Genomic DNA, 53,284 nt, shown 5'->3' with positions numbered 1-53,284 from the left:
AATTATCTACAAGGATGAGAACTAAGGCAGGAGTTCTTAACTTTTCTGGCCCTATCTATTCAAGCAAGGTCTCTACTTGTGCCTTCTTAACAAGATCGTAAATACATCAAACATTTAATTAAGTTTTGTGATTGTTCATGGTTCCTTCTTGCTCATCACTCTCCCAAGTACCAGTCTCTGACAGGCTTAATCCTTGACGAACACCAGTCTTTGGTATGTAAAGTAACAGAGGGAAAATCATTAAGCAATTAGCAGTTTGTTCTCTATATCAGAGCAGCTCTCCTGTGAGAAAAGGCTGAGAGAGTTGGGGTTGTTCAGCCTGGAGAAGAGAAGGCTCCGGGGAGATCTTATAGCGACCTTCTAGTGCTTGAAGGGGGCTTATAAGAAAGACGGGGACAAACTTTTTTTAGTAGGGCCTGTTACAATAGGACAAGGGCTAATGGTTTTAAACTAAAAGAGGGTAGATTCAGACTAGACATAAGGAAGATATTTTATATGATGAAACTGGTGAGACACTGGCACAGGTTGCCCAGAGAGGTGGCAGATGACCCATCCCTGGGAATATTCAAAGTCAGGTTGGATAGGGCTCTGAGCAACCTGATCTCGTTGAAGATGTCCCTGCTTATTCCCAGGGCATTGGCCTACATGACCTTTAAAAGTACCTTCCAACCAAACCATCCTTTGATTCTATGATTAGTCAGAGCTTGTCAGATGGTGGGAGAGGAGAGTCACAGAAGGTGCACGTATGTACCCAGTTTTTGTACTGCTTTCCATCAGAGCCTAAAGGACACAGTTTGGAGATGGAACATGAGGAGAGGTAGGTCTTGCTCTCATTAAGTGTGGCACCTTTTATTTTCCTACCAAGAAGCTTCCTTCCTTCCTCTTTCTTCATTAACTCTTGAAGTTCTTGTCCTTTGACACTACTTTTCTTATCTCCAGGTCTCTTTTGTTAGGTTAAATATGGTTCCCTTTGGACTATTCATTTGAACTTCAGACTCAGAGAAGATCTCTGGAGAAATATGTGATACATTCCCTTACTAGTATATCATCTTACTATCAAAGGATCATAACACAGATGAATAATCACTCACACGCACACACAAATTGAAACACAGGTCTAACTAAAAGGAAGTCTAAGTAGCCATCTTTGACAAAAACTACCTTGTAACTTCTAGACTGAAATAATCACATCCATCAGAGCAGGGGGAGGCCAATGCTCAAAGCAATATTTGTGATTTCACCTGTCGCAGCTAGTTAGGAAAACTTAAACACATTCTGTATGCCCAAAGGCAGATTGAGAGCAAGGAGAGCTAGACAGCTACAGTAGCTGCTTATATACCTTGGCTTGTCCCGTCTGTCCTAAACCTTTCTTAAAAAATATTAATAAGATTGCTGGATGCACAGTTAACTTTAGCAAGAAGATAATTTACATGTAAAGGAATTAGAGGGACAAGATTCCTCCACTGCAGTAGCAGAGCCTGAAGGAGGAAGGACATGACGGGAGGTCTTTGTACACGCAGACAAACTGCTTTAGAGGACTGGAAAAAAATCATTGCAGCCATGCCCTTTGTTAGTACTAAAAAAACCAGCATATTAAGGATGAGGTTCACTTAAACTACTTTTGTCTGTGTAAAGTCAGGGATCCAGTTTGTTAGTAGTGTAGCTCCCATTACTCTCAAGGTTGTGTAAGAGGCATCTGGGGAACATAATTCTCTCAAACTGGCTGAAATAACTCCTTTAGGATGGGCTGAACCAACTCTTAGACAGTTTCCTCTGTTTCTCCATTGACCATAAAAAGAAGTTTATAACAGTGAGATAAATGCTTCCACACGAGGCATTCCACATTTTGGTGCAGCTGTACAAATAATTCTGTATTCTTCCTTTTAGTGAAAACGATAGTGCCAGAACCAGCTGGCTGTCATGTTAACTACTGAATCATTAGCACAGAAAATGGCAAACATGGACAAGAATGTGTTCTGCTCACAAGTAATTTATAGGAGACTCGATCTGGTCAATTAAAGATAACAGTGTTTGCTATTGGTACAAGAAGGATGATGAAAAGAAAAGGTAAAAACATCGGGTTTGTTGTTAAACAAAGAATAATACGGAAAGTACAACAGGATTATCATCATCCTATAGCATCTTGTCCCCATGGCAATAAAAGAAACATATTTAGTTAATTTCTCTGGAGAGTTTTCTAGAAAAAAATCTCCAGTGCAATCGCTGCTACTGTACTCCAGTTGTGGAATTAAGCAGAATGTGCTAATATATCTCAATTCTTCCGAGCGGGCATTTAACTTAAGTTGTATTGGTGGAAAATTATTTTGACTCAGTAATCTGTATCAGTTTTCTTGAAGCTAATTCTTTCTTAAGAGCGTTAAAATGATGCATGACTCAGGTGCTTACAATTTATTTAGCAGAGTGATTCAATTATTATTATCTGCTTGAGGCTCTGTTCTTGAGCAAAGACTACTGGAAAGTATTTGCATTTTGCTCCAACAGTCACGTACCCACTTCCATGGCTGGCAGAACTGTTCTGATGGGGACTGAACAAATGCCCAGAAGACACAGGTCTATGGGAATGAGGAAACACAACTAGGACAGGGGAATATTCTGAAAATCATGTGTACTTTAATGAAGGCCTAGGCACTGATCCTTCTCGAGCAGTAGCTAAGGCCAATAGTTGTTCTGAGAATTTCCTTGAGAGAATGCATTCAATGACAGAGTTGAATTCATTGCCTCAAGTCTGAGGCACGTCTACATCTTTAAATAATTGCATTGGTACCAATGCAGGTGAGGCAGCACAGGCCTTACTACAGAAATCTACACTGTGTGTCATGTAGGTAAACCCTACGCACCCACAGGGAGGGGGGGATGACAGCATCCTGGTGACACCTACCCAGATTAATAAAGAGGATCACGTACTGGTCCTGGAAAGCATGGTGTGCCTCATGCCCTCCTGTGGCCAAGCTTTCTTGCCCTCCTTGTTCCAAAATAGGCACCTTTCACTCATGCTGTCAACTGGGGTGCACAGACATTGCCTGCAGGGTGCTAACTGGCACAGGGAATGGGTCGAAAATGGAGTAGCACAGTCAGTCACCCACCACTGCTGAAACCCTGTCACTATCAGCTTAGCAGCATAGGTGTAGTCTTTACTGACTGTCACAGGTAATATTTCACCCGCAAGCCATAGTAGCTGCCAGAGCTGGGGACAGAACAAAGTCAGAAAAAGGCTCCTTCCCTCCTTTTCCCAGTGCCATGCCAGAGGCTGTGCAACTTGGTCCCCATCCCAGGAGGAAAGCCTGCCCGCTGAGTGGCTGCCACTCCATATGTGGTCTCATTGCACTTGGCGGAGATGCCACCGCTCTCCTCTTTTCCCCAGGCCCTGCCAGAACATAGGAGATAGACCTAGAAGTGGAGCTGGATTTTGCTGATGTCTCACTTTAGAATATTTAACTGGTGGATTTGGGCACCTCTTTAATTACCAGAAATACCAATCTAAAGCCAACCGATGTAACAAACACAAGTCAAAGCTGCCATTTACCTGTCTGTAAATCTGAATTTATTACTTGTACAATATTGATTAGTCTGGCTGAGAAAAAACAGAAAACTAGAAGAGGTGGAATCCAGTAATCCCTCTCTGGAGATCTGCCTTTCCTCCTTCCCTTCCCTTCCCTTCCCTTCCCTTCCCTTCCCTTCCCTTCCCTTCCCTTCCCTTCCCTTCCCTTCCCTTCCCTTCCCTTCCCTTCCCTTCCCTTCCCTTCCCTTCCCTTCCCTTCCCTTCCCTTCCCTTCCCTTCCCTTCCCTTCCCTTCCCTTCCCTTCCCTTCCCTTCCCTTCCCTTCCCTTCCCTTCCCTTCCCTTCCCTTCCCTTCCCTTCCCTTCCCTTCCCTTCCCTTCCCTTCCCTTCCCTTCCCTTCCCTTCCCTTCCCTTCCCTTCCCTATTATCAACAACAGCAAGGATTTGGCTTCTTTCTGTCTTTTCCCACACTTCTACATTATTTGTCCAAGAGCGTTATTGACCACAGAGGCTTCCAGAATCTTTCTGCGTCATCATTTTTTTATGTTCTCAAGCATAGTTTGAAAACATATGTACAGTGGAGATTCATTTATTGAAAACAATTGCTTACAAGCAAATATATCTCTTTTCTTCCTTTTTGTTATTTTACATTATTTATTTTATACTTTCTCACCACTCCTTATTAATGTTTTTTTATCTTGCAGAATATCCCTGAATTTTAACTCTGATTTTTTTTAACTCACCTTTAATTTTTTGACTGTAAACAGAGACACCAAACATTTAAATGCTGAAGGCTTCCAAATATATTAGGTAGATAGTATCTCAGAACAAGAATCCAAGGACCAAGTTAGCAATAACACAACAGAGCAACAAGTGTGAGTGGAACATAATTACTATGTGTGCATGTTGTGGGCAGAGGTAAGGAGGAAGAAAGGAAAGATCAAATAGCCTTAAGCATTATGATGTGATGGAATAAAAACAAGCAGGTCACTTGCAAGGAAAAGCAATTTATCTGGATCAAAATTATGTGCAGTTAAGTATCTGATTGAGATCCCTGGGTAGATTCTGAACATATCATTTGGAATGCTTTTAGAGAAATAAAAGCTATGAAAGTCATCTTCAGGAGTGAAATTAGCTTTCCTTAATGTTGGATCTCTCCCTCTGAAAGATATGCATACCAAGAATGTGATTCATCTCACCCTATAGCACACACTTAAAATACATGAATAGAGCTTTTTAAGAAGTATCTATTTCTTTGCTTTAACTGTAACGTGAGACTAGAAGTGATTAGCATGGGCTTAAACATTTGTGTTTCATCAGAAGGGTTTCACCCTAGCTTCCTAACAAATAATATTAACAGCTGCAGGGTCCAGATGAACCTTGGTATTATAGTCAATACAGTGTTTACCAGTAATCATTGCCCCCATTATGAAGTATTTCTATTTTGGCTTGGGCTTTGGTAAGTACCGAGGATATTAAGGAAGACTTGACTACAAAATATGTAATTGCATTGACTGACTAGTAATAGCATCTTGACTGTCATTGGGCAAAATCAAGGAATCAATCAGAAGTCAACTGGAGTAAAAAGTTCACATACTTGAATGAGAGGAGATCTGAATTTTCTGTCGGTCAAAGGCAAAAAGAAACTGGGTCTCCAAAAAATACAATCTTAGAAAACTACTTCAGCATATCAGAAAACTAATAATTTGTTTTTTAAAAAAAGCAGAGATGATACATGTAAGGGACAGAAAACTGGATAAATCTAAGATAAATCTCCTATAAAGGTAGATGTTTCATAGATTTGTCTAGATTAGGAACAGAGTCATCCAGTTTCCTTATTACAGTCAATGAAGAAAAACAGATGTCTTCAGGCAGAAGCTGAGATATTAGTGGGTTGAATCACTTTCTGTCTATCCTCATTGACTATATGGGAAGCAGAGAATAAATTTACATCTGGCTTAGCATTGCATTTAGATGCCTAAAGTTAAGTGGAAGAATTCAGGCATTCAAAGAAGGCTCTAATTTAGAGGTTAGGAAATATAGGGATAAAGTGAAAGCTGTCAAACCAAATTAGGGCTTGAAACAAAAAATAAGTAGCAAGAAAAATGTCAATCGTGTAGAGAGATTAAAAAGAGGGCAAGACGAAACGAAGATGGTATGTGTAAAGTGGGGTAAAATTTAAGATGCTCTCGGTATGGTTTGAAAGCAAAATTTGTCATTCCACTTTTCAGTAGGAATACTGGCATAGAACATAAGACCAAACACCAGATGAGTAAGAGGATGTGGGCATGGAGTAGAAAGCAATATTTTTAAGCTGCAACATAATTCAGAGCAAAATATATGAACCAAAAACTCTGAAAAAAGTCAGTAACAAATGTTGGAAGAAGGTTGTTGAAAAGGAGTGACACAGAATTACTAGAATTTAGTAAATATAATATCCATATTGGATATAGTGGTACAGCAATCCGGATGAAAGAAAGCCTGTTAATCCAACCATAGTAGTATGCAAAGTATTAAATTAATTTGAAGGTAAGGATAACTAAACATGGACGCTAACAGAATATGAGACAAGCATGACATGAACTTAAAAAAATAATTTGATAAATGAACATCATATCTTCCTTTGACTAATGCAAATGTTTCAATAGACGATGTAAATGTCTTAGATCACATTTTCTTGCACTTCACTAAAGCATTTGAAGCAATACCAAATGAAAATTAGTTAAAACAGGGAACATGATGATTAGAAGTAGAACTGCAGGGAGAACAAGGAGCTAACTATAAAGAAGATCACTACAGGGTATGCTAAGAGAAGAACTAAAGAGCTTCAGGGACTGGCTGGGTCATGAGATCTTTCTTCTTTAGTAATTTAACTAAAGACTTGGGCACAAAAAACTAACTCAAAGGCACTGTCGATATACAAAAGGGTGACGCAGGATGACCCTGAGAACTTGTATAAAAGAAATAGAGTGAAACTACAAAATTCAGAATTGAAGACTGTCAGGAAACTGATGAGATTCCTTAGTCATAATCCTTCTAATACCCCTTAGACACCTTGCCAAAAAGGTGCTTTCATTACCTGTCAGTATTGAGATTTCCCAATGCATCAGATGTAGCACAGCACAAAATATGTACTGGAGCTCTAGAAATCTTCCATATGTTACACTAGGCGCAAGACACCTGTACAGTATATCTGTCTATCTTTTTGTTCTTGTGAGAACAGAGCTTGTGCGGTACAAGTCAGCTCCACTTAGACAACACACTTGGTGTCCAGAGAGCTGAATGCTTCATATTAAAGATAAGAAAAAAGCAACTAACAAACTTATGAAAGACACCGTAGCAAACCATACCACTCCTTTCCAGCTGATATTTTGAGTCTATAGCTCACAGTCTTTGCTGCATCCTTGGTTCATTACCAGTTCCCTTAAGCAAACCAAACAGACAATTCAGACTCCTGATGGGCATTCTGTCAGACAGTGCTTGCTAGAAGTGATCCTTAAAATATTTTATAGCCCCTGATGTGGGTCTCATTCCCACAACATCCCTTATCTCCTAGGCAAGCATGTTGAAAAAAGAAAAGTGAGTTTTTTTGCATATTGATTAGAAAACATCAGGGATAAGCATGAGAAAATTAATATCTTCATCATCTTTGAATTTGCTTATTATGTTCAGCTAATTTTATTGCCTTTTTAGCTATGTTAGGATGGGCTGAATCACTTCTGGATGCATAAATTTCTCTCCCTTGACTATAGAGAAGGTCTAGACAATTTAACCTTCAGATGACTAAAGTCAAGTAAAAGTTAGTCCTAGCCTAAAGGTCCCCAAACTAATAATCTAAAATGTATGTTATTTCGGGGGTATTTCAAACAGCTGTCTTTGGTTGAACTTCAGTTTCCTCTCTCCAATCAGTCAAGATTCTCACTCATTTATGCATATGCTTCAAAAAATTTAAACCAATTGAACTTAGCCTTTCCCTCCCTTTTTATTCCTTTTCCTCATTATTTCAGCTTTTTACAAAACAAAAAAAAAAGAAAGAAAAAAAAAGCAAGAATTGTGCGATCAAAGCCACAAGTAAAACACAAATATATTTTTTATTATACCTTCTTATCAAAAAAGCTGATATGACTATTAAGATGGTAGATAATATGTTGGTTTTAATAGAAATGCCTTATTAAATAGTGACTTTCATTGGAAACATTGACATACCTATCATTTGCTTTCTGGTGGGAGCAAGCCATAGAGTACCAGTAAGAGTCATTATAACTGCCTATCCATATTCATTAAAGCTTCTGCTGCTATTAATACCCATCCACAGAGCAAATTAGCCTCTCATAAAAGTTAGTCACATGACAATATTTGGCAGCACTGCAACAAAAAGGCTTTAAATGTGAATTTGCTTGTAGGCAGTCTGGACTGCCTACCTGGGTACCAAATCTTAACAGAGTGCAACATACATATGTGATCTAGCTATATTTAAAGAGCTGTGTGAGAAACAAATGGTTGATATTGCCAGACTGATCTGCCTTTAACAGATGAGGTTATGTTTGTGAGAGAAGATACTAAGGCATAATATTAGGCAATCAATAGATCTAAATCAGCCTAGACTGCACTATGAAGCTGTGCAAAGGACTTGGTTTATAACTCATAATGAAACTTTCTTTGGGAAGTTTATTATGAGAAGTTTGCAGTGATACAAACGTCTGCTGGTGTTCTGGTAGGAGGACAAATTTGCCTAGGGCTTACGGCAGACCACAGATGGGAGAGGACAGGGAGTGGGGCAGAGCTGGGGGGGAGTTCCAGCAGGATGGGTTCCACAATGCAGATGCAGAGTGGGAGCAGAGCTGGAGGGTGACACCGGGATGGGCTGCTGAGAAGGGCCCTGAGCCATGACTAACAGCAGTCTGGGCTGAAATCCTAATCGAGGGCTCTGCAAACCCTTTATCACACACAAAGATGAAGACATGAGGAGCCACCTTGTTGCAGTTGGAGTAGGAGCTTACAGTTAGTGATCTCAGTAAGGAAATGAAAAACAAACACCTATGTCTTTAACCTATGCTTTCCTCTAATAATAATTTTCCAGCTGAGTCACTTCTACAATTTCAGAATAGGCAGGAAAAAAGCACTATTTTTTTAATGTTATGAAATCATCCTCACTAAAGAATCTGAGTTATCAGACTCAACATAACTCATAAACAGACATCTTCTTATGGTGTTCTACACAGGCAAGAGAGCAAGAGGAAGGCCTGGCTAAATCCAGCTATAGAAAACAGCTCCACAAGCATCACTAAAATGAAAATATTTTCCTATTATTTTGTACAGTATGTCTTGCACTTTGGTGCAACAGTATTTTGTGACTCCCACATAGCTATTCTGAACATGTTTCCTGAAGAAATACTTTAACAGAGTTATGATTATACAAAGTGAATATATACCATTATAATCAATACTTTCAAAGCAATAGATTTTGAATTATTTTACTCTGTCAAAATTCTTATCACTCTGTAGCCCAGTAAATCAAGTTTTTGCCATTAGAAGCAGTCCATAGTCTTTGTACTGACCTGCTAGGATTTCTCTGGATTTGTTTCAGCTTGAACAGATTCTAGCTTGTTTCAACTGTGATAGCAATTGTCTAGGCAACTGTTATTTCCTAAATTTCAACAATGCGAAGTGCCGGGTACTGCACTTGGGTCACAACAACCCCATGCAGCGCTACAGGCTTGGGAAAGAGTGGCTGGAAAGCTGCCCAGCAGAGAAATACCTGGGGGTGTTGGTCGACAGCCGGCTGAATATGAGCCAGCAGTGTGCCCAGGTGGGCAAGAAGGCCAACAGCATCCTGGCTTGTGTCAGAAACAGTGTGGCCAGCAGGAGCAGGGAGGTGGTTGTTGCCCTGTACTGGGCACTGGTGAGGTCGCACCTCGAGTCCTGTGTTCAGTTTTGGGCCCCTCACTACAGGAAAGACATTGAGGTGCTGGAGCATGTCCAGAGAAGGGCAACCAAGTTGGTGAGGGGCCTGGACTGAACTGTGGTGTGGAAAAGTGCAGACACAGGTCCCAGACTGTAATACAGAAGAAAAGGGGTAGATGCTCAGAAAGTTGTTTTTCAGTGTACCAGTTTCAATGGCACAATTGAAGTTTTTTGTATTAAATTGGACTATGAGTGAACATCACTGCAAGTAGTCTAGTAATTTTGTCTGTCACACTGCCAAAAAGTCAAGTATGTTAGGTTATGTGGTAAGAAGCTGGTCTCAACGCACAGAGGACCACCAAGATCAGTGGAGGGGACCCCAATAACATCTCAACCCAGCTGCGCCCATGGCATTGCAAGAGTGCAACCAGCCTCCCAAAGGTTGGCGTGTGCTTACTGGGAATACGTGCCCAGCCTAGCTACTGGTTGGACCTGGGGGCATGATGCTGCGGCACGCTCACCTCTATCAGGCTTCTGGATCTGGTCCCCCTCCTAACAAAGGACACATACAAAAGATTATTAGATCTGTGTAGGTCACATGTTCCAGTTTTGCCCATAATAAGATTTTGAGTGCAAGCATCAACATTTATCTAGATTAAGATTTACTAGTGTAGAGTCCGTTACCATGGCTAATACAAAATACAGGAAAGGCATTCGCCATTACTGCTTGCCCCAGCTACTGCTGCTCACCACCCACCGCTGTTTGCACTATGCTAACTACTCAGTTGTGTGCCAGCTCTGCACTCAGCTTCTTCCTGCAATTTATTTTGATTACAAATAACATAATGCATTTAGTGGCAAAGGAACTTGTTTTATTGGTCTGCTATTCATGAGGAAGGTGGTATTGACACTCAGTTTCAAGGTTAAAAATTGCACTGAAGTCAGCAGGATTACACTGAACAATACTTTCTCAAATACAGACGGGAAAATTGTTTGATTCTGAACGTGGTGGTTGTAAGCCACTAATACTGCACTAAGATATTAAAAAGATGTGAGGAAGATCCCTCTTCTTACTACCACAACCAATAGGTCATCATGGCTTCAGCATTTTACCTCTGCTATGGCTTGATCCTCAGTCTGCTCTAAAGGAGATAGATGGAAAAGCAAGACAAGATGAAGACATCTGTTGACCAGTGGAGATTATTAGGCAAGTTGTACAACTGCAGGGATGCCTGGGATGAGGCAGAAAGAGAACAAGACTGAAAAATAACAAGAGTTCCTTAGGTAATGTAAGTCAGGTTTAGCTTATGAAATGGAGCAGTTCTGCATTTTGCATAATGCACAAGTACCTCAGTGTGTTGTCCTTATTTAGAGCATTAACCTACCTTCAGTAACAACCAAAGCTGTCTACTTTCTTTATGCATTTGGCCATAAAACAAATCTTCTTCCTTTTTTTGTTTCTGTGCTAAAGGTGAAAATTGTTTCATTTACATAACTCATGATGACAGTATGACCAGTGATAGGACATGAGGAAATGGAATGAAGCTGCATCAGGGGAAGTTCAGATTGGACATTAGGAAAAGGTTCTTCAGTGAGAGGGTGGTTGGTCACTGGAACAGACTCCCCAGTGAAGCAGTCACGGCACCAAGCCTGTCAGAGTTCAAGTTGTGTCTGGATGACACTCTTAGTCATATGGTTTAGTTTTAGGTAGTCCTGCGAGGAGCAAGATGCTGGACTCGATGAACCTTATAGGTCTCTTCCAACTCAAGATATTCTATGATTCTATGATTGTAGAATGATAGAAGCTGTCTTCACCAGTTCCCACTAATTCAAAAGTTCTGGTGGGTTAACAGGGTATGGGCAGAGTTCATACTGCTTGGGTATTGTCTATTCTCTTGGCAACTGTATAAACCAGCTAATATCCACAATAGATTCTTTATCACTGGCTCTATCTTATTCACAAGAAATGTAATTGTGTATCCATTTCTAATCTGGACATCACTGTAGCTTTTGTCAACCTGGCATTTCACAGATTTAGTATAAACCACCACAGAACCATGATCTGTGAATCAAATATATTTTATTGTTATTTTTCCACATTATCCATTGAACAGAAATATCAGTTAATTCAGCAGTTCTAGTTGAACTGTTCTCATAAGGAAACTAAATAGAACTCAAAATGATATGTATGGGGTGGGTAGAAGGTGAACTTCCCTTCCTAACAATCCAGCTAGCCTCTATGTCTGGAAACTAATTGCAAAGCCACTGGATTTTCCCCCCAGAACAATAAATAATTACTGTAAACCAACTTATTCTTTAATCAAAATAATTTCTATCTTTCCAAAAGAGGAATTCGTTTTTCTCTTATTGTCAATCAATTCTACTTGCAAAATACATCACCTCTTCCTTAAGCTCAAACTAAAATTAGGTGCATGATGTCTTAGTTATTTGACTTTAAGTGAAGCCTGGTTCAATGAATGCAAAGAAAAGAAATTACATTAACCTAGAACTGATGACATAGACAGAAGTATTCACTATTAATAAAGAAGTAATTACTCCAGTGTGCTGCCTCTGCCATTTCTGTCTCACAGCTAAGTATGAAAAAAGGAGTTTTACAATTTATCCTGTAGTTCTGTGGCACAAAATGATTTGCTTATTTCTATTACATACCTAGCTTATTTTCTTCATTTTTCTGTAATAGCATGGAAGCATTTCATCTGGTCTGCTGAAACAAACCTTTATGCAAGTGCATGCTGTTTTCTGGGTTTATACTTTCTCTTATAGCCCTGAAGGTTCTCCTGTACCTTCCTTCCCTGAATAACTCTGTTTTGCAATCGCTTGTTCTAAGAGATTAGTCCCTTATGTTCCATCATCTGCCATCATGTGTTATAACCTGTTCACTGCCAAGTGGTTTGGGGACAAGACTGTAACTGGGAAGTGTTTGATAAAGTCTGAAGGCATTTGTATTACATCTCCTTACCTGCAGGGTGTTTTCCACTGGATGATACTAGAATTCTCTACCCTTTGAAACTGAACAACATGAAAGATTTTAAGGTATCGGGGGCGTAAGGAATGAGATGCCTAACTTATGTCATTTGTGTGACAGCAGTGCCCAGGGGATCCAGTCAGGATGGGGGTCCTGCTTGCTTCGATGACATCCAAATGCAGACACTGCTACAGAAATTGCATATAAGCACGTTAACAGGCTAGGGACTAAAGTTGCTCTTTCAACACTAATCCAAACTATACTAATCTTCATGCAAGTCCTAGCAAGCATTATTTCCTGTTGCATGATATACCATAGCCTCGTGCATTTGTTCTTTTGCTGGGTGCAGAAAGGCCCTCCAGGTCTTCGCTATTTAATCCACGCCATCCGAAGCAAGAATGCCTCATGCAGCAAATGAGAAAAGATTTGTGGCACCTGAGAGCTGAAAGAAAATTAAATCTGTGCAAGCTACTTGATGGCATTATCTAATGATTCAAAGTGAGGAAGCAGACTAGTCAACTGGATCATTCTAGACAAGTACTACACCCACACATGAAATCTGGGATGTTCCCAAGAAAAAAACCCGACCGTTGTTTATGATCTCCAGTATCAGAAATAACTGAAAATACTGTTGAGCAGTATGGAGCAGAGTCACTTTCTCAAACCTCCACAGAAAAATCGTTTGAATTTGAATCAGTTTAGTGCAACTAAGAATGGGGCCACAGTCCCCTACTGCCAGGTGGTCTCCCTAAACCTGGGCTGCAGTATCACTGTCTTCTTGCTGGCTTAATATGATTGTTTATACAAGAACAGCTCCAATGGAAGGGCCCAAGAAAATGCCTTTGAGAAGCTCAGTAATCTGGTGATTACAGCTCTCTCTAGGAAGTAGGTGGGAGGTATTTGGAGCTCTTAGGAAAAGAAGGATTTTGAACCTGGATGTCTTGTATTCTGTATTAGTGATCTAACAAATACCAAGTGAGACAAATGCCTCTGCCTCCTCCTCAGCCTTCAAGGGTTTTCTGTGGGGACTGACTTGCTTAGACCAGAACTACCACGTAAAGTGACTGAGACAATGTCCTGGTTTCAGCTGGGATACAGTTAACTGTCTTCCTAGTAGCTGGTACGGTGCTATGTTTTGAGTTCCGTATCTGAAGAATGCTGGTAACACTGATGTTTTCAGTTGTTGCTAAGTAGTGTTTAGACTAAAGTCAAGGATTTTTCAGCTTCTCATCCCCAGCCAGTGAGAAGGCTGGAGGGGCACAAGAAGTTGGCCCAGGACGGAGCCAGGACAGCTGACCCAAACTGGCCAACGGTGTATTCCATACCATGTGACGTCCCATCTAGTTTAGGAACTGGGAAGAGGGGGCAGGGAGTCGCCTCTCAGGGACTAGCGGGGTGTCAGTTGGCAGGTGGTGAGCAATTGCACTGCACATCACTTGTATAGGAGAGGGGAGTGAGTGAGTGGCTGCGTGGTGCTTAGTTTCTGGCTGGGGTTAAACCACAACAGACAATTAGGTTGAAGAATGTATAGGTCAGCTGCTGTGCTTCATAACATGCTGCAAGCTGGTTGTATGTCTAACCTCTTATGCAGTTCTGGCCATGCCCGACATCAGAAATATAAGGTGCCTTATGGACTGATAGAGTTAGCCGGGAGTTTTGCAAATGTGCAACTAGACCACTGAAAGACACTTAGCTATATAAGTGACACATAAACGTAGTCCCAGATGCTGAAGAAATGTAATAAATTTTGACTTTTTTTGTGTTAGAAGCTGTGGGAGTGATCACAGTGACTGTGCCTGTGACAGCGCATCTCTGGCATTATCACTGTACCACCAACTTGTGTGTTTGCTCTTTGCTCTCTTATCATCATAACAGGAAGAAATGAAGACAACATGACAACCCAAAGCTGCTTCTTAGTTAATCTCACACATGGGGTTACAAGGCTTTCCTTGGCATTATTTGTGTTGAGTAGGGTTAGAAATTTTTTGCAGAAGGATACGTCATTTCAAACTTAACACCAAGTCTCAGTAAATCTCTCCTTTTGTTGAGACAAGGAACACAGGATTTGGTAAACCAGTTCATGGAAAATGTTTGTTTACATAAAAATAACTCATTCTTCTTCCTTTGAAACTTCAAACAGGAACAGTTCAGTCTGACTCCGAAAACAGTCCTGACAGAATAAACAGGCGGGCTTGGAAACCCTTTCTCTATCTGGCTCTGCATATGAGCCTGCTATTTTCTTAGCAAAAGATCCAGTATAGACCATGCTCTAAAAAAACAAAGCTCCATTACCAAGCACCATTAATATGAAAGTTTGAAGACACAAAGTGAAATCATGCCATTTAATGTGACCTATAAGAAAGCCAGGCCACTTATGCATCTTCCCTACATCTAAGCAAAGGGATTTGGGAGCAATTCCCAGCTCTCAAGTCCCTGGCTATGTTTCAGTTCCCTCTGGGAATCAAATCAAGCACAAACTATCTATCTCCCCCACAAAAAGGAAACTGAGCAGCAAAGGACCCGCTCCAGTGTTTCCCCATTGCAGCTGACCGTATGAGCGGGCTGTGTTCCAGCATTGACCTGCCTGGTAGTCCAGAAGCAGCCTGAGATAATCACCCATCCTCCTCACCTCCCCTGCCCATTGCACTTAGAATCATAGAATCATGTAGGTTGGAAAAGACCTTCAAGATCATCAAGTCCAACCATTAACCATGCCCACTAAACCATGTCCTGAAGCGAATTCCACTCGCTTTTTTAATACCTCCAGGGATGGTGACTCAACCACTTCCCCCGGCAGCCCATTCCGATGTTTGACAACCCTCTCAGTAAAAAAATTTTTCCTAATATCTAACCTAAATCTCCCTTGCCTCAACTTGAGGCCATTTCCTCTCATCCTATCTCCAGCCACCTGACAGAAGAGACCAGCACCCACCTCACTACAACCTCCTTTCAGGTAGTTGTAGAGAGTGATAAGGTCTCCCCTCAGCCTCCTCTTCTCCAGACTAAACAGCCCCAGTTCCCTCAGTCGCTCCTCATAAGATGTGTGCTCCAGGCTGGAGCTCTGCTCACAGGCTACTGCGGTTATACCTGCCAGCTCACTGTGTGTTACATCTACCTGGAGCATAAACTTTTTGGAGGAGGAATTGACTCATCCCATATTGGAGGTATGAGACTGTTTTTACCTGATCCACAAGAAACAGCATGTATGTGCCTAAACAGAAAGCATTTTACCTTGAGTGCATGGTCCCTAAAGCCTGCCTCTGTTTCTGTCCCAATATTTCAGAAGAAGCGAGAGCCCCTTTGGTCATTCTCAATGTGAGTCATTAATGATACAGTAATTGTCATATCTTATAAGCTTGCGGCTTCTGTCTTGGCTACTTAGACATACAGTATGTTGTTGTTTAATCACCAAACACAGAGGAAATGAGGCTAATTATGACATTGTGATATTTTTAAAAATAGATGTTTTACATGTGCAATATTTTCAGTAACAAATTGCATTGCTGGAAATAATACTGAGAATTGTTTTGATTATATCATCTCACCAAAATTTAGCCTACCCATTCCAAGTCTAAACACATCTGTGCCACCTGCATAGCTGCAGTTGTTGTAAGGTGTGTGGTATGGGGTGGTGGAATTACAGCTCTGTAACCTTGTAGCCCGATCTGCAATGATGTGTGATTTAATCTGCCCATGTATTTCTGCATAGGATCAAATCTGTGGGTCTCCCATATTTGTCAAAGTTGACTCAACATTTCTTGCTCATGGGAGTTTTGCTTTTATTTCCTCCCTTTTAAGGATAACAGCACTGGTGGAGTTTACTGGCAATAACAACCTTCCCCCTTTTCCTGTTGCCACAGTTTGTTCCTATCCTGTCCCCCAAAGTTTGCATTCCATACATTCATTAAACTTCTACCCTGTCATAAAGCAGCTTGTTTTCCCAAATCCTTTACTTCTGAGAAGTGTATTTTCAGGCTGGGTTTCTTTCCTTCTGGCTGTTTTTTAAACTCATTCTCTCAAACCTGGCATCATAAAATTTGCACAGTAATCTAAGCAGTAAGTGCCCTGTAGTGAGATACATCAGAGGAGGTAAAACAAGTCATAGTTTCACAAAGCCCTCTGTCTTTTTCTAATGCTAATATCTATTACTTTAGTCTTGAGTGGGTCCGTTATAACAAGATGGTTGGGCTTTTTTGTGTTTCAGTATTGGCAGTTAGTGGCGATGCATCTTGAGCTTGTAAATCTTTGACCTTCAATATACACAGAGAAAATGGTAAATTGCAGATAACTAATCACTGAAGTAATACTGATGATGTCCTTGGCTTCTGCTTATTTGTCTGTAATTTTGGAGGAATTCTTAAATTTGTGTTGGCTTGTCTTGTCTTCCCTTATTAGATGGTATGTCTGGTAGCAGAGGTTAAAGTAAACCTCTTACAACACAGCTGTCTATAAAGAATAAGGTTATAAAGTATAGAAAAAGAGACTGATGATAATTCTAGAAACATAATGACCTGATTCAGTCTGACCTGGATATTGTGTCTAGTTCTGGTCACACAGTCTTACAAAGCAGATAGCAAGAACAAAAGACTGCCAAAACTGTCAGGAGAATTAAAAATATTGCTCACATCAAAAGGCAAAAAATTGCAGCATCAGTTTTAAAGTTAAAACAAATAAGAGATCTGCTAAAGATACATAAACAAGCAACTTACAGAAAGTAGGTGCTTTTATTTATTCTGTCTCTCGATATAAGAACGACACATTTAGTTAATTAGGACAATAGTTTAAAAATAGATGATAGGGAAGTACTCTTTCATAAAGAACACAAAAAAATCTGTGGAGTTTACTGTATTATTTTAATTCTGAGATTCAAGTGAGAATGTGGACATTAAGAACGCCTGTATCTATGCAAGAAAGAACTAAAGAAAAACAATGCAAAATTCAGCAGCTCTTTAAATATTCCACGACAGGATTTTGTTTACTCCTCATTTCCATTAAGGACAGAGAGGAATAGGACAGCCTGAGACAGCCTCTGGTTTGAACAGCTGGGCAATTCTGATGTTCTGCAACTGTAATCATTATATCCAAGGAGGAAGTTCACACTTTAAACACGTGTCAATATGACAGAAGTCATTCCTTCTAATGCCATGAAAAATCCAATGCAGAGAGCTGTGAATGGAGAAAAAGGAACCATAAAAATTAAAATTTCCAGTGTTTATTTAAGGCTGCATGCACAGTACCAGTTTGTTTGAGCCTGAATTTTCAACAAGTATTTTCCCTCTGGAGTTGATGCTTGTGCAGCCTCACACAGGGACAGTGAGCCCACATCCGACATTTACTTTGTGCATCAAGTGACACAGTTTCAGAGAGTGTAACTCATACTCTAAGTCTCACGAACATAACGCACAAAATTCCCAAAGGTGAAACTGTGAGCTGTGTGTTTCCTCTTCAGCACCCAGCGGAAAGCTGCCGAAGGGCTTCTGCTGTCCTTTGGTGGAAACACTTGAATGGTACCAGATCCAGGTGCTCTTCCAAAACAACGCATTTGTGTTGTTAGCATCTTCTCTCAAGTTATTATTAAACTTAAGACTGCTTGTATGGGAGGAAAAAGTCTCCCTCATAGTCTGAAAAGCACCTGTTATCTGGGCAATTACTTCCTGAATCAAAGCCAAGTGAAGTCAATGTTGAGATTTCTATTTTGTCTGAATTTTGGTTCAGACCCTAGCAAGGCTTCTTATTGATTATTTCTTTTTTAGTTCTCACACTTTAGATGCTCATAATTGTTACACAAATTAAGTAAGTGGAAATAAACTGATGTTATCAATTGCTTTATATTTTCCACTACAACCTGATTCTTCTGTTATAGCTCTGTATCTCCTTGTTGTATTACTATACTGTCATTTCACTGTTTTGTGTCACTGTAGATAGATCTGGGTGCATTTTATTTCCAAGAAAGTTTATTTGCACCATGATTTTCCCTGAAGGTTATTTGCACTATGGTTTCCAACAGAGTTGTAGACAGGACACTTCTGCAGTACTTATGAGAGCCTTATTAATTTTTGCTTCTCTTGATTTGGAATTGACCTCAGTTGGAAATCTGTTCTCATATGCAAGCTGATTTTTGGACCAATGATCATATCGGAGCTTCTTTCCCTTTGTTTTGGAGCAGAACTCCCACACTGGAAGTACAAAATGTTCCCAAAGCATTTTGTCAATAAAACATTCTGCTAAATTTTTAGTGTGACACACCCAAATTTTCCATCAGAAAGAATCCTTGGGTGATTCCTGGAAACTACAGCTGGACAGCCGAGCCACCAGCTAAGTCTCTGATACAGGCTCCTTTGGAGCATAAACCAAACTTGTGTCTAGGCTCTGTCAGAATCATAAAAACTGTTTTCCTTTATGGCTTTTGCCTGCAGGGTCTAATCTAATACACTAAGACTAATAGATCAAAATATGTAGCTAGGAGGACTGTGTGCATTTTACCAGGCTCAGTTATTCCAGTTGCCTGGCCACATCCTCACTGCCCTGGTGAGTCACCTCATCAGGCTGTCCCTTGTTGAAGCTGCACTCCATGGCACTGCCAGCATCTTCTAATTGTCCTGAGGTACTCGCACTGCAGTTTGCCTTGGGAGATCTCAAACATCACATCTTATCCCACGGGTCCTTGCAGCTTCCCATGACCAAAATTTTCTGGCATTTCTCTTACCCTGACTTCTCTGCACCACTGATGTCCTTTGACCCCATCATGCAGCTCTGCATGATTTATTTGCCATTATCCACCCATGTGCTATAGCAAAAGAACACATAATGTGGACCTGGGGTAAGATTTATGAATTATCAACTTTCTGTGGCCAGGACACATCTCTGCTGGAACCTGGAGGCCTGTGGAGGATTAAATATCTGGCTTCAAACCTCTCAGGCTTGGCTCCTGTGAGTGGTGACATCTTCTCCTCCCCAGTACTCTGTAGCCAAGGCTTCACAGCATGTGCCAAGGGTTCTGTGATACCTGCTCACAGAGCCATAGCCAGTGGTAAATGTGGGGAGAAATATAATTCTTTGGACAGTGTGAATGGAGAAGAAGGGAAGTCTCCTGGAGCTAAGTCCTTCCCTGAATCAGTAGTCATAATGCAAGAAGCATGCATCAAATCATAATCATTTCAGCCCTGACAATAACAAAACTGTACCAGTGTAATTGGTTTTAACATCAACAATTTAAAATACTATTTTAACATTAATAACTCTCAGCTGGCCCTAAGGAGGGGCATTTTCTGCACCTTCATGTCCTCGACAGGAGCAAGGACCATGGTCAGGAAGGACTTGATCTCTTGATTCACCTGGAAAGAGTCTGAAACTGTTAATGTAATGTATATGCATGGTATGCTTTGGCTGTTGGGACCCTGAAGTCATGGTTGTCTACCAAGTCCACCTAAATTATCTTGGTCCCTCTACCAACAGCACTGACCCCACCAGCCAAAGCTACAGTTGCCCACGTCCTTCCTGCCTGAGACTGTGGACTGTCTGCGTGGGCCACTCAGGGGACACCAGCAAACAGCACAGGCAAAAGGACCCCCTAAAATGGACCCATCCTCCCAACTACACCTACTCACATGTGCTCCCTTCCTAACGCTTGCTAGGTTAGTGCAGGGCTATTCTTATGTAGCAGGCATTTACAGTGCTTGAACTACTTACCTCTCTCAGGATGGCTCACAATGGGGGACATGACTTAGGAGACAGCCCAAGCTGAGTCTGAAAAGGATGTTTGTTAGATAAACAGGTAGTGGGAAGGATACTGTGAACTCCAGACCCTTCAGACACAGCTGGTTTGCAACAGAATCCCACAGGTTCCTCTTAGGGTGGCAGGCTCTGAAGAGGGCTACATCATTTTATGTTCCTGTGAAGAATATATTCAGACAACACAAGTCATGCAGATTTAAAAAAGAATTTTTCTTACTCACTTCCTAGGGTGGCAGTCCCTGTAATGATGATCTTACAGAGCACCATAATAATGTCATATGAGCTGGAGAAAGCAACACCTGACCCTGGAAATGGCTCATCTGCCTCTTTCAAGAAGAACAGAACAGGATCATGCAAGGTCTAGCAGAGGCTACACAGTATGGACATCATGATTCTCAGGACATTGCTCCATAAGCCTCCTACTGCCTGGTGGTAGGACCCTGGTGTAGTCCATGCAAAAAATAAAGATATAACTTGAGTGGTTCACTCAGATACATGCAGAACTGCATCATTCTGTATTATTATGCAGTAGGAAATCTGTTACATGACGTGTAAATAAGAAAGCAATACCTGGTTCTCTGCTGCCTGGAAAGATTTTTCTTAGAGCGATATGATCCCTCATCCATTTTCTATGAGGAAGACAGGGGCAGAGTGTACTTTCTGTAGCACAGTGCACAGGAGATAACGGTGTATGAAGTTGAGGGGGTAGCTGAAGTGAATGACAGAGATACTCCTGAACAGCACTGGCTGGAAGTTCAAACTGCAGAATGTAATCAAAAGGCTGTGACTAGAAAGGATGTGTCAACCACATGAAGACTGTGTTAGGTAGGAAAGAGGAAGATCCCAGGCCAGACACAGTCTCTGTGGGCTTGGTACTGTCTGCATCATGTTAGGGAGAACTGGCGAGGTCTTCCCTGGAAAGGTTTTTCATCAGAAACAGCAGAACTGAAAACTGGTGGGGACTCACAGTGTGTGTAGACACCCCACTTTGTACCAAAAAAACCAAACATAATTGACAGAAGGACTTGATCCTATATCCCAAATGAGCTTTCTGATTAGTGGGTAGTCAGTCTTTCCAAAGAGTATGCTTTAATTGTATTTGTGTAATGAGGAAACATCTTCAGCAGGACAGATGGAAAGAAACTCACCATAACATAAGTGAATGTGCAATTCTTTCACCTAGAAAACTGAAGATTAGGATCTAGACCCTTGTTTAGATCAATCTGAGCAAAAAACTGAAACAGTATATTCCTCCCCACAGACCCACTGAGTATGCTGATTGACAATATGGCTACAGACAATCCCAGAGCGCAAATATTTTTCCATTAAAAATTTCCAAATTTTCTTGTTTCTTTCTATTGCAATCAGTAAAGGTGTTTGAAAGTCTCAAAAGTATTTTCAGGATAGGAAAGTCAATTTCTGCCTAGCTCAAAATGCTCAGTAGTCTTACTGATCTGGGCAGTATTAGGTATTCAAAGATGAAGACCATATCCTTCATCTGTAAAATATTCACAAGCTTGGAAATACTAGCTCAGAATGAACTGTGAAAGGCTTAGAAATTGTCCTTAGTTCTTCCAAGCAGATGTGATCACATGCTTGATATTTCAGACACTTTTGATTATATTTGTACTGTTTTACTTGGGTTCTTTGCAACTGATGTTTTTCTCTGCTTTTGCCTTATTTCCATATTCTGCAGTGTTGTTTTTTTCAGGAATCAAGTTGTATCCTGAAAGGCTTTCATGTTCCCGAGGATTTGGAATATGTCTATGTATGTGTGTGTGTGTGTGTGTGTGTGTGTGTAATTTTCCAATGAATGAAGTGAAACTAAGGGATTGCATTATTCCTAGGACTATCCACGGAGTAAATTGTTTTAAGTGTATTACATTGATGTTGAGAAAAGGGCTATCAATAGACTGAAAAATTAGTGGCCCTGACAGTGAATATATCTAGAAGAAGTTTCCTAAACATTTTAATATCCTAACTTGTTCCTTGGAGAGTCACATTTCAACAGAATGTAGTCATTAAATTCTACTTATTAGTGTTGGGGTTTTTATAACTTCATCAAATGCAAGAATTTTCTATAATTGGCTGCAGCTTCCTTACCCATCATATCATTTTTGGTTCTGTGCAGATCCTCTAAGGAGCAAAGCTGTCACTGCCATCTAGTGTCCTCAGAGCAGGTTTCTGAAGATTATGCTGACAAAAAAAGCATTTTCATGATAAGATTGAATTTATTCTCCAGTTTCTCAGTTACTAGTAAATCTCATGTAGCCCACAGTACCTCTTACAGTGTTTGTTGCCTTTCCAATGTATTAATGAATTTAGAGGACAGGTGTCTAATTTCTCACTTTGGAAAGTTTAAATGATGTTTGCTCACTTCTTTCTCTCTTGGAATATGTATTTGCATCTTCTAAGTCCTACTTGTTCAGGATCATGTAACCAGCACAGAAACTAGTCCCAAGGACCATCTGACAGATTCCTTTTCCTGCCTTAGCTTTTCTCCTTCTCCAAATAATCATTCTTAGTAGAGATTAAAATGGATATAAAAGACATATTCATTAACAACAATTCATGTATTATTAGGTGGATTTGTGTAGTTCCACATGAAAACTAGCAATGTGGTGGGAAGTTATTAGTTCTCCTTATATTACATTGTGGGACACAGCTGTCTCTGCCTCTCATGGTCCTTTCCTCACTCATGACAGCTCAGGGAAATCAGCCAGTTCAGTCTCTGTCCCAAGAAAAGCACTCATTTCTTTTCAATACTTGATGGTCTTGGGCAATATCCCACCTGGGTACCCACCAGGCGCTCATGCAATGTCATTCTCGTGAGATGGCAGTGGGTCCCAGGGCACCAGTTCCTGTGGAGAGTTTTCCTTTCTGGCTGATGGCAGCATCAGGGCCCCTCTGGTTCTGACCTCAGCCTTCCACTTCCGCAGCACAAGCTTTTTGTTTTCCATTTTTTCTTAACAAAATGCCAGGAACTGACAGTCTGGTACTTTCCTCAGCTGAGGAAGAGCTAACCGCAGAGCAGCACACGTCTTTCACTGGGGATGCAGACGCATGAGCTTGGACGCAAGCCGAAGGCTGCTTCCAGTCAGCCGAGCAGCAAACAGGAATCTGACTGTTTGGGCTGGGGAGCAGCTGGATATGATCATGCTGAAGCCTCTTGAAGATCCAGCTTCCTAGGCAGTACCTTTTTCCCCTGCCAAATGTTCAATATTAACAGAAATTTGTGTAGATATGAAAGATATTCATTGACATTTCCTTGCATCCCTGTCCACCTTTGCATTCCCTGCTCCAGTGAAGCTCAGGTCAGACCTTTGAAATTCAGAGCACTTAGACTCAACAACTAGCCTTTATGGGAAAGTCTAGTATTTTCACAAAATTTTCCACCAAGTCTTTATGCTGAGAATAATGAGGACTAGGGTTATATGTCCAGACCCTTATTTCACTGCAGAGTAATAAAGCTAAACTGCAGCCTAATATCAAGCATTATTTTTTCAGGCACACCATGTCTGTCAAAAATTATTTTTATATATAAATGAACCAACTCCTGTTTATTAGGCATAGAGAATTGCACTAAGTTTTTCCCTAACAGTTTTATCAATCTTATATCATATAACAGAACTTTGATTTTAGTCCACTTTAAGTTTTTCCATTTGTAAAGGGTTTTTTTCAGCTCTATTTCCTTGCATTTCTTTTAAGCATATTAAGGTCTGGAATTCATTAATTCACAGTTTTACAGTCTGAAGAGACCACTAAATCTGTTACGTTACCATGACTGACTATGTATGTCACCTAAATTACAGAATTAAACTCATCTAGCCCATTGGTGGGTAAGCCTGGCAATTTATGCCTGTTTAAAGGTATTCATTGTTGATGGGCTTGGCTTGGCAGGCCTGGCTGATTGACTGTCTTACAGGTTGGTTTTGAGCAGGCAGAAGAGGACAGTGTAGTTTCAATTAGTTATTAATGTTAAGCATTCAAATTAATGTGGAATTGAATTTCACAGTATTTCTTAATAATTTCTCATACTTTCTGTAATGATAAGGAATAATTCCAACTTAGTTCTTATTCTGCAGATTTGAAGGGTCTTTCCTTTTTTCCTCTCTTTCTGTTTTTCTCTCCTTCTGTCTTTCCTATAAAATTCATTTTCTCAGAGGGAAAAAAAAGCAAAACAGATTTTTAAATAGAGATGAAAATTTTAATGAATAAAATGCACAGGTTCCTGATTTCTTTTATCCAATAGCTCTGTCTTGCTTTTATGACATGCAGTGTAAGAAATTTTAACATAAGAAAATTCAAATGTCATTTTATTCCACCAGTTTATTTAATATTATCTTTTTAAACTGAAAAACAATCATAGTCCCACCTCATTTGCATTGATTTAAAAAAAAAACAACCCAAAACTTACATGGTACTGAAATAATTGATATAGATATTAAAAGAGTGACCAACATGAAGAAAGGTATTCTTTTGAATATTTTGATTTGGATGTTCAGGTTCTCTGCTGGCACAGCTAGGCATAACCTCTATAAATGTCACTTGAACTACTTCAGTTTACACCAGCTGAAAACATGGGCTTTGTTACCAGATGTTGCTTCATTCAAGGTTTCAACCTGCATGATTCTCTTGTTGCTACTTCTTTCTGGTTTCTCCAGTTTCATACAGGCTGATGATTTCTGCGGGGAATACTCTTCCCTTTTCCCGCTTTTCTGTCTGCTTTGGAATGACACCTCACTGCTTCTGTACCTTTTGCTTGTTCCAAAGATGGCATGGGCATCCATTTCCAGGGGGACCTTCCCATTCAAATGGGGATACATTCAAATACCTTTGAATTCTCTAACTTCAGTGTTGCAGCCTTGTGTTATCCTGCTCAGGGAATCACCATGCAATCCTGACTCATTCATTACACATCTGAATTCCCAGTATGTTAATAGGTATTTCACAAAGAGATGAAGGGTTAGTTTAAAAATATAACACTCCTGGGTTTATCAGGTCTATTTCTTGGGACATGCTAGGAGATCCTTGAAAGATGCTAGACATGCTCAGATTATTGGGAATTAATAGTGCTCATGATCATGTAGGATGTATGCAGCATCTCACTTTAATACTAGACAAACTTTAAATGGTGTAATGCCCCTTGAAATGCTAATAATTTCTTTTCTTCTTTCCTATTAAGTTAATTCAGTTCCAGACTGACATGCAGCTATATTGTTCCATATATACAGTATACATTTGGTGGTAGGTAGCCAGTGCTTGTTCACAGAACCTTGCTGTCCTCTAATAAATCTATATGCCCATATTATTATTTCCATGTACTACAAGCTGCTCTGCAGCCTATGACATGGCACTCAGCTGTAATTAGCACCAAAATATAGAGTTAGTATGCAGGACACGGACAATTCTTTTGCTCCAGATGCTGTACTCAAACTGCAGTGGTCCGTTGAAGAAGTAGAGATAACCTAAGGAAAAGCAAAGTTAAAATTAATTAACCCTGAGAAAACTGTGTTGTCACATTAAAATTATCCTTCAAATGAAAATTATCCTATTTGTTTTCATTTTTTAATAACTCTTTTAAATGCAATATTTAAGTATTTAGAATGCTGAGCTAAATTTTCAAAGGTCCTCATTCCATTTGCCAGACCTGGATTGGTGTTTTAAAATAACTGATATTTTAATCTAGTGTCAAGCTCTGCATTTTATTACTATACAGCACTTGCTTAGGAAAATACAGGGTTCACCTGTTAATATTTAAGACTCTGACTTGGAAACACTCCTTGAAGAGTTGGATAGAAATGGGCTCCATTTGAAGGAACGGACATATTATAATACTTCTAGTTTAAGCATATCACATTAGGTTCCCTAAGCAAGGAGGCAGGTCTTTTTAGGCTCCTCAGATATGTATGGACATAGATTATAAAAGCACCTAGGCCAGAGGGTAATTTAGATCAGAAACCTGATTCAGTTGAGAACAGAAGTGTTGATGTGAAAAAAATCAAAATTACAAATGACAGAATTTCCCACAGGACATTAATCTCAAGTTTCAATGACAACTAATTGTAATACAGTTTCATTATCAGATTATGTACCATTTCTTTCATAGACTGCATCCACTCTATCACCAATTCCTGCGAATTCTTCCTCTATCAGCCTGGGGTAGCCTGCTTCCATAACCTCCGCCTCTTCATCATAACTACAATAAACACAAACGAAAATAAAAATTCAGAGGATTTAAACAGCCTGGGAGTTTGGTCTGTGCCCTTTACATGCTTTGAAGTTACACATCAGAAGTAGCCAACAGCCTTTAGGTACTTTATGTCTAGTGCAATAATGAAACTCAGGGCAATAACCAGGGCACTCTTCTACCAGAAGCACAAGCTCAAAAACCGCAAAACTAATAAAGCTACATTTTCAGAACTGATCTATAAGGTACTTATTATATGGAGATTATTGTACCTGAATGTATTGGGACTACTAGCCTATCCTGAGGTTGCTTGGCACAGAGATACTGCGAAGGGATGGTAATGTTTTAATTATGCATCAGACCTGGCTGAAGTCCCAATCATGGACAACAAAAACCAGCCATCCTAGGGTGGGATAGATTTCTTACTCTCTCAGCACTGGTACCATTTGGTGTCACACAAGCAACTCAAGGAAGCAAGGTGGGAATTTTGTCTAGGAGACATGACCATATTACAAACTCTTACGGATTAGGGCACTTTATTATCCTCTCCTTTCTTTCACTCTTTCAGCTTTTAAAGGCTATGCCCATATGTTTATAAAAAATCTTGCATACACTTTTATGACATACTATACACAGCTATAGCACCAATGAAAACCACAGACTGGAAACGTGAGCCACACTCAAGTGCCTGGTTTGAAACAACCTGCTGATCTTTTGATACTTCTGGGCAGGTTATGACTAGAGACACACCAATCTGTCTCCAGCTTACCTCCAGTACTTATTTCCAGTAAAAAAGAGAGTCTTGCCAGTGTCTTTAATATGGACAGCTGCATCTATTCTTTTCATTTCTTTTGGGAACCCCATTTCATATATCTTTTTAGGAAAGTCTTCAACTATGTCATAGCCATTCAAAGCCCAGACTTTCTTTCCTAAAAATAAGAACAAAGTATGCATGAGTCTTTTTTAAAGGCTTAGCTTTGAAAGCAGAATAAAATGAGGATGCCATGTTTCCTGTTTTCATACAACTAACATTCTTAGGTCACATACACAGCAGTTATTAAACTACTTATGCTAACTATGTCCCTAGGCATCTGAGCTTAATTGTACATCTCCTAATTCACTGACAATTGTATAGATTTGCATGGGGTGAAACCAACAGAGGGTGGGGAGTTTAAGCAAGGAAGGTAGGATGTTTTGTTCTTCTACTGATTACCTTTACATCACTTACTGAGGTTGATTAAATATGTATATTTTTCTGCCAACACCAAAATTGAAAACTCACCCTTAAACACGAACACAATATCTTTGATGGGATTTTCATAAGCTGCATCTATTTTATTTGGAAGCTCTGGCCAAAAGGACTTAAGTAACACCAATTCTGCCTCAACCATCTGAGGGTGCAGTCGCCAGAAAAACCTAGTTCAGAAAAAGAAAATGTATTTTATGTTTCTTATCATACTACAGAATAGCAATATCTTTGATGTGCTATATTAAAAATTAGTTAATGGAGAGTTATTTTTTTTCATAACATAGAATTTTCAATACATAAAGCCCCTTGTAGACCTTTCCTTTCCTCATAGTCACCTAGCTGCAGACCATATCTGTCATTTCAAATAGTGATCATCTCAAACAACAACAAACTTGAATCTTTTTTCCATTCAGAATAAGAGAAACACTGCTGTCCCATGTAAGACTTCTGAATGTAGTACAACTTCATTCAAATAAATGTTAGTAGTTTTGTGCATGTCGAAGGAAGCTCTGTGAAATGAAAAATGTGTAAAAACAGTGTCAGTCTTCAGCCATACCATCTTCACTTCATATTACTGGGCAGTGAAGTCTGTAATTGTATTATAAAACCTGTCTAAAAAGATATATGATGTAGTTTCTTAGAGGCATCTATACTGATTTCTGATTTTTTAAATTTATGTTTACTCAGATCTTTAATAAAAAATTGAAATGGTGTTTTCGCTTGCTCAAATTTTATCCAGTACCCACTACACATATATCGTATATAGCAGTCTCTTTACCTGTCCTTGAAGATCAGCATTTCTCCACGAAGTTCTGTTATTGCATCAAGAGATAAATCTGCATCACATTTCTCTGGTGTTTTGGGATGTTTTGGGTTGGGATCTTTGTCTCCAGCACCTGGAATCATTTAATATGGTCTAAGTTTGACAACATTCATTTCTTTTCTGTGGATCATGTCATTGAATAGGACATGGAAGAGTTCCCAAACAGCATGATAAGTACAAGCATAATGGGCAAACCATTTGTGCTGGAGAAAGTCTGTTCACTCTTTCTCTTCTTTAGCCAAATACATTCTGCAGTGCAGCTGTGCTGCAAAGATTTTAAATGGACTTGCTTTCTTTATCCCAAGTTTTGAAGGTCCTACAAAAGTTTTGTTCTTTCCATGATGAAACATGGGTATTTCTGTTTCTCCCTTTAGACTCTGTTTTACCTTCTCTTTTGAGGCAGGCCAAAAACTGTCAAGACTCTGCCCCCCACTGCCCACCACCAAACGAGACTGAACAGTGACCAACCTCTGCAGTGTTACTTCCTTTTTTTTTTCTCTGACCTATTAGACCTAAGCATCTACTGTTCCTGAAGTCTGGTTGTCAAGAGTCCAGTGAATAGGTCTTAATCAGTCATGACTGTTGCTATTGAACATCTGCAGCTCTTTAGTAACTGTGCAGTGCATCTTTAACAGGTTACAATGATATGGGAAATATATATTATATATTATACAGACTTACCATAGAGCTCTTGGATCCCTTGCACATCGTCATCAGGAAGCACAAAACCAGTTTTTCCAGTGTATGTGTAAATTGGAAACATCAGGGCTCCAGGGTCTCTAGAGTGTTCAAGACCCAGTGAATGACCAAATTCATGGGCAGCAACAAGAAACAAGTTATAGCCTACAACAAACCACAGTGAAAGTAAATGTATAGCTCCTTGTATCACCAAAGTGGACTTGGACTAATCAAATAACCTTAACATTGTGCTTTAACACATGGGACAATAAAGGAGACAACTGGATAAAGGGAAACATTATGTATAATTGCTTGGCTTTTTCAAAATACCATGTGTTTTGTTTTAATAAGGGCCTAATCTATTGAGTATCTCATAGTTGGTGTTCAAACTAAATCTTATTTTACAATGTTTTTCTAAGTCTAGGCTAAATCTAAGATTTAGATTTCTTGAAATTTCTTAGTAATTTTGGAAAGCTCTAGGGTGAAGTCTTTGCCCTACTGAAATCAAGAACATTTTTTGTCAGAAATTCACCTTCAGTAGAGAGTCCATATTTTTTCAATATTGCAGAAATTAGCTTTAATGCCAGGAGGGTGAAATAACACAGTGCTGAAAAAAAATAGTGTTTTGTTCTGTTAAAGCTCTGTCCTGAATAGGAAGGTGAAGAATTTAAATGCAAGTAGACGATTTGCAGCTTAGTGAAGTACATGTGTTTTCTATAGGCTTCAGTAAGGTAATTCCCATCAGTCTGTGATCAGAACTAGCTGCCCTTGAGCTCAGTGAAAGGCCAAGATGACAAAATACCTCGTTGGTGGCATTTTTTTAATCACTTCACTTAGGAGGTGTATATCCTAAAATTTATTCTATGCATATGCTGTACTTGCATTTATGATTGGCAGTTAAACCCAGCTTCCTATGAGTGGACTGTGAACATAATGATGAATGAAGAGTAAACAGGCAAACCAAACTGTTTATGGATATCAAACAGGACAAAATTGTCCATCTATCACCATTTCAAATAATCTCAGGAACTTCTGTTACCTCTGGAATCATCTGACCAAGCTTCATCATCATCAAAATGGGCGTCTCCTCCATAGTCTGGACCAGGGGGAAAAGCATGAGCCAGTAATCCAGAGGGTCCATCAAAGGGGTAAAAGTCACCATGTTCTATGAAACAACATTTAAAACAATTAAATCAACTATCCCATTTTATTGGCAGCAATATAACTATAAGGTAAAAATAACTGGTTCTCCGTTACCTTTAGTGCCAAAGGAGATCATGATATCAGCTACACCACTTCGTATTCTGGTGAAGTTAAGTGGTGTCACATCCGACCAAACTTTGAATGCTTTTTTGAAAGCTCTGTCTACTTCAGCACGTCTCAGATCTGAAGTGTAATTCATAATTCTATCAAACAGATTAATATCTCCAGTTAAATTGTATGAATTGAAGAAAATGTGTAATACACTTTTATCTGACGGTACACCTCATTAAATTTTTTTGCTTTTTTCTTATGTTCTTATCTAAAAACAAAGAGCTTGGCAGCTGCATACAGTATTCAAAAAATAAAAATAACCGTTTTCATTAAAATCATTCAGAGATGTCTGAAATAATCCAACAGCTTTCTGTAATTGGTTTTATATGCACCAGAAGATACAGAAAATGACAGATATATTCTTTATTAAGTCAAATCATATCAGTAACTTCAAACTTTTTTTATGCCATATAAAATATCTCATGATTCTCACTTCCTGGAGGAGAAAAACATGATCCAAAGAGCTTTTTATAGGCTAAACCAATCCATATTAAAGTAATATTTATCACCAGATACTGAACTGATAGTATTCAATGATTTCATATTTGGAATCTGCTAAAGAAACTCAGGTTACAGCTGGTCAAAACCCCCTGTTGACGACCTTGCGGTATTAAGGGAGAAGGAGCTACCATGTGACCTTTCAGCACCATAGCTTCCCAAGGTCAACTTTCTGAGGTCATGGTACAGAGATTTGTCAGACCAAGCACAGATATCTACATCTGGACTGTGAAAAGGAAGAGGGACAAGGATCAGTCCCTGCTCTCACAGCCACATTGAACAGACTGGTTTGCATCCACACTTCCTTGTCCAGGACAAGACCTATGTGAAGCAGACACTAAACCAGGTCCAAAGCAGAGCTGAGTGACCTAGAGATTAAGCGCTGTGAAGATCAGTAGTGAGGTGCATGATCTTAGTCCCCACCCTTCTTTCATTTGGCACCACAGATGTGCCCAGGGTGTCTACATGGAGGCCAGATAAGGAGTTACCAGCTTGCACCACACCAGCTTTCCTCCATGACAAAGTGCAATGGAAAAAAATTGTATTTACTTCCTTGGGCTGTAAGGTGGGCTTGGGGGACCTGTCCAAAAGTGGCGCTGTAAGGATTTTAAACTGCAACATGAATTTTGTCTAACTCAAATGCATCCTTCTCCCATCAACCTCATATACTGGGCAACCCATTGGACAAAATACCTGGAAAAAAGGTAATAACAGTAATAACATTCAAAATGCCATGCATTTACCTATATGTCAAATTAGTTTTTGACCATTTGAGTTTTCTAGGGAAAAAGTTATATTCCCCCACATCTGGGACACCGCATCTTGGTTTCTGCATCAGCTCATATGTTTCTTCATCTAATTTGCCTGTCACCTCCAAGCCAAAAAAAGCTTGCATTTCTCGAAGTTTAGATGCCACTGAGTTGGCACTCTTCCTCATTATGCCAGCAGGATTCGGACGGAGATCATAGTGAGTCCTGAGATAGCGCTAAGAAGGGGAAAAGAAGTAATAAGCCAAGTTTCCAAACAGTTGTAGCTACACTACTTACTATGTATAAAACATGCAAATGAATTATTTTATACAGTACCTCTGCAAACTGAAGGTCTTTCTCTGTGAATTCATGGCTATCTTCAAGGGGAATAGGGATTGTCAGGCAAAATGACAAACCCAACAAGAAAAAGAAGACAGCTGAAAGTCTTGATTGCATCATGTTGGATTTCTGAAGTCTGAAAATCTGATGTTTTAGGGAGCAGTTCACCTTTACTTTTATAGTCTCAACCCAGTGAGTCACCACTTAGGCACAAGTTAGAACTTCCTTGTCACTGAAAGTAAACATGCTTAGATGGCTACTTTTTCTCTCCTCCCCAACACTGTGGTTTAGGCATCTGTTGTCCCACTGAGGGCTCTGCAACCGTATCCTCATATAAACACGGTCTCTGAATATTTACATAGGTTGTGGGAAGAAATGGGCAGAAACAAACCACGCTTTTTGATTATTCTGCAGTAACTTACACCGGCAATAACTGGCAAAGGCTTTGCAATAATTTTCTCTGCTAGAAAAATTGCCTTTCTAGAATTTGATAGAAAATAAAAACATACAACAAGCTTCATGATTTTTTAAATTAATTCTGCAACTTTTCAGTAGCTACACTAGTTCAATGGCTATTTTTAACAGTTGGAATAGATCATACACACTTCAGTGCTTAATAAGTGGTGCCTTGGCTGATAAGAAATAACATTATAGAGTATACAATAGGATATTACATCTCCTTATTTCTGTAAAGAAATATAACTCTAAAGCATTAACACAAATTTTACTTCAGAGATCGTTGAAGTGACTTCCTATCTGTCTTTCAGAATAATTTACTGCTTGAGATGTACTCAAAACCAAAAATGCTAAATATCAGGAAATAGTTTTCCATATTTAAAAAATGTTTTATATTAGTAGTAAATCAGGTCATGTAAAGTGACTAGTTCATACAATTTATCTTCCTCAAAAAACATGAATTTAATTTACTTTATGAGTGGAGCACAGCCATAGATCAATGAGACAGCTACTACTCTGAGAGAGGCAAACTACCAGCTACAGGTAGGCAATGAATCTGTGTGTCTAGAATGACAGAAATATGTGATTTTGACTTACAAGGTGGAGAATAGAATAAATCTGGCATTATGACAGGCATGGACATTATTAAACTTCAAAGTTTAAAGATTATTTCTGTCTCCCCAGGGTCACTCCAATCTCAGCTGCTGTAAAGACTTGTATCATATCACATGCCCACAAGCATGGGTCCAAGGGGAGGTGCTGTTTCTGCTGAATCCACCTTCCTCTTTCATGGAGGCTGTTCCTGTATGGAAAACCTCAGGCAGCTTTCTGGTAGACAATGGTACACGCTTTCTGGAATACACTACCCTACCATGGAAGTTGCCTTGTTTACAAAACAGGAAAAGGAAAAAAGTCAGTGAAGCTGAATGTGTAGAAGCTCAATTTGTTAAACAATATTAGCCTTCTGTCTTATGATGACAAACAACAAAACCAAATAAAGCTGAGAGGAATTTGTTATGTAGGCTATTTCTACCTCACTGGCCATCTCAGCCAGTCCTAAATATGGTTACACCAATTAGGGACAGACAACATCTGTTCAAACAGTTTGTATATTCTCCTTTACGTTGCCCATCACCAGTGCTGAGACTTTTTTATTCAGCAATGGTGGCATAAGGACTGTTAATTATCCCACCTTCTTAAGAAGTGGTCTCCACTGAAGCACTTCAGGACAAGGGCTGAATCCATATTGCTGATTTTCTCATTGTGCTGCATTCCTTGCTAATGCAGACTGCCAGATTATGTATATGTCTTATTTCTTTCCTTCCAACAATTCTGTATTGATATTTGCAGCACTACTATCACTAATGTTGGAGTACTCAGTTATGCAGTAAGCAGAGTTTACAGTGAATTTTGCTTGCTTTGTGTGGAGCTTAGGATCAGTGATGCTGCCTTGTCATGGTTTTCATGGCTGTAAGGAAAACTTTCTTGACACCATGAAGCTGTGACTGTCACTACTCTGCAGAATAGTACCAGACATATCTCAGAAATCTATGAGTAAAATTAATAGCTTAAAACTCCACAGGTAACATTCCTGTTAATTCCAAATTTCCTGAAATTAGCTTTCTTGTACCTAAGGGAGAGCAATTGTATACCACCATTTGTATATCACTGCCCTGTGCCAGACTTAACTAAAAGTTTTTCATTCTGTGTCAGGCCCTTATACTACTACTCTTTCTCAGCTCTGGAATTGGAATCCTTGCTTCTGAAATAGGATAAATCAATTTCCTAACCAACTATTACTGCAAAAACTTCATCAGTCTATCACACTTTATGAGAGAATGATCACAAATTATTCCTAAGTGGTTTCAGGGTTACCCTAATAAATACAGTTTAGCTAACTGGTAATTGAAGGTGAAACCAAGTAATCAGAGACAATATTTGAATGATATAAATGTAGAACAGAAAAAAATTATTTAGCTGGGCACAGGAGTAAAATTAAAGAACAGTGTTAGCCTATTGAACAATGCTCCAAGGAGGTGTGGAGCCCTGTTCTTCAAAACATTTAAGCTGCAGTAGTCAAAGCAGTAGCAAATAGAATTGTCTTGCCTGAAGAGAATGATAGATTAGGTAGGGAAGAATGATTTTTCACTTTCTAATCTCTGGGGTTTTTTTACACAGATGCTCTGAAGTCCTTTGGAGTTCACAATGAAAATTCTTTCCAAAAATGTCCCTTTCGTACCCTTTACAGAGCTGTCCTGAGGCATTTCCAAGGAATATTTGGAAAACTGGACAAAGGAATTATACAAAAAAACTGAAACAGGCAGCCTTTATTAGGTTTGTGTAAGAAGAGATGCATAAAGCTACACCTTTTGCTATTATAAGACAATGAAGTCAACAAGTGAAAAGGCAGTCCACTGTTTTGAACAGATTCTTCAAGTGAGTAGAAAAACATACAAAGAGAGGAAAGGCAGGGAGTCTGTAACTATTTTGTAACAGGGAGTAAATCAAAATGCTAAAATAGAAATTGATTTCTGAAAGACTGTGTGTAATGAGCCATCTGAGAGTGGACTATGGCTAAATGGTGTTTTCTGCACATTCAGTTGATTCCTTTGGGAGTCCCGGCCATGTAAATATACATGATCCAATATGTTTTCTTGTGCATTTTATTGCTATTTATATTACACCAGTGGCTAGAAGCCTATATTGAGGCATAGAATTTTATGTCTTCTGTACACAAACTGAAGAAACACTAGTGAAGGACTGTGCAAACAAGCACATAAAAGGGCCAGTGAAAATGAGCAGTATTCCCCCTTTTTCTGAAAGAGCATCACAGACATAGTGTGGGGTTTTTTTGAGGGGAGACAAAAAGCCTTGACAGAGCTGGGAACTAAGTACAAACTTCTGAAGTTGCAGTCTATTACCTTAATATATTGACTTTAAAGCATCAGGCAACTGAGGTTTTTAAAGTTGGCAATGAAAAATGACAACGTCAAAGCCTACCAGTGTTGGGCAATGTAAGATATAAAATCTATGGCTCAGGCTCAAGTGATGCTACTGTGAAGAGAGATGCAAATTAAGACAAAAGCAGTCAGCAGTGGTTCATAGACCTTGTGCTGACCCCAGTGCAAACAAACAAGCATGGAAATTTAAATTTTAAAAGCATTGAAACCCACAAAACTGCTGAATAGTAAGATTTCAACAAGCACTGCAAAATTTCTGCAGTTCTGGCATCTTGTGGGTGTGGGTAAAGTTAGCTGGACTGATGGTAATTTTCACAGGCACAGCAGAGACTGGAACAATCGTGCCGGTTTTCCCCCCAAGGAAAAATGGATAAAGAGGGATGGGAGATGTGGTGAGAAGAAATTAAGTGCCTTAAAGCAGCATTTAGGTACTAATTATTTGAAAACAAGAATCGTGTCAACAATATGGTTTCAACATACATTTTGCTACCACAAATAATTGAAAGGTGTCATGTTTTGATTTACACTCTGTGTTTGGTGCCCAAAATAGCACTATATAGTGAATGTGGTGAATGCTCTGTGACCCTGAAACAGCAGACACTTCACTTAAGACAAATAAACAAAAGTCAATGGGTCCATTTGTTAATGTTTCTTACCACAAGTTGTATTTCAAGTGGAACATCTCCAGTGCCTAGGGCTACACCATCACATTTAGATCAGCTTCCTCTGGGAAGAAGGACGGTATTCTGAGGCCCATTGTGCAGCTGGGTAAATGGAGTCCCAGAGTAGTTAAAAATACGTACTCTGATCCTGCCTGTCCAAGTGGGACTCCATCTGTTACAAGAAGGGGGTCAAAGACAACTGAGAATGGTTTCCACAAGCAGCTCTTCAGCTGGGATGTCAAGGGGTGTTACACCAACCTGAGCCCTTTTTGTATTAAACAGCAGCACCCCTGTGCCCTTTCCTGGCAAAAAGATACAACTGGGGTGCTCAGAGGTGTTCAGCAGGGTCCGGTGCCAGAAGCAAGAAACATATAAACATGTTTCCAAGAGGCAATGGCTCTCATTTGAATGAGTCCCTGCAGACCCTGTGGACAACTAGGTCATACAGAGGCAAAGGGCACCATGGATTGCCGCCTTTCTGTCTGCCTACTGCACAAGACAGCTTGAGCACAGCACCTGCATGAGCTTGGCCACACTGGGAGCTGCTGATCAGTGGTACCTTTCTTCTGTATTCACTGAGCTCCAACGTAAGATCCAGCTGTAGATTAAAGGAAGTAAATTTGGGTACCTTCCTAGATGCTGTGTGTCTAAACTCTCATTATAAACAATGAAGTCAATACACTCACTAAAGCCTACACAGCAGCTAGCTTACACTGAGGTAGACACCTTGGGATTATTTCAGTTGCCCACATATAGATATCTAATGTTGTTTGAAGTTCAGAGAGATCTCATCAGTCCTATGTCATATCTGACAGTCTCATGCAGAAGTCTTGGGTTCCCTCCTGCATCTCAAATGGCACTAGATGTCTCTCTTCATGCTGCTGTGCTAAGTCCCTCACAGCTGGGCTCTGCTGACTGTAATGGAGCTGACTGTAGTGGAGCTCCACCATCTGGTGCACACACAGATACTTCAATTCAGGTGACCTATTCTAGAGCTGAACTTCAGGCCCGTTTTCTGCTGATGCCTGAACAACCAGGAGCCGTCACGTTGCAGAGGTTTGTTGCGTGGCTGTGCAAGGTGGCAGCTCTGCAGCTGGCAGACAGGCAGGCGCTGTGCATCCCTTACCAGGACAGTGCTCCTGCTCACAGCTCCACCTGGCCTTGGAGGGACGGGGCCTCCTACCTCATACTAACAGGCAAACTAAAAGCAAGAAAATGCCTCAGAGAGGTGCAAGAATCCAAGTTTCCTCTGTCCAAACAACTCCTGCACAGGCAGAAACTCATTGGATCCAGGAAAACTGCCCCAGTCAGCTCCTCCATGCAAAGCAGCAACTGCAGGCTTCCATGGAGGTCAGACCATGCTCCGCTCCTCCTTACCACTCTGTACGCTCCCCAGGACTAGAACTGGCTTCCCGTTTTGCTCTAACCATTCTATATGAGCTACCCACAACCTTTTCTGCTTCAGGATAAATGTAGGATGCTAAATTATCTGTTATAATATGGCAGCTGTGGCCTTTTTAACAGCAATTTTTTTGCATATGCAGTAGTATGTCACTAGTTGTTAATCTGCTCAAGACCTGCTCATTTGTTGTGCTTCTTATTGCAGTCAGGATAGTGCTCCTGTATCCAGGTTGCACTAACCATTTGAGGAAGATTTTATAGCAGTTCCTGTAATTGAATTTTATTGATTCTTGAAAGAAATAGATGGAACCTGTAAAAAAAAATAGTAATTTGAAGAATGACTGCAGCAATTATGTTCTGAGATTGTAGAAGTATTTTATTCTTTCATTATGGTTACTTTATTACTTTGTAAAATGTGGTACCCAATTGGCAAAGTCCAATACTCTTTGATTAGGCTTTTTCAGATATTCCACATATGTAGGGTTTAATGCTTAATACAAAGTTTACTTACTTTAAGTTATTTGAAGTTACATGGAATTTTGATTTAGCACAGTGATGCAGCAATGTACTTTAATCACCATATAAGTACAAATTACATCTAGCAGAGTACAGCAATAGCAACATGTAGCTGAATCAGAGTACAACTGTGATTACCAGTATCTATTATATGCTTACTGTAGTGACATTGGGTGTCCACAGTCCCCAGAAAGAAACGCACAAGTTCAACCCAGCTCAAGACTCTTGGTCTCTTCAAAGTTCTTTGGCTGGTTTTTATACTCAATGTGGGGCTGAGCCACATATACACTGCCCCCACACATAACACCACCCACACTGCTCTGGCTAACTCAGGAATATATTTTGCACTCTTGATTAACTGAGGGATGAACGTTTACACAGCTGACTGATGCACTCAGCAGATGTAGCTTCCAGTCCCATTTGTGTTCAGGCAAGTTCAGCTTTCTTTGCAACACCCATGGTCAGTCCATACTTATGTTATTCCCTGAGATTCACGGGATCTCCTCAGAGATCTCAGAGCCTTCTTCCATTGTAAGGATTCATTGATATTGTTCACATCAAGTACAAAATATCCAGTTATCTCTATCATTAGCAAACTGTAGGCAAATGATGAGTTTGTGTCTAGCCAACATAATTTTGCTCCTAAGGGGAAGGAGCTGGTCAACAGTACAAAATATGGAAAATAAAACCCCAGGAATCCAGTTCAAAGGTAAAAACTTAATTTTCTAAATTTGTTTTTTGAGATCTCCACCACTTTACATTTCTATTTTTTAAATCCTGATGCTTACACTTGCAAACACTCACAAAAATATTTTTAAAGACTACCTCAGTAGCACTGTGGCTCTCTGACACTCATAATTAGGTCTTGGTATGTTTTGATGTATTTCATTTCTTGTGTCAACCCAGAAATACATATAATATGTCTTTAAAACATTTTAATTTTAGCTCTTGCATCATGGCAAAATACGTTCCCTGTCTGTCAATTTACTGTTTTAATAATATGCTATAGCAACTTTATTCTCAAATCTTAAGACCTCCACTATGAATAGATAGCCATTATTCATAGAAAGACATAGTTCATTGTAGATGTAATAAAAATCAGCATTAGGAAGAGAAAAATATGATTATGATTTATTTATATAGTGATTCAACATTTCTTTCTAAAATTTTGGACACTCAAGGATTTAAATGAATTGTTTGGGTGAAACAAATTTTGCATGTTAAATGCCTAAGTGAAGTCTGAATTTTAAATTTGTGGATTCTACACCTTCAGGAAGGACAAATGGCCACTTTAGGAATGTGAAATAAAAAGTAATGTGCTCTGCAACATTTTGGTTCAGACTACTTATTATTTATGAAAATTGGAGCTAGGAGCCTAACAGAAACACACACATCCTTCTCCTGCCTCCACAAGCTCTTTTATCTGATGTATGTTAACAAATGTACTATTAGTAATGAAGACTCTTAATTTCTGACTCAGCTTTCTATGGATCACTGCTTAAGAGCACTATATCTTCTATACCTCTTAAGTAATAACAAATAAAAACAAATACTATCATTACTGAATCCAGACATTTCAAACCAGTGCTGGCTTTAGTACCTAACCCCATGAACCCCAGCCTTTGTCATCCTAGGTACTGTAAGAAGAAATGCAGCAGAGGAAGACGGCAGGTTAATGATGTGGATTTTGAGGAGGGGAGAGAAATCCTCTCTTCAGCACCAGTGAAAAAATATGAGAGTTGTGGGCACTGTTCACAAGATAATCCTCTATACTGAATGAGGTATTACCTGACACTTTCCAAATATGTCAATCATTAAAAGTACAGCCTAATTGAACTGTATGCCTGATGCCTTTTCTTTTTCCAAGTCAATACCTACTGGAATTTCCACCTGGGTGTCTACCCCATATTTCTTTTCAGATTAAAAGCCTCCCATATATGCACACAAATTGTTCAGAATAACATCAAATGAATTTAAAAAGCTACATTGAAATTACCCAAAAGAGACAGCATCACAAACCCTCAGGGCAGGTGCTTGTCCTTCATAGAAATGCATGGAAGAAACACTCTTTAAGTGAAGCTTACTGTAAATTTTTTATTTGTAAGAAGTTTTAGGAGTAAAACCATACATTTTAAAACATTTAGGAGAGGAAGTATAATTCGTAAAGCCCTGGCTTTTGCTTGCCAACCACATTCATGTTGTTTATACAGCTGGGTTTTTAAAAAGCAGTTTCTCAACTCTATTGCAAAAGCTCTTGAGAATAAGGGGGGGAAAAACTAGATGTCTGATGCATACAGTTTTATAGGAAGTACCACAAACAAGTGGTAAACTTAAAATTAAGGTTTGAATTACTGGTAAGAGATTACTGAAAGGGGATTTAAGAAAATTCCTAGTGCTACCTAGCAAAGTGTATGTTTTCAATGTAAAAGTAAGTGACACAGAAATAAATGTATCATCTTTTTCCATTACAAAGAAATATAATATAAAGGTAGCCATACATTTAAGTTAAAAACTCAGTCCCCCTATGGATGAAATTCAGGGGAGGTCACCAAGATGGTGGGGGCTAGAGCACCTGCTCTGTGAGGAGAGGCTGGGAGAGCTGGGCTTGTTCAGCCTGGAGTAAATATGGCTTCAGGGGGATGTAACACCAGCTCCAGTGCCTGTGGGGAAGTCTTCAAGGAGCTGGAGTCGGGCATGTCACTGTGGTGGAAGGCAAGAGGGTGAGAGACAGTGGGCATTGACGGAAACAAGAGAGGTTCAGCCTGGATATAAGGAGAAACCTTTTCCCCATGAGGACAGCTGGGCAGTGGCACAGGGTGCCCAGAGAGGTTGTGCAGTCTCCATACTTGGAGGTTTTCAAGCCAGACTGGGTGAAGCCCTGAGCCCTGAGTAGCCTGGTCTGACCTCAGAGCTGACCCTGCTGTGAGCAGGAGGTTGGACCAGAGACCTCCTGAGGTCTCTTCCAGGCTGAGTTATTCTGTGATTCTATGCCTCAATATCAGTATCAGTAATCAAATATCAAAATAAGATATTTTGAAAACATTTTAGTCAGTATGTTTATGTGTAACACTTAAGACATACTCAAGTTCTGTACATTACAGATTTTTTAGTATGAATTAGTCTTGGTAAAAAAAACCAAACGCTGGACTTCCTAATGTTGGCTGTCACTTGAAATCTATCTTTAGTGGATTCTCATGTTCAAATTTATTGATTAATGTCTTCATGATATTAGTAGATCTTCAGTTACTGTGAAATATTGGTCAGAAACTGATATAGAAAAATTATGCAGCCAATACAGTTTGCAAATGTAAATTAATGTTAATTAAACATTACTTAAGAGACTTAAGTTCTCTAGATATGCAATTTCACTATTTTGAACTTCTTATTAGCCTATCTAATGCCATAACATATCCTGCACACTAACAGTGCTCTGTATGAATAATGTTAACAGAATATTTTCAGCCATTACTACAGATTTCCTCATTTCTCTGTCAGCCATTCTCTGACATTCTACCCTTTTCACCCTGGCCTCTGCCATATAGATGTCATTCTATATTCACTTTCAGGAAAAGATAACAGCTTCCATTCCTCTTCTTCACAAGACCTAGCACACAACAACCATTCAATTGCATTCAATTGCAAACACATGGTAAGGTGAAAAGATGATGAAGTTTTCTCCCACAGAGTCCCTGGTAAAATGCACTCAGTCTCCCTGTCATGTGGCTTTAAACACTGAGCGTTTGAAACATGGTAGCTGTGGGATGAAATCAGAATGAAAGGGAGGAATTTCTCCAGTGTCTTTTGCAAGGCCTTAGAAACTAATTTCTCATCATAATATCTCTGTTCTTACATCTGCTGAAAAGTTCCAATCATGTGTTTCCTAGCCTTGGCATTCAATATTTTCTTTTCTGTACCAGCAAATACCAAGAAACAGCATCTTTCACTTACTTCTTCCTCTTTCCTAAGTGGGCAGTATGCTCTGATTCACGGCAGTGATAAAGACCATCTGCTAGTAATTCAAACTGGATAGTGGAGTTAAAGGATTATAGAAAAGTAAAAATAAAAATATTATTGGTTAACAGAAGACTTGCCAAGGCTGCATTTTGTGTTAGAAATGCTTGTTCATGTTCATGCTGACAACTAAACTTCAATAGCTTAAAGGTTGGAAAGGACCGCTGGAGGTCATCTTATCCAACTACCCTGCTCAAGCAGGGCCACCTGGAGCCTGTTGCCCAGACCAAAAATGATCAGAGGGATGGAACACCTCTCCTGTGAAGAAAGGCTGAGAGAGCTGGATTTGTTCAGCCTGGAGAAGAGGAGGCTGCAGGGAGATCTTATTGTGGCCTTTCAGTACTTAAAGGGGGTTTATAAGAAAGATGGGGACAAACTTTTTAGCAGGGCCTGTTGCAATAGGACAAGGGGTAATGGTTTTAAACTAAAAGAGGGTAGATTCACACTAGATATAAGGAAGACATTTTTTACAATGAGACTGGTAAAACACTGGAACAGGCTGCCCAGAGAGGTGGTAGATGCCCCATCCCTGGAAACATCCAAGTTGGATGGGGCTCTGAGCAACCTGATCTAGTTGAAGAGGTCCCTGCTCATTGCAGGGGGGTTGGACTAGATGACCTTTAAAGGCCCCTTCCAACCCAAACTATTCTATGATTCTATTATTCTATGATTGTATGACCATGTCCAGATACCTTTTAAGTATCTCCAAGGACAGAGACACCGCCACCTCCCTGGGTAACCTGTGCCAGTGCTCAGTCATCCTCACAGTAAAAAAGTCTTTCCTGATGCTCAGAGGGAACCTCTTGTGTTTCAGTTGGTGCCCATTGCCTCTGGTCCTGTCACTGGGCACTGCTGAAAAGAGCCTGGCTCCATCCTCTTTGCACCCTCCCTTCAGGTATTTATAGACATTGGTAAGATCCCCCCTGAGCCTTCTCTTCCCCAGGATGAACAGCCCCAGCTATTTCAGCCTTTCCTCATAGGAGACATGCTCCAGTCCCTTCATCATCTTCCTAGCACTTTGTTGGGCTCTCTCCAGTATGTCCATGTCCACCTTGTACTGGGGAGCCCAGAACTGGACACAATATAGCAGGTGTGGCCTCACCAGTACTGAATAATCCTATGAGCTTCCTATGGAGCTTCCTATTTCACAGTCTTCAAGTATTTTTTAGTTATTTAAGTTATCTACTGCATTCCCTTTGTCTGTGTCTCTCTGTCACAGTGCTTTTTTAGAACTGCTGCCAAATAGCTGAATAAAAATAGTTCTTTTTTATTGTCAATACTTATTGCCAAAACCCAACATCAATCCAGAGTTAATTTTCAGCCAGCTGCATACTGAAATCTGCCCTTTCCCAAGAGATAGGCTAACAATTAGATGTTATGGACTCCTGATAGACACAATAAAATAGGCAAGTCCTTCTCTTGCTAAAGAGCACCAGAGGGAAAAAAAATCAGACTAGTATCTTCACCCCTGCTGAAAGCTTCTCTGGTTTTTAGTCAATACCTGAGTAAGGAATCATACAGGAGTTTACATCTGTAAAACACATACGGAAAATACAGCAGAGAAGTCACTGCTTTAGCTAGTTTAGTTCGATTTAAAGATCACAGTAAAAAATGGCTTGTTACAGATAATAGATATTCAGTCATTTTCTATGGCTCATTGCTGTTGATTTCCATGTAGACTTTAGCCATCTGAAGACTGCATACAGTGGCTTATTGGGTTTATTTCATTGTCCTAATGAATATTATCTGAAGGCAATCAATCATACTTGTTGCCAAAGGATTGTGCTAATTCAATTGCAATTTTTGCCTAAATTCCAGTACAGACGTCTACTTTTTGCCCATCTCTATAGTTAACTGTTCAGATGCTTCACAAGCACTAGGCATATTAAACAGCTGCTTCAAATCACTCCCACTGTGTTAAATATGTATACATCTTAAAAGGTAGTTACCATTCCATGACTTAATAGCAGTGATTAACCTCCCAATAAAGGCTCAGAGTTGCTTAATCACCCTAAATTTCCTACTGTCTTTCCCAGCAATTCAGGATGCACTAGTGGGAGAGTAGAGGCTACTGGGAGTCATCAGCACTTATTTCCTCCAGGTGGGCAAGCATGGTTCTGTTTATTGGAAGATCTAGGAAAAGAAAGAAATGTTACCTGTGTAAAAGAATACACACAAAATGCAAGCAATATTCATGCGTCTTATAAATGAGAATTACTGTGTGATGGTTCATACTTGCAGAGTCATAACCATTAAAAAACTCACTAAAATGACATAAGGCTTAAGTCAGAATAGATTCTATCCCTGACTATTTTAAAATGGTTAGAGCATCTTCTCTTTGTCAGCTTTTGTGCTGAAAGTGATCATGATATCAGCAAGGCCACGAGACAGACCAAGGTCCTGGGAAGATTTCAAGTCACATAACTCATAAAGTTTATGCATCCTCCAGTTTGTTTAGTCCACTTTTCACTAGCCAGATGTGAAGTGTAACTTATTATATAAACAGGTTACAAAATATCTGCCCATTGTTGTGTCAGAATCTTTCATGTTAATAAAAAATCTGGTGCCGTGTGTCCTTTGGTTCCCTGAGCATATAAAATGGAAATTCCTGACTGAAAGCAAACCATGACAAATGTTCACTGGACATTTCACAGACCTTATGTATTAAGTTTTGCTATTGCTTTATTTCTTTTCAATGCAAAATAATTTATAAAACCTGTTCAAAACTGACATGGAAAACTCTGACTATGAAAAATACTTCTATTACTATCTAATAAGATACTTCTATTGGTAAAAAAAATACTTCTATTACTGAATAACAAGACTATTTAAATTTCAAGCTGAGATAAATGGCTAGAAATAACGTTTGTGTATTTATGCTTTCCTTTAGTCCTTGATGAGGAAAGAGGAACATTAGAAAATATTACGAAACATCAAGATTTTATCTGAAGGTTGCTTTTCTATAAAGAATTATTTGAAACAATTCAAATAACTCTGAATTAAACATTTTTTGCCACTTCTGTTTAGGAAACATCACATGTATCAACTTCTGACTTTTATACCTGGACAAAAAGAATAAGTGTTGTTTCTACGTAGTACTAATCCAGTTGACTTCCAGAAACCGGGAGTCTTCAGATTGAAGAGGATGTTACAACATGACAGATCTACTTTTGTTTAATATGGAATTTGACTAAGAGACAAAATTTCCCATCCATGCACCTAGCAAAGTAGGAACTTGAGGTTCACCCACATCCCAGATGAATGCCCTTGTTGCTGTACTAAAGGGATGAATCAGTTCCTCCTGCCTTTGTGTGAGAAGGAATCAATCCAGTTTTTAATCCTGTCTCATGGAGTACCTAATTCCCAGAGCACAAAACTCTGATTGTACCATTAAGTACAAATACTTCATTCAGTTTTGCTGAATTACTTCAGTTTCTCCATTTAACATACAAATGACTAAATGATCCATCTAGCTCAGTATTATGTCTCTTAGCAATGGTAAATAAGAGACACTATCTAGGGAGAACATGTCTGATGTGTTTTTGACTGATGCTGGCTGCTTTCACCATCTTCTGTAATAGCAAGTCCCAGGTATTCACTTACCACTCTGTAAGAGATATTTTAATTTCTCTGTCTTAAATCAGACTCCTGCAAGCCTGATTCAAGGCCACCTAGTTCTAATACTGTAGGATTTGGTACATAACAGCTTTACATTCAGTTTATGATTCACCTTCATGATTTTGAAAATCTTAGTTATAGCAAGTTCTTGATCTCCTCTTCTACAAACTCCTAATTTGGTTGCTGGTCCATTCACTTAATAATTTAAATTACCTTTCTGGGTACTTTCTTCACTGTCATTATATCCTTTCTGAGGTTTGGAGAACAAAACTGCACTAAGTACTCAAGAATTGGACACAGGAAGATTTTATATAGTGGCAAAGTTACGCTTTCCATCATTCATGTTCTCAGCACTTACCCTGATGATGCCCAGCACTTTGTTGACTTCTTTTGGCTGCCACAGCATATTGAGCCATTTATTTCTGAGTGAAGACTCATTCTTGTACCATTCACTCTTGCTTTTATACAATAGGCTGTTTACCTTCCAAATCCAAAAGGCAGAAAGAAAGTGAATTAACTTAACAGAATCAAAGTTGACGTGACTAGATTTTTGCTACTACTGCCTTAGTGGTAGCAAAAACCCCCCAACTCTAGAAGTGCACACAGTCCTCTAACATTATCAAAACATAAGGATTGTTTTACCTTACTGTGCAATTTTAGCTGCATTGCTTCATTATAATTTACAGGAAAAGAGTAAATAACAGGAGGAAAAGATCAATTTCCCACTCAAAGCTGACATGACAAAAAAACCCATGTGGCTAAATAAACTAAGTTAAATTATAGGATATACGATGTGCTGTACACCAGATAAATGTGTGGGTTTTTCTAAAGCTGTGTGAATAACTGATATTTTTGTTCGATCAGAACAAGAAAAATTAAAAAAAGAGAATTATTTGATCTGAAGTTTTTTGTGTTTGTCTTTCTTATCAGAAGGGAAAAAAAAACCACACATCATGTATCTTTAATGGGAGCTAAGGCTTAAGCAAAACCAGTTTAAAACCCATGGGTAGTATTAGTAAGTACAGCCATAAGATCCAGGGATGTGATCACCCTCTCTGGCACTTGTGAGACCACATCTGCAGTGGTGTATCCAGGTTTGGACTCCCTAGTACACTGAAGAGGCTACCAAGATTGTCAGGGGCTGGAGCACAGTACATAGGAGGAAAGGGTGAGAAAGCTGGGTTTGTTCATGCTGGAGAAGAGAAGACAAAGGGGAAATCTTACTGCTATCTACAAGTACCTGACAAGAAAATTCAGAGAAGATGGAGACAGACTCTTCTTGGACATGCACAGAGAAAGAACAAGAGGCAATGAATGCAAACTGGAACATTGGAAATTCCATTTAGATATTGGGAAAATTTTCTTTACCATAACGGAGGTAAAATATTTGAATGGGCTGCCCAGAGACGTTTTGGATTTTCATCCTTGGAGTGTTCAAAATTCAAATAGTCAAGTCCCTAACCAACATGATCTAATTAAACATGAGCAAGGTGTTGCCCATATGACCTCTGAAGGTCCTTTCCAACCTAAATTAACCTATGTTTCTGCAATTCTTTGAATGATGGCTGTTATTGATCCAGTAGGTCATCGGAAGGTCTTTCAGAAGGAACCTAAGTATCTTAAGATCTGAGCTGCTGAGAGCACACTGCTCTTGGTTTGCTGATTTTTGTGGGTCTAGCCTGAATCATGTTCCTTCCTCCCAGTTCAGATTTGTGGATATTTTCAGGTGCACTGAAACTTTTTTTCGGTGAACAAAATATTTGTCTAAACTGTTTCTTTAGCTCTAAGGTTTCTCAGATTTCAGAGTAGTTAGTCAACAATAAAATTCTAAAAATTAATCTTCTAGCTTCAAAGTGTTTCACAAGCACTACATGATTAATCCTCATATATCTCTATTACCTAACTAAGCAGTTTCTTGCAGGTTATATAGTAAAATTGAGAAAGATTGGTCCCAAACTTAAAAGTTATCTGTTAATTTTAGCACATTCATTTCTGGCAGTTTGTTAAGCCCCTCAATTTAGTCCTCAAATCTGGGTCAATAAAAATTCAATGGTATGTTTATAGAGGAGGATCCTAAAAATATTGGTGAAATCATCAATAAATATGAATTTGCAGACCAGTAATATCAGCAAACTCATTAAAGACAGTCACAGATTTGAAAGTCCAAAAGTGCATGATGCTCAAATGAAGTTTCAAAATTAATTCTTCAGCCAATAAATCTGACAAAAGGGTATCCACTGCTAATGCTTTCCCAATCCAATCTCTGTAATCACAGTGTGTTGGTGTTCCAGCTCCAAATAAATATCAAGCTGACAACCCAAAATACATACATCTTTGGTAGGTTTCTCCCTTTAAATTCTATGACAGGCACTCTAGCATAGTTCATATGCTTAGCACATTCATTTGGGAAGGGAAAAAAATGTCAATGTGACTGGCTAAAAAATTCCTGAAAAATGCTGTTTACAAAGGCTTTGTAAGAGGACGAAGTATTCAAAATGGGCTGTTCTAAATTCTTTCATTATGGACTTTAGATGTGTAGGTAAGCACCATCTATATGAAAGTTATAAAATGCCTGGGAACATAAAATGAGTAGTTAGGTTGCCAAAGCTAACATGCAGTTTTGCAGGATTAATTATTATTGTACCCACTTTAACCTAACAGAATTGAAACTGTTGTCCTGTGATTTGATAAGACTTGGTAGATGGCTGAGTCACATAAAACTATGACTCAAGTCTGAGTCTGAAACTCAGACACTATTTTTAGATTATTAAAAAATGGAGAGACAATTGAGGCAGGGAACTCCTCTGTCTTGTTTGCTTAAGGAATGAAGAGTAAGGTGTTTCACAGACATTTGAAAGCAGAAGTCTTTTCAGTGAGTCACTAGTGGATTTTCCACAACTGCTATTAAATAATAACTAGAAGCATAACAACAAACAGCTGAATTCTTAAATGAGCTGCATGTTAAAGAAGGCTCAAATTAATCTCTTCTAAATGCTAAGTCTTTCTGTTGAAGAAATACAGTGCTAAACTTTGCCCTGGGACAATAGTGTGCTGTCATTTTCTCAAATCCTTTAGCCAAATGATCCATTTAACATGATATTACTTTATGTTAGAGTCCTCTTTTTCAAGTCTATGGCTGTAGAGAGATGCTGCTCTGAACAACTTCTAAATCTCTTTGCAAAGAGTCAAAAAACTGTGTTAAAAATGTCTGAGAGATACAGTTAATTTATTCCCACCAGTATTTCAAACAACCTATATTGGATAGATATGGTAAAATACAACCAGCTTTCTCACGATTTCTCAGAATTGCTCTGGAGTGCCAGGACTCTGATAAGTTGAAGATTTTTCTGATTAAATAAAAGATGTGTTTTCAAATATAGTCCTATATGGACAGTAATACTAATATGATATTTATTCACATATTCAGATATTTATTCAGAACTATCTTATTAAGAACTTGGATATCTGCCCATGTCATTGGACCAGGCTATGCAGACATTGATAATGTATCATGGGGAAAATCCTGCTCAGTTTGCCCCAAATACCTTTTTTCTTGGAACATTCTCTTTTGAGTAAGCATTTTCTGTTTCTACAACAGAATCTGATGATTCAGCCCTGGCATTACTGATCACAGAAAGTGCAGAATACTTTAATCTGAGCATTCTTTGCTGATAGCAATGAAGCTGCAGAGATGTTGATTTCTCTAAGTAGTGGCTAAATACCAGGGGCTCTTTGTTAAAAAAGTTTGAGTATTGTCTGACTCAGACTGAAACCAAACCAAACCAAACCAGTTGTCACAAGGGGTGGGTAACCTTACCTGTTGGTCATCTTTACAGAGTAGGTGGTTAAATTCCAATGTGATTAACAAGGGGCAGACTCCCAGTGGTAAAATGTGGAACCTCTACAGCTCTAGCCTAAATCCCAAACCTGAGATGCTAGAACAGACCCATATGCTGTTAGAATTGGCATGGCACAGAGGAGAATGCATAATGTATGCTGAAATTATTTACTCCTACTTAACCTGAGTTAATGACATTTTCAACAACCGTATTGGAGAAGAGGTCAGTCATGCATTCTTCTTAATAAAAGCTCATAACCCAACAGTTACAAATAAAAGAGTGATTACAGTCCTTAGACTGTAACATCCGATTAAATGGTTAGCCTGGGGGGACAAAACACTTTCCTGATATATATTCATCTGCCTTCCACACTATATTTATAAATATATGAAATCCTCTAATGCAGTACAAAAGTTTTCAAGATTACCCCATTTTACTTAAACTTGGATTCTAGACAGGCCTGGAGTCTGAAAAATTGCAAGAGATGCAATAAGAGAGACCATGTTTGCAAACTAGACAGTGTCATATGATTCAGGCATTAAGAGCACAGGGCATTCAGATGAAGCAGTGAGAAAAAAAAAAAGATAGGATAACAGTGTATGCCATTCATAAAGGGGATCAGACTAATTAATTTGGGAAGATCATTGTCATGAGACCAAGCGGGAAAGACTTGATGGAATTAGTTCTTTATCCTCCTCACATGAAAGATGCTATAGGTTGTCGCAAGTACAGTCCCAGACTCAAGCAGAGTTAATCAAGCAGCAGTCCTGCTAGTGGTTGTATTTATTTTTCCCACAAAAAGGAGACATAGAAGAAAAGCTGATTTATGGGTTGAAACTTTTTCCTCACATGTTCCTGTTTCCCCCTCTCCATTTCTCTTGAAGGACTAGCTCTAGTTATATGAAATTATGTACATTCTAGTTGTAATTCACTGCAGAGGAGCATGTTAAAAATGACACTTTCTTTGAGAAAGATACATCTCAAGAAATTTTGTTTAGTTACAATATCTGGAAGTAGCTTCATAATTAACCAATTCTTGGTACCCCCTCCCAATAGACATAAATAAAACAATCATAACAAAACACAGTGTAATTGCGTTCTTTATCTGAAGCCTCTATCAAGAACAACTAATAACCTTATTAGTGTGAAATTATTAAAATTAAAGGGGAAGCAAAGTGAGGGAGGAAGGAAACTATAGCCCAAAATTTGGAAAGGTGAAATATTTGTAATCCCAGGTGTCCTGGAGCTGATGGTCTATATTATATCACAAAGTGAAATAAAAAGTCTGGTAAACACAACACATGATTCATATCCTGGTACTGAACTCAAAACACCTAGAAATAAGTAGAATAAGCAAAGATATTTAGTGAAACAGCACACTGATTTCTGAGGTGCCTTGAACTTGCTCTGTTTTGTCCTCCATTGGAAAGAGGTTTTGTGTTCCAAGGAGGAAATATTTATTGCCTATTACAAAACAAAGATATTTAAAAACATTGGATATGAAAACCCCATATCTCACAGACAGCACTAGTGCCCTGGGTTCGGCTGGGACAGAGTTAATTTTCACAGGAACCTAGGAGGGGGCACAGCCGGGGCAGCTGACCTGAACTAGCCAAGGAGTTATTCCATACCATGTCACATCATGCCCAGTATATAACTGGGGAGTGGGCTGGGGGAAGCTTTCAGCTTTCGGTGGGGGAAGTGGCAGGGCGTTGGGTTCCGGGTGGTGAGCAGTTGCACCGTGAGTCACTCATTTTGTATATTCTTTTATTACTACCATTGTTGTAACTTCTCTTTTTGTGTTGTCCCAGTAAATTGTCCTTATGTCAACCCTCGAGGTTCTGGTTTTGGTTTTTTTTTTCTTTTCTCCTTTCTGATTCTCCTCCCCATCCCACCGGAGGGAGGCAGGAGGATTGGGCAGGCGGCTGCGTGGTCCTTTGTTACTGGCTGGGCTGAAACCACGACAACTCATCATCAAAAATTAATGATAAAGAAAGGAAGTATAACAGCCAAATTTATAGCAGCACAGCAGCTGTTAAACACTACATGGCAATTCCTACATTGTCAAGCTAGAGATGTACTTAGTGGAGCACATGTTATGAATGGTTGTAAGTGCACAAAGTGCTCTCCCCAGGTCTATAGCTTATGAAGAAGCTTGACATCAGAAGTGTGGGTTCAAGTTTAGTATGTAAAGCCCATAGTTAAAATCCAAGTGTGCAAGACTAAATGCCCATTGAAAAAAATTTACCTATAAATGTAGGGATTTGAGCAGCATAAATACTGACATCAAGGATGAGCTTTTGTGGCCAAAGGGAATATAAAACTACTGAGTCAGGGTGGTATGCTGTCCTCAGCCTGTGGTAGCTGGGCCACAAATACAGGTTAATCATCCCACAGCTGGTTTTGCTAATAGAAGTGGACATTTTAGCTAAGTCAGAAGTTCTTGCCAGAGGTTACAAATGTTCCAGGATGGATCCTCATGGCCATTCACCAAATCAGAGGAACGATGTCTCAAACATCTGCTCCGTAATAGAGAAGCTGAAATGTGATGGAGTTGAAAAACTGCATTAAATACTAATAACTTTGACAATGCTTTTGAACTAATGATACTAGCAATAATAGAGATTTAAAAGATTTCTTTTTCTATTTGATTACAAGATGATTTAAAAAATATAGGTTATATTTTGTGTCCCTGGGCTTAATTAATGATGGTTATGGAGGACATTTAATTGTTCTAGATATCAGACGTGATATTTCTTTTCAGCAAAAGATAATACCTGCACATACTGCTACTGATATTTGTGTTGATCAGTCACGAACAGAAGCCCATAAAGGATTTAAGACACCCGTTGTTAACACCGATGCCCCTATACACGTGAGTTACAGGGCAAGGTCCTGGATGGCTTCAGTGGATATCATGTGAAAACTTCGAAGTGGAAAAAGGTGATAGTCTGAAATAGCAGGGAGATTTTTCAGAGAAGTGATGAAATTCTACAGAGAATTAGGGTCAAAAGCTGCAGAGGAAAGCTTTTATTGAGTATTAAATAATTTCTTCAGATCAGTACTTTGTCTGTTGGACTTCAATAAAAATATATTTTGTACCTATATGATCCTATATTTCTGTCACATCACAGCTCACTACTGTAAGGAACCAACAAAGGGTTATTAGATACATATAATCTTTCTTGACTAACATGGTATATTAGTCTTTTTATCTTTAATCTCCCATTTGCAGTTACAGTATTTGAAGTGGGATTTAGAACTACGTTTTCAGATCTGTATCGTGGAAAAAGATATTAGAGAAAGAACAGATGATTCACAAACTTGGTTTTGTAGTCTGCTGAAATAAAACAGAATAATTCCATCAATCTGTTTGTAATTCCACAAATTTATTTGTAGTAACTACTTTGGAGTCCTATCAGGATAATATCTTCCCCATCACATACTGAGTACTTATTTTTCTGGAACGAAAGGAGAGACGGTGATTGTATGCCCTGAACAAAGAGATTGTAAGATTTTTAGGGCACGTTAACTCCCAAGTTCCAGCACTTGCTGCAGAACGGCACCACTGTGGTTTCCCTCCTGTCTGCTGAGGATTTTGCTACGTGCTGTTGTGGAGCGTGACAAGAATGAGAAGCTAATTTGTGGCTTTCCCATTAATTCAGTCTTCATTTTGGGAAGTAAGGAATCAGCAAACTTTATCTTGTTTCTTGGCAGGGCCTAAGGAAGAAAGGGATGTCATTAGGCACTTTGGTAAATTCTTCCTTTATTCTAGCTCATTTTTTTTCTACTGAATTGCTACACTGGTGTTAGCAAAACTATCCAGGATGAACCGAAA

At 39.3% G+C, this 53,284-nt stretch overlaps 1 protein-coding gene across 1 annotated transcript; it reads right to left on the bottom strand.

Annotated features, from left to right (window-relative positions):
• Positions 1 to 24,471: 24,471 nt before the first annotated feature.
• Positions 24,472 to 32,278, bottom strand: LOC142041521 (collagenase 3-like). The gene is given in 11 exon segments (XM_075050425.1): positions 24,472 to 25,611; positions 26,239 to 26,342; positions 27,103 to 27,262; positions 27,616 to 27,749; positions 28,361 to 28,478; positions 29,087 to 29,248; positions 30,123 to 30,248; positions 30,341 to 30,489; positions 31,639 to 31,880; positions 31,981 to 32,148; positions 32,150 to 32,278. Coding segments are annotated over 11 exon segments (1,593 nt in total). The 3' UTR covers positions 24,472 to 25,510.
• Between the last annotated feature and the right edge of the window lie 21,006 nt (positions 32,279 to 53,284).

Source organism: Buteo buteo, chromosome 18 (assembly GCF_964188355.1).
Source record: "Buteo buteo chromosome 18, bButBut1.hap1.1, whole genome shotgun sequence".
NCBI classification, from domain to species: Eukaryota; Metazoa; Chordata; class Aves; order Accipitriformes; family Accipitridae; genus Buteo; species Buteo buteo.
The sequence above is the reverse complement of the archived record's forward strand: the minus strand, read 5'-3'. Positions and strand labels throughout refer to the sequence as shown.